Raw genomic sequence first — 72,089 nt, 5'->3', positions numbered from 1 at the left:
GTGAAACTAACCAATGGGAGAGCAGAAAGTCATCCGCTGTGTCAAACTAACCAATGGGAGAGCGGAAAGTCATCCACTGTGTGAAACTAACCAATGGGAGAGCAGAAAGTCATCCGCTGTATAACACTAACCAATGGGAGAGCAGAAAGTCATCCACTGTATAACACTAACCAATGGGAGAGCGGAAAGTCATCCACTGTGTGAAACTAGCCAATGGGAGAGCAGAAAGTCATCCGCTGTATAAAACTAACCAATGGGAGAGCGGAAAGTCATCCGCTGTGTGAAACTAACCAATGGGAGAGCGGAAAGTCATCCGCTGTGTGAAACTAACCAATGGGAGAGCAGAAAGTCATCCGCAGTGTGAAACTAACCAATGGGAGAGCGGAAAGTCATCCGCTGTGTGAAACTAAACAATGGGAGAGCAGAAAGTCATCCACTGTGTGAAACTAACCAATGGGAGAGCGGAAAGTCATCCGCTGTGTGAAACTAACCAATGGGAGAGCAGAAAGCTATCCGCTGTGTGAAACTAGCCAATGGGAGAGCGGAAAGTCATCCGCTGTGTGAAACTAACCAATGGGAGAGCAGAAAGTCATCCACTGTGTGAAACTAACCAATGGGAGAGCAGAAAGTCATCCGCTGTGTGAAACTAACCAATGGGAGAGCGGAAAGTCATCCGCTGTGTGAAACTAACCAATGGGAGAGCAGAAAGTCATCCGCTGTGTGAAACTAACCAATGGGAGAGCGGAAAGTCATCCGCTGTGTGAAACTAACCAATGGGAGAGCAGAAAGTCATCCACTGTGTGAAACTAACCAATGGGAGAGCGGAAAGTCATCCGCTGTGTGAAACTAACCAATGGGAGAGCAGAAAGTCATCCGCTGTGTGAAACTAACCAATGGGAGAGCGGAAAGTCATCCGCTGTGTGAAACTAACCAATGGGAGAGCAGAAAGTTATCCGCAGTGTGAAACTAACCAATGGGAGAGCGGAAAGTCATCCGCTGTGTGAAACTAACCAATGGGAGAGCAGAAAGTCATCCACTGTGTGAAACTAACCAATGGGAAAGCAGAAAGTCATCCACTGTGTGAAACTAACCAATGGGAGAGCAGAAAGTCATCCACTGTGTGAAACTAACCAATGGGAAAGCAGAAAGTCATCCACTGTGTGAAACTAACCAATGGGAAAGCAGAAAGTCATCCACTGTGTGAAACTAACCAATGGGAGAGCAGAAAGTCATCCGCTGTGTGAAACTAACCAATGGGAGAGCGGAAAGTCATCCGCTGTGTGAAACTAACCAATGGGAGAGCAGAAAGTCATCCACTGTGTGAAACTAACAAATCGGAGAGCGGAAAGTCATCCACTGTGTGAAACTAACCAATGGGAAAGCAGAAAGTCATCCACTGTGTGAAACTAACCAATGGGAGAGCAGAAAGTCATCCGCTGTGTGAAACTAACCAATGGGAGAGCAGAAAGTCATTAGTTTCACTGTGTGAAACTAACCAATGGGAGAGCAGAAAGTCATCCGCTGTATAAAACTAACCAATGGGAGAGCAGAAAGTCATTAGTTTCACTGTGTCAAACTAACCAATGGCAGAGCAGAAAGTCATCCGCTGTGTGAAACTAACCAATGGGAGAGCGGAAAGTCATCCGCTGTGTGAAACTAACCAATGGGAGAGCAGAAAGTCATCCGCTGTGTGAAACTAACCAATGGGAGAGCAGAAAGTCATTAGTTTCACTGTGTCAAACTAACCAATGGGAGAGCAGAAAGTCATCCGCTGTGTGAAACTAACCAATGGGAGAGCAGAAAGTCATCCGCTGTGTGAAACTAACCAATGGGAGAGCAGAAAGTCATTAGTTTCACTGTGTGAAACTAACCAATGGGAGAGCGGAAAGTCATCCACTGTGTGAAACTAACCAATGGGAGAGCGGAAAGTCATCCGCTGTATAAAACTAACCAATGGGAGAGCGGAAAGTCATCCGCTGTGTGAAACTAAACAATGGGAGAGCGGAAAGTCATCCGCTGTGTGAAACTAACCAATGGGAGAGCGGAAAGTCATCCACTGTGTGAAACTAACCAATGGGAAAGCAGAAAGTCATCCACTGTGTGAAACTAACCAATGGGAGAGCAGAAAGTCATCCGCTGTGTGAAACTAACCAATGGGAGAGCAGAAAGTCATCCGCTGTGTGAAACTAACCAATGGGAGAGCGGAAAGTCATCCGCTGTGTGAAACTAAACAATGGGAGAGCAGAAAGTCATCCGCTGTGTGAAACTAACCAATGGGAGAGCGGAAAGTCATCCGCTGTGTGAAACTAACCAATGGGAAAGCAGAAAGTCATCCGCTGTGTGAAACTAAACAATGGGAGAGCAGAAAGTCATCCGCTGTGTGAAACTAACCAATGGGAGAGCGGAAAGTCATCCACTGTGTGAAACTAACCAATGGGAAAGCAGAAAGTCATCCGCTGTGTGAAACTAACCAATGGGAGAGCAGAAAGTCATTAGTTTCACTGTGTGAAACTAACCAATGGGAGAGCGGAAAGTCATCCACTGTGTGAAACTAACCAATGGGAGAGCGGAAAGTCATCCGCTGTATAAAACTAACCAATGGGAGAGCGGAAAGTCATCCGCTGTGTCAAACTAACCAATGGGAGAGCAGAAAGTCATCCACTGTGTGAAACTAACCAATGGGAGAGCAGAAAGTCATTAGTTTCACTGTGTGAAACTAACCAATGGGAGAGTGGAAAGTCATTAGTTTCACTGTGTGAAACTAACCAATGGGAGAGTGGAAAGTCATTAGTTTCACTGTGTGAAACTAACCAATGGGAGAGCAGAAAGTCATTAGTTTCACTGTGTGAAACTAACCAATGGGAGAGCAGAAAGTCATTAGATTCACTGTGTGAAACTAACCAATGGGAGAGCGGAAAGTCATCCACTGTGTGAAACTAACCAATGGGAGAGCGGAAAGTCATCCGCTGTATAAAACTAACCAATGGGAGAGCGGAAAGTCATCCGCTGTATAAAACTAACCAATGGGAGAGCAGAAAGTCATCCACTGTGTGAAACTAACCAATGGGAGAGCAGAAAGTCATCCGCTGTGTGAAACTAACCAATGGGAGAGCGGAAAGTCATCCGCTGTGTGAAACTAACCAATGGGAGAGCAGAAAGTCATCCGCTGTGTGAAACTAACCAATGGGAGAGCGGAAAGTCATCCGCTGTGTGAAACTAACCAATGGGAGAGCAGAAAGTCATCCACTGTGTGAAACTAACCAATGGGAAAGCAGAAAGTCATCCACTGTGTGAAACTAACCAATGGGAGAGCAGAAAGTCATCCACTGTGTGAAACTAACCAATGGGAAAGCAGAAAGTCATCCACTGTGTGAAACTAACCAATGGGAAAGCAGAAAGTCATCCACTGTGTGAAACTAACCAATGGGAGAGCAGAAAGTCATCCGCTGTGTGAAACTAACCAATGGGAGAGCGGAAAGTCATCCGCTGTGTGAAACTAACCAATGGGAGAGCAGAAAGTCATCCACTGTGTGAAACTAACAAATCGGAGAGCGGAAAGTCATCCACTGTGTGAAACTAACCAATGGGAAAGCAGAAAGTCATCCACTGTGTGAAACTAACCAATGGGAGAGCAGAAAGTCATCCGCTGTGTGAAACTAACCAATGGGAGAGCAGAAAGTCATTAGTTTCACTGTGTGAAACTAACCAATGGGAGAGCAGAAAGTCATCCGCTGTATAAAACTAACCAATGGGAGAGCAGAAAGTCATTAGTTTCACTGTGTCAAACTAACCAATGGCAGAGCAGAAAGTCATCCGCTGTGTGAAACTAACCAATGGGAGAGCGGAAAGTCATCCGCTGTGTGAAACTAACCAATGGGAGAGCAGAAAGTCATCCGCTGTGTGAAACTAACCAATGGGAGAGCAGAAAGTCATTAGTTTCACTGTGTCAAACTAACCAATGGGAGAGCAGAAAGTCATCCGCTGTGTGAAACTAACCAATGGGAGAGCAGAAAGTCATCCGCTGTGTGAAACTAACCAATGGGAGAGCAGAAAGTCATCCGCTGTGTGAAACTAACCAATGGGAGAGCAGAAAGTCATTAGTTTCACTGTGTGAAACTAACCAATGGGAGAGCGGAAAGTCATCCACTGTGTGAAACTAACCAATGGGAGAGCGGAAAGTCATCCGCTGTATAAAACTAACCAATGGGAGAGCGGAAAGTCATCCGCTGTGTGAAACTAAACAATGGGAGAGCGGAAAGTCATCCGCTGTGTGAAACTAACCAATGGGAGAGCGGAAAGTCATCCACTGTGTGAAACTAACCAATGGGAGAGCAGAAAGTCATCCGCTGTGTGAAACTAACCAATGGGAGAGCAGAAAGTCATCCGCTGTGTGAAACTAACCAATGGGAGAGCAGAAAGTCATCCGCTGTGTGAAACTAACCAATGGGAGAGCGGAAAGTCATCCGCTGTGTGAAACTAAACAATGGGAGAGCAGAAAGTCATCCGCTGTGTGAAACTAACCAATGGGAGAGCGGAAAGTCATCCGCTGTGTGAAACTAACCAATGGGAAAGCAGAAAGTCATCCACTGTGTGAAACTAACAAATCGGAGAGCGGAAAGTCATCCACTGTGTGAAACTAACCAATGGGAAAGCAGAAAGTCATCCACTGTGTGAAACTAACCAATGGGAGAGCAGAAAGTCATCCGCTGTGTGAAACTAACCAATGGGAGAGCAGAAAGTCATTAGTTTCACTGTGTGAAACTAACCAATGGGAGAGCAGAAAGTCATCCGCTGTATAAAACTAACCAATGGGAGAGCAGAAAGTCATTAGTTTCACTGTGTCAAACTAACCAATGGCAGAGCAGAAAGTCATCCGCTGTGTGAAACTAACCAATGGGAGAGCGGAAAGTCATCCGCTGTGTGAAACTAACCAATGGGAGAGCAGAAAGTCATCCGCTGTGTGAAACTAACCAATGGGAGAGCAGAAAGTCATTAGTTTCACTGTGTCAAACTAACCAATGGGAGAGCAGAAAGTCATCCGCTGTGTGAAACTAACCAATGGGAGAGCAGAAAGTCATCCGCTGTGTGAAACTAACCAATGGGAGAGCAGAAAGTCATTAGTTTCACTGTGTGAAACTAACCAATGGGAGAGCGGAAAGTCATCCACTGTGTGAAACTAACCAATGGGAGAGCGGAAAGTCATCCGCTGTATAAAACTAACCAATGGGAGAGCGGAAAGTCATCCGCTGTGTGAAACTAAACAATGGGAGAGCGGAAAGTCATCCGCTGTGTGAAACTAACCAATGGGAGAGCGGAAAGTCATCCACTGTGTGAAACTAACCAATGGGAAAGCAGAAAGTCATCCACTGTGTGAAACTAACCAATGGGAGAGCAGAAAGTCATCCGCTGTGTGAAACTAACCAATGGGAGAGCAGAAAGTCATCCGCTGTGTGAAACTAACCAATGGGAGAGCGGAAAGTCATCCGCTGTGTGAAACTAAACAATGGGAGAGCAGAAAGTCATCCGCTGTGTGAAACTAACCAATGGGAGAGCGGAAAGTCATCCGCTGTGTGAAACTAACCAATGGGAAAGCAGAAAGTCATCCGCTGTGTGAAACTAAACAATGGGAGAGCAGAAAGTCATCCGCTGTGTGAAACTAACCAATGGGAGAGCGGAAAGTCATCCACTGTGTGAAACTAACCAATGGGAAAGCAGAAAGTCATCCGCTGTGTGAAACTAACCAATGGGAGAGCAGAAAGTCATTAGTTTCACTGTGTGAAACTAACCAATGGGAGAGCGGAAAGTCATCCACTGTGTGAAACTAACCAATGGGAGAGCGGAAAGTCATCCGCTGTATAAAACTAACCAATGGGAGAGCGGAAAGTCATCCGCTGTGTCAAACTAACCAATGGGAGAGCAGAAAGTCATCCACTGTGTGAAACTAACCAATGGGAGAGCAGAAAGTCATTAGTTTCACTGTGTGAAACTAACCAATGGGAGAGTGGAAAGTCATTAGTTTCACTGTGTGAAACTAACCAATGGGAGAGTGGAAAGTCATTAGTTTCACTGTGTGAAACTAACCAATGGGAGAGCAGAAAGTCATTAGTTTCACTGTGTGAAACTAACCAATGGGAGAGCAGAAAGTCATTAGTTTCACTGTGTGAAACTAACCAATGGGAGAGCGGAAAGTCATCCACTGTGTGAAACTAACCAATGGGAGAGCGGAAAGTCATCCGCTGTATAAAACTAACCAATGGGAGAGCGGAAAGTCATCCGCTGTATAAAACTAACCAATGGGAGAGCAGAAAGTCATCCACTGTGTGAAACTAACCAATGGGAGAGCAGAAAGTCATCCGCTGTGTGAAACTAACCAATGGGAGAGCGGAAAGTCATCCGCTGTGTGAAACTAACCAATGGGAGAGCAGAAAGTCATCCGCTGTGTGAAACTAACCAATGGGAGAGCGGAAAGTCATCCGCTGTGTGAAACTAACCAATGGGAGAGCAGAAAGTCATCCACTGTGTGAAACTAACCAATGGGAAAGCAGAAAGTCATCCACTGTGTGAAACTAACCAATGGGAGAGCAGAAAGTCATCCACTGTGTGAAACTAACCAATGGGAAAGCAGAAAGTCATCCACTGTGTGAAACTAACCAATGGGAAAGCAGAAAGTCATCCACTGTGTGAAACTAACCAATGGGAGAGCAGAAAGTCATCCGCTGTGTGAAACTAACCAATGGGAGAGCGGAAAGTCATCCGCTGTGTGAAACTAACCAATGGGAGAGCAGAAAGTCATCCACTGTGTGAAACTAACAAATCGGAGAGCGGAAAGTCATCCACTGTGTGAAACTAACCAATGGGAAAGCAGAAAGTCATCCACTGTGTGAAACTAACCAATGGGAGAGCAGAAAGTCATCCGCTGTGTGAAACTAACCAATGGGAGAGCAGAAAGTCATTAGTTTCACTGTGTGAAACTAACCAATGGGAGAGCAGAAAGTCATCCGCTGTATAAAACTAACCAATGGGAGAGCAGAAAGTCATTAGTTTCACTGTGTCAAACTAACCAATGGCAGAGCAGAAAGTCATCCGCTGTGTGAAACTAACCAATGGGAGAGCGGAAAGTCATCCGCTGTGTGAAACTAACCAATGGGAGAGCAGAAAGTCATCCGCTGTGTGAAACTAACCAATGGGAGAGCAGAAAGTCATTAGTTTCACTGTGTCAAACTAACCAATGGGAGAGCAGAAAGTCATCCGCTGTGTGAAACTAACCAATGGGAGAGCAGAAAGTCATCCGCTGTGTGAAACTAACCAATGGGAGAGCAGAAAGTCATCCGCTGTGTGAAACTAACCAATGGGAGAGCAGAAAGTCATTAGTTTCACTGTGTGAAACTAACCAATGGGAGAGCGGAAAGTCATCCACTGTGTGAAACTAACCAATGGGAGAGCGGAAAGTCATCCGCTGTATAAAACTAACCAATGGGAGAGCGGAAAGTCATCCGCTGTGTGAAACTAAACAATGGGAGAGCGGAAAGTCATCCGCTGTGTGAAACTAACCAATGGGAGAGCGGAAAGTCATCCACTGTGTGAAACTAACCAATGGGAGAGCAGAAAGTCATCCGCTGTGTGAAACTAACCAATGGGAGAGCAGAAAGTCATCCGCTGTGTGAAACTAACCAATGGGAGAGCAGAAAGTCATCCGCTGTGTGAAACTAACCAATGGGAGAGCGGAAAGTCATCCGCTGTGTGAAACTAAACAATGGGAGAGCAGAAAGTCATCCGCTGTGTGAAACTAACCAATGGGAGAGCAGAAAGTCATTAGTTTCACTGTGTGAAACTAACCAATGGGAGAGCGGAAAGTCATCCACTGTGTGAAACTAACCAATGGGAGAGCGGAAAGTCATCCGCTGTATAAAACTAACCAATGGGAGAGCGGAAAGTCATCCGCTGTATAAAACTAACCAATGGGAGAGCAGAAAGTCATCCACTGTGTGAAACTAACCAATGGGAGAGCAGAAAGTCATCCGCTGTGTGAAACTAACCAATGGGAGAGCGGAAAGTCATCCGCTGTGTGAAACTAACCAATGGGAGAGCAGAAAGTCATCCGCTGTGTGAAACTAACCAATGGGAGAGCGGAAAGTCATCCGCTGTGTGAAACTAACCAATGGGAGAGCAGAAAGTCATCCACTGTGTGAAACTAACCAATGGGAAAGCAGAAAGTCATCCACTGTGTGAAACTAACCAATGGGAGAGCAGAAAGTCATCCACTGTGTGAAACTAACCAATGGGAAAGCAGAAAGTCATCCACTGTGTGAAACTAACCAATGGGAAAGCAGAAAGTCATCCACTGTGTGAAACTAACCAATGGGAGAGCAGAAAGTCATCCGCTGTGTGAAACTAACCAATGGGAGAGCGGAAAGTCATCCGCTGTGTGAAACTAACCAATGGGAGAGCAGAAAGTCATCCACTGTGTGAAACTAACAAATCGGAGAGCGGAAAGTCATCCACTGTGTGAAACTAACCAATGGGAAAGCAGAAAGTCATCCACTGTGTGAAACTAACCAATGGGAGAGCAGAAAGTCATCCGCTGTGTGAAACTAACCAATGGGAGAGCAGAAAGTCATTAGTTTCACTGTGTGAAACTAACCAATGGGAGAGCAGAAAGTCATCCGCTGTATAAAACTAACCAATGGGAGAGCAGAAAGTCATTAGTTTCACTGTGTCAAACTAACCAATGGCAGAGCAGAAAGTCATCCGCTGTGTGAAACTAACCAATGGGAGAGCGGAAAGTCATCCGCTGTGTGAAACTAACCAATGGGAGAGCAGAAAGTCATCCGCTGTGTGAAACTAACCAATGGGAGAGCAGAAAGTCATTAGTTTCACTGTGTCAAACTAACCAATGGGAGAGCAGAAAGTCATCCGCTGTGTGAAACTAACCAATGGGAGAGCAGAAAGTCATCCGCTGTGTGAAACTAACCAATGGGAGAGCAGAAAGTCATCCGCTGTGTGAAACTAACCAATGGGAGAGCAGAAAGTCATTAGTTTCACTGTGTGAAACTAACCAATGGGAGAGCGGAAAGTCATCCACTGTGTGAAACTAACCAATGGGAGAGCGGAAAGTCATCCGCTGTATAAAACTAACCAATGGGAGAGCGGAAAGTCATCCGCTGTGTGAAACTAAACAATGGGAGAGCGGAAAGTCATCCGCTGTGTGAAACTAACCAATGGGAGAGCGGAAAGTCATCCACTGTGTGAAACTAACCAATGGGAGAGCAGAAAGTCATCCGCTGTGTGAAACTAACCAATGGGAGAGCAGAAAGTCATCCGCTGTGTGAAACTAACCAATGGGAGAGCAGAAAGTCATCCGCTGTGTGAAACTAACCAATGGGAGAGCGGAAAGTCATCCGCTGTGTGAAACTAAACAATGGGAGAGCAGAAAGTCATCCGCTGTGTGAAACTAACCAATGGGAGAGCGGAAAGTCATCCGCTGTGTGAAACTAACCAATGGGAAAGCAGAAAGTCATCCGCTGTGTGAAACTAAACAATGGGAGAGCAGAAAGTCATCCGCTGTGTGAAACTAACCAATGGGAGAGCAGAAAGTCTTCCGCTGTGTCAAACTAACCAATGGGAGAGCGGAAAGTCATCCACTGTGTGGAACTAACCAATGGGAGAGCGGAAAGTCATCCACTGTGTGAAACTAACCAATGGGAAAGCAGAAAGTCATCCGCTGTGTGAAACTAACCAATGGGAGAGCAGAAAGTCATTAGTTTCACTGTGTGAAACTAACCAATGGGAGAGCGGAAAGTCATCCACTGTGTGAAACTAACCAATGGGAGAGCGGAAAGTCATCCGCTGTATAAAACTAACCAATGGGAGAGCGGAAAGTCATCCGCTGTGTCAAACTAACCAATGGGAGAGCAGAAAGTCATCCACTGTGTGAAACTAACCAATGGGAGAGCAGAAAGTCATTAGTTTCACTGTGTGAAACTAACCAATGGGAGAGTGGAAAGTCATTAGTTTCACTGTGTGAAACTAACCAATGGGAGAGTGGAAAGTCATTAGTTTCACTGTGTGAAACTAACCAATGGGAGAGCAGAAAGTCATTAGTTTCACTGTGTGAAACTAACCAATGGGAGAGCAGAAAGTCATTAGTTTCACTGTGTGAAACTAACCAATGGGAGAGCGGAAAGTCATCCACTGTGTGAAACTAACCAATGGGAGAGCGGAAAGTCATCCGCTGTATAAAACTAACCAATGGGAGAGCGGAAAGTCATCCGCTGTATAAAACTAACCAATGGGAGAGCAGAAAGTCATCCACTGTGTGAAACTAACCAATGGGAGAGCAGAAAGTCATCCGCTGTGTGAAACTAACCAATGGGAGAGCGGAAAGTCATCCGCTGTGTGAAACTAACCAATGGGAGAGCAGAAAGTCATCCGCTGTGTGAAACTAACCAATGGGAGAGCGGAAAGTCATCCGCTGTGTGAAACTAACCAATGGGAGAGCAGAAAGTCATCCGCTGTGTGAAACTAACCAATGGGAGAGCGGAAAGTCATCCACTGTGTGGAACTAACCAATGGGAGAGCGGAAAGTCATCCGCTGTGTGAAACTAACCAATGGGAGAGCGGAAAGTCATCCACTGTGTGGAACTAACCAATGGGAGAGCAGAAAGTCATCCGCTGTGTGAAACTAACCAATGGGAGAGCGGAAAGTCATCCGCTGTGTGAAACTAACCAATGGGAGAGCGGAAAGTCATCCGCTGTGTGAAACTAACCAATGGGAGAGCGGAAAGTCATCCGCTGTGTGAAACTAACCAATGGGAGAGCAGAAAGTCATCCGCTGTGTGAAACTAACCAATGGGAGAGCGGAAAGTCATCCGCTGTGTGAAACTAAACAATGGGAGAGCAGAAAGTCATCCGCTGTGTGAAACTAACCAATGGGAGAGCGGAAAGTCATCCGCTGTGTGAAACTAACCAATGGGAGAGCGGAAAGTCATCCGCTGTGTGAAACTAACCAATGGGAGAGCAGAAAGTCATCCGCTGTGTGAAACTAACCAATGGGAGAGCGGAAAGTCATCCGCTGTGTGAAACTAACCAATGGGAGAGCGGAAAGTCATCCGCTGTGTGAAACTAACCAATGGGAGAGCAGAAAGTCATCCGCTGTGTGAAACTAACCAATGGGAGAGCGGAAAGTCATCCGCTGTGTGAAACTAAACAATGGGAGAGCAGAAAGTCATCCGCTGTGTGAAACTAACCAATGGGAGAGCGGAAAGTCATCCGCTGTGTGAAACTAACCAATGGGAGAGCGGAAAGTCATCCGCTGTGTGAAACTAACCAATGGGAGAGCAGAAAGTCATCCGCTGTGTGAAACTAACCAATGGGAGAGCAGAAAGATGGCGAGATCCAGTGGCTGCATCCAAATATGAATATATTACAGTAGGTGATAACAGTGGAAAGAGTTGTATGCCTGAGGGCTTTTCCCAATTAGTGGCTATTTTTAGAAAGATACACTGTATGTGTGTACTATGTACCAGCGTATGTGTAACAATAAAACGATACCTTGGGTTTAACTAGTAACTTTTGCTCTGATGCCATTCTAACCCATGTAAGAATCCACTCTGAGACTGCGCACTGAGACTGCCGATGGTGGGCTGACACTGGTAAGACTGGTTTCCCAGCTGAGTGAACAATTATACTGAAAATTTGGTTCAATTTCATGCGGTTTGTCTCTTAATTAAGTGCAAAATGTAGATTTACGCTCTGACAGTAGGTGGCGCTTATCCACCTTATTTTTCAGTGAATGTGCGAGACTTGCGGTTCATTAGCGATATAGGTAAATAACCAGAAGAATTACGAAGAGCAGTAAATGGTCAAACTATTTGCATTATAAACCAGTGTGTTTATAATTATGATAATCCGTTAAACCGATGAACGTTGAGCCGATGCATGTTTCTAGCACTGGACATTGGTGTGAACAGGCCTTTACTCGCACATGATCATTTCACTGAGTTTGGACTCATGTTGCCATCGCAATGGACAGAGTTGTGGGTAACGCATCACAAGTGTTGAGAGGTTCCTAATCAGATTACTTTCCCCAAGTAACTAGTAAAGTAACTGTACATTTACAACAACATATCTGGGTTTCTTTTTCAGATAAGAAACTCAAGTGACTGTGTTTTGAATGTGAGCATTTACTCTCACTGGCACAACAACAGATTCAGTATTCCTCAGCAAACTCAGAATATTACGAAAACCTGCAATAATTAAACGTGTTAAATTACACAGATATACTTTATGTATTTAATATCACTTTATTACCCAAAATGACTTTAGATAAACATCATATTTGTATTTCATTGTGTTGTTTTGATTGGTAAAGTAAGACTGTTGAACTCTCTTCTTCTGTGGTCCAGAACAGCAGCAGCTGAAAGGTTAGTTTGCGCGGCGCCCTCTACAGTACAGGCGTAAATATGCACTTCAGCCTGAGGATTATTCACTTCACTTTTGGTGTGAAAGGGCCTTAACATTAGCCAAACATAGAACCTTTTTGTTGTTATTTCCCTGTTATTTATATGTAATTTTACATTAAAAAAAACAAGCAAGCAAGCCCAGCCCAGGTGAGAAAAAGTAACGCAAAAGTAATGTACCGCAATACTTTTAATAAAAAGTTACTAAGTAACGCAATTAGTTACTTTTTTTGGAAGTAATGCAATATTGTAATGTATTACTTTTAAAAGTAACTTTCCCCAACACTGCTTACAACTGTTGATTATTAAAGCAATTAAAGGTGACTGTTATAAGTGGATCTACATAAGAAGATTGGTCAAACCCGCTGTAATTATTCGGGCTTGGCAAAAGTTCTGTTCCAAGACCCGTAAGATCCCGGTGAATGCTCTCTGGCGCTCTCTAGTGCCTAATATTACAGGAACACAGTCCTTCTCGGAGAGCTGGGGCTTCTCAGGACATGTCATTCCCTGCATGTGTGTGTTTAAGCCTCATCTGCAGATTAATCTGCTCTTTGATGCGCATGTAGATGTAGACGATTAGCACCTACTCTGGGTAATTGTCGGTGAACGAAGTCATTGTTATTCTGCGATTAGGAATTACATGCGAAAGGCTTGTTCCTCTCCGGACTCTGTCTTTATGATAGGCTGACATTCTTGTTTGGTGAGAAAGTCAGGAGTGTGTGTGAGAGCCCAGCTGAGATAGGGGCGGATCTCACTACACCTCACACACACACACACACACACACACACACACACACACACACACACACTGATCTGCGCGATCAGGAGCTCTGTGAGTGTGTGTGTGTGTGTGTGTGTGTCACACGTGCGTTTAAATAGCGAGGGCGGATAATCTGTGCGCGCGCCGGAGGACTGGTGTTTAACCGCGGAGCGCGTCCGCGGGGACCCGCACACACACACACACACACACACGCACAGCTCGGACCACTCGGACCATGGCACTGACATCTCTACACACACCTCTGGATCTTACCTGCGTTTGGAGCTCTCTGTGGAGTGTGTGAGCTGATAATGTCGAGCTGATGTGTGTGTGTGGAGGTTTCGCGTCGGGATCGAGTCCCTCAGGACACTCATGTCTGTCTCTCTCAGGATCTTAGCGACAGGCTCTGGATACTCTCTTTATCCGCGTGTTTTCTCTCTTTATCCTCGTGTTTTCTCTCTTTATTCTCGAGTTTTCTCTCTGGAGCGGATTTAGGATGCTGTGTGTGTCTTCTCCAGTAACACACAACCTGCTGCTCTGGTTCTTCATTCTCCAAACGCCTCATTCAACTGCGCCTTTAATCACCGGTGAGAATCACACACACACACACACACACACTCGAGCGAGCTCTCGGAGGAATATCAGCAGAACACATCAAATATTAGACACAACATTAGTTTCATTAAGAGTTATATGGGAAATCTGATGGTTTTTGAGTTTTAAATCAGAATTTGATTTTGAGTGTTTGTAGTGTTTAGTTTTAAAAGGTTGGTGAAAAGAATTTAGCTCATACATTAGCTACATTATGCAATTATTAATAAGTATACAGTAGTAAGTAGCTCCACTCTAAAAAAGGCTGGGTTTTTTCAACCTATGTTTGCGTTAAATATGGACAAACCCGACCGTTGGGTTATATTAAACAGTTTAAACCCAGGTTAGTTTAAACCAACGGTCGGGTTTGTCCATATTTAACGCAAACGTGGGTTGAAAAACCCCAGCATGTTTTAGAGTGGAGCTTACTACTGTATACTTATTAATTGCATAATGTAAAACGTAAGGACTTTTGAGTTTTAAATCTGAAGTGTTAGTAGTGTTTAGTTTAAAAAAAAAAACCTAAAGGTAGTGAAAATAATTTAATTCAATTCAATTCACATTTATTTATATAGCTCTTTTCACAACACACATCATTTCAAAGCAGCTTTACAGAAAATACATGAATCCACATGACAGCTTACAGTGATCTGATATCAGAGGAAACTGTCTGAGTTATGTATTTCAGAAATGTAGATATACCAATCACAGTTAGCTAAACATGTATTCATTTACACAAGTCAGAAACAATGAGCTGACTGAAGTAATGAATACTTGTTTGATAACAAATGATTATGACATTTTGAAAATTGTAGCATTGGTGTAATTTAGCTCTTACATATGACATTATTCAGTTATTAATGATCATACAGCAGTAGCTACACCAGATAACTGCATTCACTGTACTGTTGCTATTTAGATCAATTCAGCTAAATTAAATCATATTTTTGACTTGAATTAAACCAGTTAATACAAGGTTACCTTTACCTTTTTTATTTCTATGCCTCAATAATCCCTTAAATACAGAGAAACACTGTAAGATGAAGATAAAGATAATTCATGGTGATATCTAGATCTAGAGATTGGTTGTGTTGAATGGACGGCTCTTGTGTTGTTCTTGCAGGAACGGAGGCTAGCTGTGAGAACGAGGGAGAAGTCTTACACATCCCCAACATCACGGACAACCCCTGCATCTCCTGCGTGTGTCTGGTCAGAACATCTCTTATGCTTTCACACCGGAGACTCAGAACTATAGCTGTTGATCTGTCAAATGCTCTGTTGAGGCAAATACACGCAGAGATTACTGCTGGTCACTTAAAAAAGCAAGTAACAGCTCAATGAAACTAAGCTTTCGGGGTAATACAGTGAAAGAGATTTGCCTTTAATCAACAGAAACTTCAAATATTATGTTTATCGGAACAACATTAGTGAACCTAAGCTCTTCTGGCAAAAGAAGAAGAAAAAAAGCTGTGATAAATCATAAAAATAATTTGTACATTGTGTCAACACAAGGGTTATACAGAACAGAAGAGTACAAGAGACAGATGTTCGAGAAGTATTATACAACAAATAAGATTCTGACAGAATATACACATATTTAATGTGTGGAATTAATCAATATTCAGTCATCTGTAATCACTCTGTTTATGAGAACAGTCTTCGATATAATAATGACAATAATGATGATAATAATAGTAAAACTGTAAGTAGTTCTGGCTTCATAATTTACATATAGTTTAAAGGGGAATGTACGGTAACACTGTGGTTTACCGTGTCCTTGTTACACACGTGTCATGTGCTAATTAACCAACTGTGTAATCACATGCAACTGACCCTAAACCAGAGTCAAGGGTTTATCTCTCCATAAATCAGAAAATATTGTCAACAGACAGAAAAAAAACCACGTATCCTGGATGTTTTCTTTTCGCCTGTCAGAAAAAACACTTTATGAAAAGACAAAAAGCCCAAAATCTCAACACTGACAGATGCACGAAGCCAGTGTCTGGGCCTGTGGTGTCTTGCTTTAACTGTATATCACACTGTAGCTGTATCAAGGACACCGGAAAATAAAGTAATCTGAATTTATATGTGCTTAAATTCTCAGCGCTGCTTTTGTACGCTGTAAAAGAGTTGTGACACTACATTACTTGAAGCTACTTTAGCCTCTTTCTATACGTTAAACAAGATTCAACTACATTTTTTAAGTTACTTTAATATGAAAGGTTGAAAGGACAGCAGCTGAGCTTGAGTTTTTAAGTTGAAATAAGTGATAACTGTAGATGTGTTATGCATAACTGTGTCCAGTGTTAATAATCACATGAGTGATGAAGTGGAATAACTTAAGCAGATTTATCCACGTCCTGATCACAGAACTCCACATGTAGATGCTCACACACACATATATAGGCAGTGAGTGTGTGTTCTTGTGTATGAAGAGGAGGATCTGAGAGTCTTTCTCAGGGTTAGAGAGTGAGAACTGATACGACGGCTTGATGAATGTATTGATTCTGCTGATGAATCCCGGAAGTGTTATCTCGGAAAGATGATGATGATGCTCTTCATGTTCCTGCGTTTGTCATGAAGTGATTGAGTTAAGCTGATCTGTCACGTCCCGTCCTCAGTGTCCGGCTTGTGTTTGCTATACTGTGATGATTGCGTCCGGCTGTGACTGATAAGGGATTGTTCTCTGTGTGGGCAGAATCAGAAGGCGGACTGTAAGCAGGAGAAGTGTCCGGCGCTGGATGAAGACTGTGCGCTGGTGGTCAAGCAGACGGGAGCCTGCTGTGAACGATGCAAAGGTCTGAAATATGATGAATATCTTATTATTATTTATGGCATCTGGGCTGACAGACTTGAGCCCTGCACTTCTGCACACAGTCAAACACACATTTACTCAGACACCTTCAACATTCTCACATTATCACAGTTTATTCACTATAGTTTAGAGAATGGTAATAAAATATGAGCAGAACTCAGTTGATATTTGACTGGTTTTGTCCATCTTCTGTTAGACTGTCTCACACATGAATTATGTTGAATATCTGTCAGCTGTTAAATTTAACTACACAATTAGATAATACCAGTTTAGCTCAACCAATCACCAAGCAATGCTTCATTTTGTTCAGTCTGTGTGTAAAAAGAGCATTAGCAATTAAAGAAAACACACTTCAGCAAAACATGATCAGCTCAAAGTGTCCCAACCATTTTTAGTCCCAATTTTTAAATTAATGTCACTGGTAGTCGCTGAATGAAGAATATTTGGGTATAATATGTCACAGTTTACTTTATTCTGCTCTCCTCACTTACATTAATGAACTATAGTGTCCTGATCACAGTAGTGGAACACATCAGAGATGGTCTCAGGTGTGTGAATGATGTTTGGTCTGCCTGTAGTGTTGCTGTTTAACTCGTGAGTTCAGCATCACTGCCTCCGTGTGGCCGACAGACGCCAGTACAGCTGAGGACTCTTCTCTCTTCTGTCCTGGATGTTTTATTTGAGCTGCTGGGACTTGATGTTGTCTGTGCGGAATAGAGGTTATGCACTGAGTCTCTTTCCCGCGGGAACACACTCGCTCAGCCGGACTGAGTGGCAGAAGAGCTGCTGAGTGACTGGATTTAATAGGAGAAACTGAGAAAACGCCAGTAAAACACACGATTATCAGTTTAAACTAAAGCTTGGACTCGATATAGTGTTCCTTACAACTCACCAAAGATCCGGTGATCATGGATACTGACATGCAGCAGGAGTCGTGTTTCCTGACAGTTATATGAGCCTGATTTCCACGCCGGGAAATACATGAAGCAAATTTGCCTGTGAACGCTTTATATAAATACAATATAGGTCTACATCCGGATGATCACTTATATCAGTGTTATACAGTGAGGAAAATAAGTATTTGAACACCCTGCTATTTTGCAAGTTCTCCCACTTGGAAATCATGGAGGGGTCTGAAATTGTCATCGTAGGTGCATGTCCACTGTGAGAGACATAATCTAAAAAAAAAAAAAAATCCAGAAATCACAATGTATGATTTTTTAACTATTTATTTGTATGATACAGCTGCAAATAAGTATTTGAACACCTGTCTATCAGCTAGAATTCTGACCCTCCAAGACCTGTTAGTCTGCCTTTAAAATGTCCACCTCCACTCCATTTATTATCCTAAATTAGATGCACCTGTTTGAGGTCGTTAGCTGCATAAAGACACCTGTCCACCCCATACAATCAGTAAGAATCCAACTACTAACATGGCCAAGACCAAAGAGCTGTCCAAAGACACTAGAGACAAAATTGTACACCTCCACAAGGCTGGAAAGGGCTACGGGGAAATTGCCAAGCAGCTTGGTGAAAAAAGGTCCACTGTTGGAGCAATCATTAGAAAATGGAAGAAGCTAAACATGACTGTCAATCTCCCTCGGACTGGGGCTCCATGCAAGATCTCACCTCGTGGGGTCTCAATGATCCTAAGAAAGGTGAGAAATCAGCCCAGAACTACACGGGAGGAGCTGGTCAATGACCTGAAAAGAGCTGGGACCACCGTTTCCAAGGTTACTGTTGGTAATACACTAAGACGTCATGGTTTGAAATCATGCATGGCACGGAAGGTTCCCCTGCTTAAACCAGCACATGTCAAGGCCCGTCTTAAGTTTGCCAATGACCATTTGGATGATCCAGAGGAGTCATGGGAGAAAGTCATGTGGTCAGATGAGACCAAAATAGAACTTTTTGGTCATAATTCCACTAAACGTGTTTGGAGGAAGAAGAATGATGAGTACCATCCCAAGAACACCATCCCTACTGTGAAGCATGGGGGTGGTAGCATCATGCTTTGGGGGTGTTTTTCTGCACATGGGACAGGGCGACTGCACTGTATTAAGGAGAGGATGACCGGGGCCATGTATTGCGAGATTTTGGGGAACAACCTCCTTCCCTCAGTTAGAGCATTGAAGATGGGTCGAGGCTGGGTCTTCCAACATGACAATGACCCGAAGCACACAGCCAGGATAACCAAGGAGTGGCTCTGTAAGAAGCATATCAAGGTTCTGGCGTGGCCTAGCCAGTCTCCAGACCTAAACCCAATAGAGAATCTTTGGAGGGAGCTCAAACTCCGTGTTTCTCAGCGACAGCCCAGAAACCTGACTGATCTAGAGAAGATCTGTGTGGAGGAGTGGGCCAACATCCCTCCTGCAGTGTGTGCAAACCTGGTGAAAAACTACAGGAAACGTTTGACCTCTGTAATTGCAAACAAAGGCTACTATACAGCTGCAAATAAGTATTTGAACACCTGAGAAAATCAGTGTTAATATTTGGTACAGTAGCCTTTGTTTGCAATTACAGAGGTCAAACGTTTCCTGTAGTTCTATAATCTAAAAAAAAATCCAGAAATCACAATATGTCTCTCACAGTGGACATGCACCTACGATGACAATTTCAGACCCCTCCATGATTTCCAAGTGGGAGAACTTGCAAAATAGCAGGGTGTTCAAATACTTATTTTCCTCACTGTATATATCATCATATCATCCAGCCTTAAAACCTGTGTAGTTTTGGTCAGTGTTTATTTAAAAACATACAATTATGCAGAATATGATGATAAATATTTAATTGATGAGTTGTCAATACAATATATAACAATACAATATGATAACTGTGAATCCACCGTTCTCTGCCTGGATCCAGATGTTTCTGTGAATCGCAGCGATTCATTTGTTTCTCTGTTCTGTAGCTTTCGGCAGTGTGTGGAAATATACCTCAGATTTCTTGTCAAATCTAGTTGTACAGTCGATCTCACAGCTCTTTCCCATTTGAGATGTGTCTCTGTCTCTCAGTGTCTCTGTCTCTCAGTGTCTCTGTCTCTCAGTGTCTCTGTCTCTCAGTGTCTCTGTCTCTCAGTGTCTCTCAGTGTCTCTGTCTCTCAGTGTCTCTGTCTCTCAGTGTCTCTGTCTCTCAGTGTCTCTGTCTCTCAGTGTCTCTCAGTGTCTCTGTCTCTCAGTGTCTCTGTCTCTCAGTGTCTCTGTCTCTCAGTGTCTCTCAGTGTCTCTGTCTCTCAGTGTCTCTCAGTGTCTCTCAGTGTCTCTCAGTGTCTCTCAGTGTCTCTGTCTCTCAGTGTCTCTGTCTCTCAGTGTCTCTGTCTCTCAGTGTTTCTGTCTCTCAGTGTCTCTGTCTCTCAGTGTCTCTGTCTCTCAGTGTCTCTCAGTGTTTCTGTCTCTCAGTGTCTCTCAGTGTCTCTGTCTCTCAGTGTCTCTCAGTGTCTCTGTCTCTCAGTGTCTCTCAGTGTCTCTCAGTGTCTCTCAGTGTCTCTGTCTCTCAGTGTCTCTGTCTCTCAGTGTCTCTGTCTCTCAGTGTTTCTGTCTCAGTGTTTCTGTCTCTCAGTGTTTCTGTCTCTCAGTGTCTCTCAGTGTCTCTCAGTGTCAAGATTCAAGATTCAAGATTCAAATAGCTTTATTGGCATGGTGAAAGAAATCTTTACATTGCCAAAGCATTCATAACAATAAATAATACAATAAAAGTAAATAAATAAATATTAACAAAAAGAAAATAGAAATTACATGTAAACAAACATAGCACTAAAATGTCTAATCTTGTAATATTTATACAGTTGTTAGCTCTGTCCTGCTGGAGGCTCTTTGGTCGTGACAGGACCTCACCGGGCAGCCAGGGCTGAGCTCGCTGGGCTTTCTCCAAGCAGGAGTGGGAGTTTGTCCATGTCTGATTTCTGATGGAAGTCTTTCTGGTGGGTTGTGAAAAGGGGATAGAAAGTGTCTCTAATGTTTGTATAATTGGGGCAGGAAGTCAAGAAGTGTAGCTCTGTTTCCACTTGATTCTCTGAGCAGTGAGGGCACAGTCGCTCTTCCCTCGGCAGCCAGCTCTGCCTGTGTCTGCCCGTCTCTATGCTCAGACTGTGTGTGTGTGTGTGTGTGTGTGTGTGTGTGTGTGTCTGCCCGTCTCTATGCTCAGACTGTGTGTGTGTGTGTGTGTGTCTGTGTCTGCCCGTCTCTATGCTCAGACTGTGGTCACTGAGTCTGTACATGCTCAAGACTTTCCTCAGTTTGGGGTCGCTCACTTCACTCAGGTATCCTGCCAATTCATATCTTCTGTTTAGGGCCAAATAGCATTCCAGTTTACTCTGTTTGTCTGTTGCGTCTGTCCAATGTTTGAGGTATTTTTCTTTTTGTGTTTTAATGATTTGGTTTGGTCTGGCTATGTTTTTATTGTCAGTTTGTGACATCAGCTCTAAGACCAGTCGGCCGAGGGCGTTTCTCTCTGGCTTCAGCTCTTGGTGGGTCAGGGCTTTGTGATGGAGGGTCTGATCATCGCTATTTTTTAAGTGGGCATGGAATTTAATGGCTCTTTTTTGAATGGTTATCACAAGGGGGTATAATCCTAATTCTGCTCTACAGGCATTGTTTGGGGTTTTGCGCTGAACTCGAAGCAAGATTTTGCACAGCTCGGTCTGCAGAGTCTCTATTGGGTGTTTGTCCCATTTGGTGAACTCTTGGTCTGTGAGTGGACCCCAGACTTCACACCCGTACAGCGCGATGGGCTCGATTACTGTCTTGATTATTTTTAGCCAGATTCTGATTGGGATGTCAATTTGGATATTTCTCTTAATAGCGTAAAAGGCTCTCCGTGCCTTGTCTCTCAAGTCGTTAACAGCTTTTTTTAAATTTCCTGTGTTGCTAATATTTATGCCAAGGTAAGTGTAGTCCTGCGTGTGTTCGAGGAGCATGTTGTCCAACGTAAAACTATGATGTTGGTCTTGGCGGCTGGGTCTTTTTCGGAAAATCATTATTTTTGTCTTTTTGGGGTTAACTGCCAGGGCCCATGACTGACAGAAGCTGTGCAGGAGGTCTAGATGCTACTGTAGACCCTCTCTAGTGGGAGACAGCAGCACCAGATCATCAGCAAACAGAAGGCACTTGACCTCAGTGTCCAGTAGAGTAAGGCCAGGTGCTGCAGACTGACCCAGAGCTCTCGCTAGCTCGTTGATGTAGATATTGAACAGCGTGGGACTTAAGCTGCAGCCCTGTCTCACTCCACGGCTCTGAGGGAGGAATTCTGTGTGTTTGTTACCAATTTTAACTGCAAATTTATTGTTTGTGTACATTGATTTGATGATGTCATATGTTTTTCCTCCGATGCCGCACTGGATTAATTGAAGGAAAAGCCCTTCATGCCAAATGGAGTCAAAAGCTTTTTTGAAGTCAACAAAGCATGAGAAAATTTTACTTTTGTTTTGGTTGATTTGCTTGTCGATTAAGGTATGGAGAGTGTATATATGGTCTGATGTGCGATATTTAGGTTGGAAGCCAATTTGACATTTGCTCAGGAGATTTCTGTCTCTGAGGAGACGGGCTAGTCTGCCGTTTAGGATGAGGCAGAAGAGTTTGCCTAGGTTGCTGTTTACACATATACCACGGTAATTATTAGGGTCAAATCTGTCTCCGTTTTTATGGATTGGGGTAATAAGACCTTTGTTCCAGATGTTGGGGAATATACCTAAACTCAGGATGATATTGAAGAGCTTGAGAATGGCTAATTTGAATTTGTGGTCTGTGTATTTAATCATTTCATTTAGGATGCCGTCGACACCACAGGCTTTCTGCAGTTTCAGGGTTTGTGTCTGGTCTAATAGTTCAGCTAGTGTCATTGGAGAGTCTAAGGGGTTCTGGTAGTCTTTGATGGTTGATTCTAAAACCCGTAGTCTGTCATACAGGGCATTTTGTTCCTGATTTTTGTTTATATCACTAAAGAGGTTGGAGAAGTGGTTTATCCAAACATCTCCATTCTGGATGGCTAGTTCTTGATGGTAAGTTTTGTTTAGTGTCTTCCAGTGTTTCCAGAAGTGGTCGGATTCTAAGGATTCTTCAATTTCCCTGAGTTGACTTTTTGTGTTTTGTTCTTTTTTCTTTCTTAAAGTATTCCTATATTGTTTAAGTTTTTCATGATAGAGATGACGGATGTTCTCATTGTCAGCATCTCTGTGTTTCTGGTTGGATAGGGTTCTTAATTCTTTCCTAAGTTTTTTACAGTCGTTGTCAAACCATTTCTCAGTGGCATGTGGTCTTTTTGGTTTTCTTTTTGTGGTTTTCAAGTTGGATAATGTTGCTGATACCTCAAATATTCTGTTCAGCTTGTCTACTGCTAGGTTTGTACCTTCACTATTGTCTGGGAAAGGAGTGGCAAGGAATTGATCTAATAGGGCTTGAATTTTCGGTTGTTTAATTGTACTTAGATATGTATCTTTACTGTTTTGTTTCCATCTATACATGTTTCTAAGTGAGCGGAGCTGGGTTTGTTTAGATGCTTCTTGGTTGGGCATTGCTCTGTTTAAGTAGAGGGTTATTTTACTGTGGTCTGATAGTGGGTTTAGTGGGCTGACTGTGAACGCTCTGAGGGAGTTTGGGTTAAGGTCAGTCAGAAAATAGTCTACTGTACTGTTTCCGAAGGATGAGCTGTAGGTGTATCTACCGTAGGAATCTCCTCAAAGCCTGCCGTTGACTAGGAACAGACCTAGTGTGCGACACAGATGAAGAAGATGTGTTCCGCTTTTGTTTGTTGTTTTATCATAATTGTGTCTCTGTGTGTGTATAGGTGTGGGGAGGACGTCTCCTCCAGGCAGGTGTTTGTCCCCCTGAGAGTTAAGTGTGTCCAGTTCTTCACCTGTTCTGGCATTCAGGTCTCCACAGAGCAGCACACTTCCCTGTGACTGGAAGTAGTTAATGTCTACTTCAAGAATGGAGAAACTGTCTTCATTAAAATAGGGAGACTCTGCTGGAGGGATATAAGTGGCACACAGGAAGATGTTTTTCTCTGTTGCGGTGACGGTCTTATTAATTTCTAACCATGTGTAGAATTGTCCTGTTTTAGCTACTTTGATGGCATGGGCAAGATTTGATTTGTACCAAATAAGCATACCTCCAGAGTCTCTTCCTTGTGTCACTCCAGGCAGTTTAATGGATGGGATGATGAGTTCTCTGTAGCCTTTGGGGCAGCCGGTGGGTCCGTCTCCTCTGCTCCATGTCTCCTGCAGGATGATGATGTCTGAATTTTTGATTTCTGAGTTGAAATCTTGGTTTCTGCTTTTGAGGCCAAAGGTAGATGATCTCAGGCCTTGAATATTCCAACATGCTATAATAAATGCTTTGTTGTCCATGGGGTCTTAGTTTTGGTGATAAGTTTTGACCTATGACAGTAGGTGTGAGCAGATGAGGTTGAGCATCTGACGGATGTCTCTTAGCTCTGTTGATGTGGCTTGTACTGGTGCTGTTGTGGGTGTTCTGCTCACTATCTGAGCGTAGCTGTCTCTCAGTGTCTCTGTCTCTCAGTGTCTCTGTCTCTCAGTGTCTCTCAGTGTCTCTGTCTCTCAGTGTCTCTCAGTGTCTCTGTCTCTCAGTGTCTCTGTCTCTCAGTGTCTCTCAGTGTTTCTGTCTCTCAGTGTCTCTCAGTGTCTCTGTCTCTCAGTGTTTCTGTCTCTCAGTGTCTCTCAGTGTCTCTCAGTGTCTCTGTCTCTCAGTGTTTCTGTCTCTCAGTGTTTCTGTCTCTCAGTGTCTCTCAGTGTCTCTCAGTGTCTCTGTCTCTCAGTGTTTCTGTCTCTCAGTGTCTCTGTCTCTCAGTGTCTCTCAGTGTCTCTCAGTGTCTCTGTCTCTCAGTGTCTCTCAGTGTCTCTAAGTGTCTCTCAGTGTCTCTGTCTCTCAGTGTCTCTCAGTGTATCTGTCTCTCAGTGTCTCTGTCTCTCAGTGTTTCTGTCTCTCAGTGTCTCTGTCTCTCAGTGTCTCTCAGTGTCTCTCAGTGTCTCTCAGTGTCTCTGTCTCTCAGTGTCTCTCAGTGTCTCTGTCTCTCAGTGTCTCTCAGTGTCTCTGTCTCTCAGTGTCTCTCAGTGTTTCTGTCTCTCAGTGTCTCTCAGTGTCTCTGTCTCTCAGTGTCTCTCAGTGTCTCTGTCTCTCAGTGTCTCTCAGTGTTTCTGTCTCTCAGTGTCTCTCAGTGTTTCTGTCTCTCAGTGTCTCTGTCTCTCAGTGTCTCTGTCTCTCAGTGTTTCTGTCTCTCAGTGTCTCTCAGTGTCTCTCAGTGTCTCTGTCTCTCAGTGTCTCTCAGTGTCTCTCAGTGTCTCTGTCTCTCAGTGTCTCTGTCTCTCAGTGTCTCTGTCTCTCAGTGTTTCTGTCTCTCAGTGTCTCTCAGTGTCTCTGTCTCTCAGTGTCTCTCAGTGTCTCTGTCTCTCAGTGTCTCTCAGTGTCTCTCAGTGTCTCTGTCTCTCAGTGTCTCTCAGTGTCTCTGTCTCTCAGTGTCTCTCAGTGTCTCTGTCTCTCAGTGTCTCTCAGTGTTTCTGTCTCTCAGTGTCTCTCAGTGTCTCTCAGTGTTTCTGTCTCTCAGTGTCTCTGTCTCTCAGTGTCTCTCAGTGTCTCTGTCTCTCAGTGTCTCTCAGTGTCTCTCAGTGTTTCTGTCTCTCAGTGTCTCTCAGTGTCTCTCAGTGTCTCTCAGTGTCTCTCAGTGTCTCTCAGTGTCTCTCAGTGTTTCTGTCTCTCAGTGTCTCTGTCTCTCAGTGTCTCTCAGTGTCTCTGTCTCTCAGTGTCTCTCAGTGTTTCTGTCTCTCAGTGTCTCTCAGTGTCTCTCAGTGTTTCTGTCTCTCAGTGTCTCTGTCTCTCAGTGTCTCTCAGTGTCTCTGTCTCTCAGTGTCTCTCAGTGTCTCTCAGTGTCTCTCAGTGTCTCTCAGTGTCTCTGTCTCTCAGTGTCTCTCAGTGTCTCTCAGTGTCTCTGTCTCTCAGTGTCTCTCAGTGTCTCTGTCTCTCAGTGTCTCTCAGTGTCTCTCAGTGTTTCTGTCTCTCAGTGTCTCTCAGTGTCTCTGTCTCTCAGTGTCTCTGTCTCTCAGTGTCTCTCAGTGTCTCTCAGTGTCTCTGTCTCTCAGTGTCTCTCAGTGTTTCTGTCTCTCAGTGTCTCTCAGTGTCTCTGTCTCTCAGTGTCTCTGTCTCTCAGTGTCTCTCAGTGTCTCTGTCTCTCAGTGTCTCTGTCTCTCAGTGTCTCTCAGTGTCTCTGTCTCTCAGTGTTTCTGTCTCTCAGTGTCTCTGTCTCTCAGTGTCTCTCAGTGTCTCTGTCTCTCAGTGTCTCTCAGTGTCTCTGTCTCTCAGTGTCTCTCAGTGTTTCTGTCTCTCAGTGTCTCTGTCTCTCAGTGTCTCTCAGTGTCTCTGTCTCTCAGTGTTTCTGTCTCTCAGTGTCTCTGTCTCTCACTGTCTCTCAGTGTCTCTCAGTGTCTCTGTCTCTCAGTGTCTCTGTCTCTCAGTGTCTCTCAGTGTTTCTGTCTCTCAGTGTCTCTGTCTCTCAGTGTTTCTGTCTCTCAGTGTCTCTGTCTCTCAGTGTCTCTCAGTGTCTCTGTCTCTCAGTGTCTCTGTCTCTCAGTGTCTCTCAGTGTTTCTGTCTCTCAGTGTCTCTCAGTGTCTCTGTCTCTCAGTGTCTCTCAGTGTTTCTGTCTCTCAGTGTCTCTGTCTCTCAGTGTCTCTGTCTCTCAGTGTTTCTGTCTCTCAGTGTCTCTCAGTGTCTCTGTCTCTCAGTGTCTCTCAGTGTCTCTGTCTCTCAGTGTCTCTGTCTCTCAGTGTCTCTCAGTGTTTCTGTCTCTCAGTGTCTCTCAGTGTCTCTGTCTCTCAGTGTTTCTGTCTCTCAGTGTCTCTCAGTGTTTCTGTCTCTCAGTGTCTCTCAGTGTTTCTGTCTCTCAGTGTCTCTCAGTGTTTCTGTCTCTCAGTGTCTCTGTCTCTCAGTGTCTCTCAGTGTTTCTGTCTCTCAGTGTCTCTCAGTGTTTCTGTCTCTCAGTGTCTCTGTCTCTCAGTGTCTCTCAGTGTCTCTGTCTCTCAGTGTTTCTGTCTCTCAGTGTCTCTCAGTGTCTCTGTCTCTCAGTGTCTCTCAGTGTCTCTGTCTCTCAGTGTCTCTCAGTGTCTCTGTCTCTCAGTGTCTCTCAGTGTCTCTCAGTGTCTCTGTCTCTCAGTGTCTCTCAGTGTCTCTCAGTGTTTCTGTCTCTCAGTGTCTCTGTCTCTCAGTGTCTCTCAGTGTCTCTGTCTCTCAGTGTTTCTGTCTCTCAGTGTCTCTGTCTCTCACTGTCTCTCAGTGTCTCTCAGTGTCTCTGTCTCTCAGTGTCTCTGTCTCTCAGTGTCTCTCAGTGTTTCTGTCTCTCAGTGTCTCTCAGTGTTTCTGTCTCTCAGTGTCTCTCAGTGTCTCTCAGTGTCTCTCAGTGTTTCTGTCTCTCAGTGTTTCTGTCTCTCAGTGTCTCTGTCTCTCAGTGTCTCTCAGTGTCTCTCAGTGTCTCTGTCTCTCAGTGTCTCTCAGTGTCTCTCAGTGTCTCTGTCTCTCAGTGTCTCTCAGTGTTTCTGTCTCTCAGTGTCTCTGTCTCTCAGTGTCTCTGTCTCTCAGTGTCTCTGTCTCTCAGTGTCTCTCAGTGTTTCTGTCTCTCAGTGTTTCTGTCTCTCAGTGTCTCTGTCTCTCAGTGTCTCTGTCTCTCAGTGTCTCTCAGTGTCTCTGTCTCTCAGTGTCTCTCAGTGTTTCTGTCTCTCAGTGTCTCTGTCTCTCAGTGTCTCTGTCTCTCAGTGTTTCTGTCTCTCAGTGTCTCTCAGTGTTTCTGTCTCTCAGTGTCTCTCAGTGTCTCTGTCTCTCAGTGTCTCTCAGTGTCTCTCAGTGTTTCTGTCTCTCAGTGTCTCTGTCTCTCAGTGTCTCTCAGTGTTTCTGTCTCTCAGTGTCTCTCAGTGTCTCTCAGTGTCTCTGTCTCTCAGTGTTTCTGTCTCTCAGTGTTTCTGTCTCTCAGTGTCTCTGTCTCTCAGTGTCTCTCAGTGTTTCTGTCTCTCAGTGTCTCTCAGTGTCTCTGTCTCTCAGTGTCTCTGTCTCTCAGTGTCTCTGTCTCTCAGTGTCTCTCAGTGTCTCTGTCTCTCAGTGTCTCTCAGTGTCTCTGTCTCTCAGTGTCTCTCAGTGTTTCTGTCTCTCAGTGTCTCTCAGTGTCTCTGTCTCTGTGTCTCTCAGTGTCTCTGTCTCTCAGTGTCTCTCAGTGTCTCTGTCTCTCAGTGTCTCTCAGTGTCTCTGTCTCTCAGTGTCTCTCAGTGTTTCTGTCTCTCAGTGTCTCTCAGTGTCTCTGTCTCTGTGTCTCTCAGTGTCTCTGTCTCTCAGTGTCTCTCAGTGTTTCTGTCTCTCAGTGTCTCTGTCTCTCAGTGTCTCTGTCTCTCAGTGTCTCTGTCTCTCAGTGTCTCTCAGTGTTTCTGTCTCTCAGTGTTTCTGTCTCTCAGTGTCTCTCAGTGTCTCTGTCTCTCAGTGTCTCTCAGTGTTTCTGTCTCTCAGTGTCTCTCAGTGTCTCTGTCTCTCAGTGTCTCTGTCTCTCAGTGTCTCTGTCTCTCAGTGTTTCTGTCTCTCAGTGTCTCTCAGTGTTTCTGTCTCTCAGTGTCTCTCAGTGTCTCTGTCTCTCAGTGTCTCTCAGTGTCTCTCAGTGTTTCTGTCTCTCAGTGTCTCTGTCTCTCAGTGTCTCTCAGTGTTTCTGTCTCTCAGTGTCTCTCAGTGTCTCTCAGTGTCTCTGTCTCTCAGTGTTTCTGTCTCTCAGTGTTTCTGTCTCTCAGTGTCTCTGTCTCTCAGTGTCTCTCAGTGTTTCTGTCTCTCAGTGTCTCTCAGTGTCTCTGTCTCTCAGTGTCTCTGTCTCTCAGTGTCTCTCAGTGTCTCTGTCTCTCAGTGTCTCTCAGTGTCTCTGTCTCTCAGTGTCTCTCAGTGTTTCTGTCTCTCAGTGTCTCTCAGTGTCTCTGTCTCTGTGTCTCTCAGTGTCTCTGTCTCTCAGTGTCTCTCAGTGTCTCTCAGTGTCTCTGTCTCTCAGTGTCTCTCAGTGTCTCTGTCTCTCAGTGTCTCTCAGTGTTTCTGTCTCTCAGTGTTTCTGTCTCTCAGTGTCTCTCAGTGTCTCTCAGTGTCTCTGTCTCTCAGTGTCTCTGTCTCTCAGTGTCTCTGTCTCTCAGTGTCTCTGTCTCTCAGTGTCTCTCAGTGTCTCTCAGTGTCTCTGTCTCTCAGTGTCTCTGTCTCTCAGTGTCTCTCAGTGTCTCTCAGTGTCTCTGTCTCTCAGTGTCTCTCAGTGTCTCTGTCTCTCAGTGTCTCTGTCTCTCAGTGTCTCTGTCTCTCAGTGTTTCTGTCTCTCAGTGTCTGTCAGTGTCTCTCAGTGTCTCTGTCTCTCAGTGTCTCTCAGTGTCTCTGTCTCTCAGTGTCTCTGTCTCTCAGTGTCTCTCAGTGTCTCTGTCTCTGTGTCTCTGTCTCTCAGTGTCTCTCAGTGTTTCTGTCTCTCAGTGTCTCTCAGTGTCTCTCAGTGTCTCTGTCTCTCAGTGTCTCTCAGTGTCTCTGTCTCTCAGTGTCTCTCAGTGTTTCTGTCTCTCAGTGTCTGTCAGTGTCTCTCAGTGTCTCTGTCTCTCAGTGTCTCTCAGTGTCTCTGTCTCTCAGTGTCTCTGTCTCTCAGTGTCTCTGTCTCTCAGTGTCTCTCAGTGTTTCTGTCTCTCAGTGTCTCTCAGTGTCTCTGTCTCTCAGTGTCTCTCAGTGTCTCTGTCTCTCAGTGTCTCTGTCTCTCAGTGTCTCTGTCTCTCAGTGTTTCTGTCTCTCAGTGTCTGTCAGTGTCTCTCAGTGTCTCTGTCTCTCAGTGTCTCTGTCTCTCAGTGTCTCTCAGTGTCTCTGTCTCTCAGTGTCTCTGTCTCTCAGTGTCTCTCAGTGTTTCTGTCTCTCAGTGTCTCTCAGTGTCTCTGTCTCTCAGTGTCTCTCAGTGTCTCTGTCTCTCAGTGTCTCTCAGTGTTTCTGTCTCTCAGTGTCTGTCAGTGTCTCTCAGTGTCTCTGTCTCTCAGTGTCTCTCAGTGTCTCTGTCTCTCAGTGTCTCTGTCTCTCAGTGTCTCTGTCTCTCAGTGTCTCTCAGTGTTTCTGTCTCTCAGTGTCTCTCAGTGTCTCTGTCTCTCAGTGTCTCTCAGTGTCTCTGTCTCTCAGTGTCTCTCAGTGTCTCTGTCTCTCAGTGTCTCTCAGTGTCTCTCAGTGTTTCTGTCTCTCAGTGTCTCTGTCTCTCAGTGTTTCTCAGTGTCTCTGTCTCTCAGTGTCTCTGTCTCTCAGTGTCTCTGTCTCTCAGTGTCTCTCAGTGTTTCTGTCTCTCAGTGTCTCTGTCTCTCAGTGTCTCTCAGTGTTTCTGTCTCTCAGTGTCTCTGTCTCTCAGTGTTTCTCAGTGTCTCTGTCTCTCAGTGTCTCTGTCTCTCAGTGTCTCTCAGTGTCTCTGTCTCTCAGTGTCTCTCAGTGTCTCTGTCTCTCAGTGTCTCTGTCTCTCAGTGTCTCTCAGTGTTTCTGTCTCTCAGTGTCTCTCAGTGTCTCTGTCTCTCAGTGTCTCTCAGTGTCTCTCAGTGTCTCTGTCTCTCAGTGTCTCTGTCTCTCAGTGTCTCTCAGTGTTTCTGTCTCTCAGTGTCTCTCAGTGTCTCTGTCTCTCAGTGTCTCTGTCTCTCAGTGTCTCTGTCTCTCAGTGTCTCTGTCTCTCAGTGTCTCTGTCTCTCAGTGTCTCTCAGTGTTTCTGTCTCTCAGTGTCTCTCAGTGTCTCTGTCTCTCAGTGTCTCTCAGTGTCTCTCAGTGTTTCTGTCTCTCAGTGTTTCTGTCTCTCAGTGTCTCTGTCTCTCAGTGTCTCTCAGTGTTTCTGTCTCTCAGTGTCAATTTCAATTTCAATTTCAAATGAGCTTTATTAGCATAACTGTGTAACACAATGTTGCCAAAGCATCAACATATATATAATAATAACAATGAATGTAAATAATAAAACAAATGTATAGATCATGTCATATGTACAGTAGCATTTACAAATAGATAATAATAATAATTCGTTACATTTATATAGCGCTTTTTCTGAGACCTCAAAGCGCTTTACATAGATGGGGGAATCTCCTCAACCACCACCAATGTGCAGCATCCACTTGGATGATGCGACGGCAGCCATATTGCGCCAGATAGATAAATAGACATAATCTATCTTCATAAATGAATATATACAGTGGGTCTCTCTAGCTGACTCTGGCGTTGTGAATAGCTAACACATATTTAGCCGCTAGTGCAGCTGTACTATCATCTTCTCCCAGTAAGAAGGACATTTTCTCAGTGTCACTCAGTTCAAAGAATGATGGAATCAAGATGTCAAATCTGGGCAGAAAGGTTTCTCTTATACTGGAGTATCTGGAGCAGAAGAGCAGAAAGTGTTCCTCATCCTCGATGTGCTGTAGGTCACAGTGTCTACAGATCCTCTGCTCTCTCTCTGTCCACACACATTCACACACACACACTCTCACTCTCACTCACACACACACACACACACACACACACACACACACACACACACACACACACATCCTCGATGTGCTGTAAGTCACAGTGTCTACAGATCCTCTGCTCTCTCTCTGTCCACAGACACACACACACACACACACACACACACACACACACACACACACACACATCCTTGATGTGCTGTAGGTCACAGTGTCTACAGATCCTCTGCTCTCTCTCTGTCCACACACACTCACACACACACACAGACACACACACACACACACACACACACACACACTCATCCTCGATGTGCTGTAGATCACAGTGTCTACAGATCCTCTGCTCTCTCTCTGTCCACACACACTCACACACACACACACACACACACACACACACACACACACACACACACACACTCATCCTCGATGTGCTGTAGATCACAGTGTCTACAGATCCTCTGCTCTCTCTCTGTCCATGTTTGTCTATGTCTTATAAATGTTTAATAAATAGATAACTGGCCAATTTAGTGGTTCTATTGAGGGTCGAGTAACATTGGAGTTTATTCTGGAGGGCAAAATGTGCTTTTAGTGATTCTGTGCTCTCTCTCTCTGTCTCCCTCAGGCTGTCAGCTGAACGGGACGTCCTACAACAGTTCCCATCACTGGATCAGTCCTGTCAAACCCTGCGTCACATACAGCTGTCAGGTGCGTTGATCAATCATTCAACACTGATATACTGTAGTCCAGAACTAGAATAAACAGAAGCCGATCAGCAGGACCGGACAGAAGTATATCTGGAGTAATACAGCAGACTGACTGCTTTAAACAACTAGACTGAAATGAGAAGAAATAACATGTAGATGAACCTCCTAGCTCACCGCACACACAATATGTGCTTTCTCATATTTAAGTCACTGTAACAAGAAACAAACCAGCTACAAACATACACATCCTCTTCAATCTCTACTCGCACATTTAAGTTGTAGTTGTTGTTTGTACAGGAAGGAGTCGTCACTGAAGCAGAGATGAGGTGCGTCATTCACTGTAAAAACCCCAGAATACACCCGAAGAGATGCTGCCCTACCTGCCCGGGTCAGTGTGTGTGTGTGTGTGTGTATGTGTGTGTGTGTCTGTGTGTGTGTGTGTCTGTCTGTGTGTGTGTGTGTGTGTGTGTGTGTGTGTCTGTGTATCTGTGTGTGTGTGTGTGTCTGTGTGTCTGTGTCTGTGTGTGTGTGTGTGTGTGTGTGTCTGTGTGTGTGTCTGTGTGTGTGTCTGTGTGTGTGTGTGTGTGTGTGTCTGTGTATCTGTGTGTGTGTGTGTGTGTGTGTCTGTGTGTGTGTGTGTGTGTGTGTCTGTGTGTGTGTGTGTGTGTGTTTTCACATGCAGTGCATTTTTCAGAAAAGAGAAAGGGAAACCTAAACAATTTAAAAACAAGACTATTTAATCTGAATGTTATAAACAGCATTCTAGATATTAATATGCACAACATTTCCTCAGTAATGTCACATGATAAAAATATCCACAAGGCTTTTTTGTCTAGAAGTGTGTTGAATATCTCTGCTAATCAGCCAGATTCTCATCACAGTGCTTGTTGATATTTTATATCTTCACAGGATGTATTTTCGAGGGGAATTTATATAAAGAAGACGAAGAATTTCATCCTGAAGGGAATCCCTGTATTAAATGCATCTGCACTGTGAGTTTATCTGCTAAACACTGTTCTCAGATCAGTCACAACAAAGCACTCTTTACACTGGCCAAACAATAGTAGCCCTTCTCAACTTTCAAAATGATAATAATAATAATAGTAAATGTAATTCCATGTTGAATATAAGCATCTGTTGCTCTCTCTCTCTGACATTAGCAGCTGTAGTTCAGTGAAGTGTGTGTGTGTGTGTGTGTGTGTGTGTGTGTGTGTGTGTGTGTGTTTCAGGGAGGTCACAGCATGTGTCAGAAGGTGGTGTGTCCTGTCCTGTCCTGTCCGCCTCATCTCACACACACACCGGCGGGTCACTGCTGTCCCAGATGCCGTGGTGAGTTTCTCAACATCCACACACTTCCAGAACCTCAGTACACACTAACTCACGCCGTCCTCAATGACAGATATCACACACACCCTCTATACTAGATATTTCCCCCCCACTGCACATGCAACAAACCATCCAAATATTAAATGAAACATCATATCAGATATTTAGTCATTCATCAGTATGATGCATCCCAGACAGCAGCATAGTGTCGGCCCAGATCCGGCCCACATCTGGTACACCTGGATTCCACACGTGGATTTATTTAGGTTCAGAAACTGGAATCAAATGTAAAATAACACTGCACTTTATAAATAAAATATACATTGCAAATATAGTTACAAAAGTTATTCAGTGAAGAACGAGTGAATTTTCTCTTTGTCTTTTGTTGTTTGATTAGTGTTATTATAGAGCAGAATATTAGTGTTATTATAGAGCAGGAATATTAGTGTTATTATAGAGCAGAATATTAGTGTTATTATAGAGCAGAATATTAGTGTTATTATAGAGCAGAATATTAGTGTTATTATAGAGCAGATATTAGTGTTATTATAGAGCAGAATATTAGTGTTATTATAGAGCAGATATTAGTGTTATTATAGAGCAGAATATTAGTGTTATTATAGAGCAGATATTAGTGTTATTATAGAGCAGGAATATTAGTGTTATTATAGAGCAGGAATATTAGTGTTATTATAGAGCAGATATTAGTGTTATTATAGAGCGGGAATATTAGTGTTATTATAGAGCAGAATATTAGTGTTATTATAGAGCAGAATATTAGTGTTATTATAGAGCAGATATTAGTGTTATTATAGAGCAGGAATATTAGTGTTATTATAGAGCAGGAATATTAGTGTTATTATAGAGCAGATATTAGTGTTATTATAGAGCAGGAATATTAGTGTTATTATAGAGCAGAATATTAGTGTTATTATAGAGCAGAATATTAGTGTTATTATAGAGCAGATATTAGTGTTATTATAGAGCAGGAATATTAGTGTTATTATAGAGCAGGAATATTAGTGTTATTATAGAGCAGAATATTAGTGTTATTATAGAGCAGAATATTAGTGTTATTATAGAGCAGAATATTAGTGTCATAGAGACAGCAGGAATATTAGGCTGCTGTCACTTTAAGAGCTGCACAGATCCAGTATACTGATACACATGAACACAGAAAACAGTGCATGGTTTAAAGTCATATTGAAATGAAGGAGTCGATAAGAGGAATCGAGATTTTACTTTTATAACAAGTATCCCGAATCCTGACACAGCGCAACCATCAACAATTACGTCCCTCAAAAAAATTCTACATCCGTTCAAACTGTTGTGTGGATGTAATCCCAGACAGCAACATAGTGTCGGCCCAGATCTGGTGCGCATGGAATCCAGATGTGGGCCGGATCTGGGCCGACACTATGTTGGTCTCTGTCTGCATGGTCTCTGTTTAAGTGCAGCTGATGTATGTCTCCTGCAGGCCAGAGGAAGGTGTTCGACCTGTCTCCGGGCAGCTGTCTCTTCCACAGCGAGGTCTACGAGAACGGCTCCTCCATCATCTACGACACCTGCACCGTCTGCACGTGTGTGGACTCTACGGTGGCCTGCAGGAGGACATGCTCCCCGCCCGGCACCTGTCGGGGCTCCGCCTGCTGTGAGGACTGCCAGACTCACCTTCAGATGGAGGATGTGAAGTACTGCAGGGTGAAGAGCAAAATATACAGGGTGAGGCGTCCACGAGCTTGGACTAATCACAGACAGAAACATAAGAGGCTTTCGCACCGGGTAGTTTTAGGAACTTAGATTCCAGAGAACTAATAGTTCCCCTAGGAACGTTTTCCTGGTAGCATTCGCACTGCCAGTAGGAACTCTGAAGTGACGTAAGCAAAACTTGTTGTTGTGACTTTTATTTTGACGGAGTGACAGACCTTTATTTTGTTAGCGCTGAGAACGCCAGAGCTCGCATTCTCCGTGTTCATTAGTTTACGATCTGTCTAACAGTCCTGTCTAATACGGTATTAGATAGAACTGTTATACATAGAAAGTAGACAGTAATGAAAAGGTATTAGCGTATGCCGTGTGGTTGATGTCCAGTGTCGCCAGCATCTATCACTGTTTTACATGTCGGTAGAGTTAGTTTGTGGAGTAAATATATAGGCTATAGAGTATGCGTGTGTACACACTTTACAAACAAGAGAATGTTTACACATACTCTATAATATGTGTGACTATAGAGCATGTGTGTAAAGTCACGGATAGTTCCTATAGCGCTGATTTAGGCCCACTCTGAAGTAGGAGTAAATTAGTTCCTCCAAAAGGAGTTCCTAGAACTAAATCGTTCCTAGTTCCTGCTGTGTGAACGCGTCAAAATCCGTGAACTTCCGCCAATAATTCTAGGAACTAGGAAAAGGTTCCTCTGGTGCGAAAGCCCTTATAGTGTCGGCCCAGATCCGGCCCACATCCGGTACGCACTGAATCCACATGTCCCAGATGTGGGCCGGATCTGGGCCGACACTATGTTGCTGTCTGGGATGTGTGTGGACAATCTGATGAACTGGTTGAGAAAGCCTGCATATATCAAGAGAATGAGTGTGTGTTTGTCTCTCAGGACGGGGACAGATGGTCGTCGGTGAACTGTTCTCTGTGCACATGTGTTAAGGGGAACATTGAGTGTCAGCCCAAGATTTGTGTTCCTATTACCAGCTGTCCCTCGGTAAGTCCTGCTTTACGTGACGCACAAAGACACCTACCACCAGTCCTACTTTTACTCATACTGTACTTTATACACTCACCTAAAGGATTATTAGGAACACCTGCTCAATTTCTCATTAATGCAATTATCTAATCAACCAATCACATGGCAGTTGCTTCAATGCATTTAGCGGTGTGGTCCTGGTCAAGACAATCTCCTGAACTCCAAACTGAATGTCAGAATGGGAAAGAAAGGTGATTTAAGCAATTTTGAGCGTGGCATGGTTGTTGGTGCCAGACGGGCCGGTCTGAGTATTTCACAATCTGCTCAGTTACTGGGATTTTCACGCACAACCATTTCTAGGGTTTACAAAGAATGGTGTGAAAAGGGAAAAACATCCAGTATGCGGCAGTCCTGTGGGCGAAAATGCCTTGTTGATCCTAGAGGTCAGAGGAGAATGGGCCGACTGATTCAAGCTGATAGAAGAGCAACTTTGACTGAAATAACCACTCGTTACAACCGAGGTATGCAGCAAAGCATTTGTGAAGCCACAACACGCACAACCTTGAGGCGGATGGGCTACAACAGCAGAAGACCCCACCGGGTACCACTCATCTCCACTACAAATAGGAAAATTCTCTCTTTGGCTCTCAACGAAGGCGGTCGCATTTTCTTACCCTCCTCTCCCTTATCTCCCCTGCTTTGCTCCTCTCGTCTCGTCTAGTCTACTGTCTTGTACTTTGAGAGACTCTCTCCGCACTGCTCTCCAAACTAAGAAATTATGGATTTGATCAACTGGTCTCTCAACGCAATTGACACCATCTTCTCGACGAGAAGCTTGGGTTCGGGGGAACCTGACTGCCCTGCCGGGACGTCCGCAGCTGGCTACACGATGGACGCGTGGGAGAGGTGGCGGGTCATGTGTCTGGCGGCTCTTTCCGTGGAGGACATTGAAGATATCTACCTGTTCGGAACCATGATAACAGGTTTTCTGCTGTTTGGATTAGGCATTGCCCTGGTTTATCGAGGAATTAAGAAGACGGTGACAGCTGTCCAAAACCCCACAAGGCTGCCCGTCATGATTGAAGCAGTGGGCAGAGCTGTCAGCACTCAGACTGTGACTATGAACCACAATATGGATAACATCATGGAGAAGCTCACAGCTTTGCAAAGGCAAATGGATCGTTTCGGAGACCAAGATGGACCAGGAGCTGTGTAAATTGGAATGCGGCTACTCGTCCCAAGACCAAACAACCCCAATCTTATCTGCTTTCGGCCCCCCTCTACCAGCACTGGCCTTGGCCCGAGGCTGCTGCTGGAACAACAACTCCCCCGGAAAAGCACTGCAGCGAGACGCTCTTGCGTTCCTTCCCCCACTCCCCACTGACACCTGCTGATTGTTGACTCTGTCTGGGACCTGATCAAGGTTGACTCCATGGCAACTGCTGTGTATCGCTATGACATCCTGCGGACTGAGGCACCTAGATTAGGATGCCAGGCGTAGCGCCTCTCTAGGCCTACACATATACGAACTCTTACATATATACAGATATGCAATCACCCTCCCCACCCCTCATCCCTCGCCTTCGACGCTTTGTAACCCCAGTCTGACAGGCGGGTCTGTGACCAGCGCCGAAAATGGCTGCATGACCGGATGGCTGCTTGCCTGTGCTGGGTTACCTCCACCCCCCACTCCCCTCCCCTCCCCTCCCCTGTTGCAAGTCTTGTGTGTTCATGCTGTGTACTGATTATGTCCCAATGTTGCTGAGGTGTTTTTTTACTGTTCCCAAACTGTACTCCTTACAGGAGCATAGTCTGGGGGTTGCCTTTTTTTCTCCTCACCTCATGTTATGCTGTATTTTTTTCCTCAATACTCTGTCTTCCTGTTCTGTCTACCCCCTTGTCATATTGTATGTATGTTTGTATGGACAGGTTGATGGCTAATTTCGCTGGTACTTGTGACTAAGTAACAATAAAGGCTACTACTACTACTACTACTACTACTACTACTACTACTACTACTACTACTACTACTACTACTACTACTACTACTAAAAAGAGGCTACAATTTGCACGAGTTCACCAAAATTGGACAGTTGAAGACTGGAAAAATGTTGCCTGGTCTGATGAGTCTCGATTTCTGTTGAGACATTCAGATGGTAGAGTCAGAATTTGGTGTAAACAGAATGAGAACATGGATCCATCATGCCTTGTTACCACTGTGCAGGCTGGTGGTGGTGGTGTAATGGTGTGGGGGATGTTTTCTTGGCACACTTTAGGCCCCTTAGTGCCAATTGGGCATCGTTTAAATGCCACGGCCTACCTGAGCATTGTTTCTGACCATGTCCATCCCTTTATGACCACCATGTACCCATCCTCTGATGGCTACTTCCAGCAGGATAATGCACCATGTCACAAAGCTCAATCATTTCAAATTGGTTTCTTGAACATGACAATGAGTTCACTGTACTAAAATGGCCCCCACAGTCACCAGATCTCAACCCAATAGAGCATCTTTGGGATGTGGTGGAACGGGAGCTTCGTGCCCTGGATGTGCATCCCACAAATCTCCATCAACTGCAAGATGCTATCCTATCAATATGGGCCAACATTTCTAAAGAATGCTCTCAGCACCTTGTTGAATCAATGCCACGTAGAATTAAGGCAGTTCTGAAGGCGAAAGGGGGTCAAACACAGTATTAGTATGGTGTTCCTAATAATCCTTTAGGTGAGTGTATATCACCGCTGTCAGGCAGAAACCTCGTATGTACAAAACTGCAACTTTTCAGGAAATGGAAAAAACACTATATATTTTGAAATAATTAAAGTTGTCAAAGTTGATATCATGGCTTTATATATGACCAGACACACACGTGTCATTATATTATTAATATTTTACCTAGATCAAGCTCAGATGGAGTTATGAGAACGTCATTAGAACGACAGTGTCTGAGGCAGTGAGTGTATCGAGTTCATTCTCATCAACTTACATCTTATAAAGTTTACTGTAGCTCCACTTTTAAAGACACACTGGCTGTGACTCGACGACCAATGCTAGATTAAGATAATCTTCTCCGCTCCTCAAATACATAAAACATTAACCTTTAGATATTGATAGTGTTTCTTGAGTGAAGAAAACGCTGTAGTTGTTCAAAGAAGCAGTTCTTTATTATCATTGCATTGCAAACAAGCAGAGACGCTTTAACTGTGTGCAATCACTTCATGCATTATAGAGGTGGGCGGAGTTATGAGGTTTGACTGACAGTCTGAGGAGCCAATGGAGTTACGAGACAAGCTTTTAAATACATTTCATTGGCTAGATGTATGTAAAACTCACAGACAGACATGAAGGGTGACCAATAGTAATGAACCTCTTTCAAAAACATAAAAAAATCTAAACAGTAGTGTACATACATAAATCATAATTCATTTACAATTCAGATAGAGGCCTAACTCATTATTTTGTGACTAGTTACTCTCAACATTTCCTGTGGATTTGTTCTGGATATTATAACCAAAGACTCTCTATATATTTATATATATATATATATATATATATATATATATATATATATATATATATATATATAGAAAGACGGTGCACTTGATTTACTTGGGAGAAACGTGCAATATTGTGGAATAAGTCCCGCCTTCTAAATAAAAGAGCCAATTGATGATTAGTAAAGTCATCGCAAATATGGCCGCCGAGTGAACAGACCTTCCTTGACAGGGACAATGTTATACGCAACCTGTTTGATTTTCTCTGTCTCTCTATGCACGTCTGTCTCTTTACAATGTGTTGTCTTTCAGAATAAGATCCTGAATCGCACTGGCTGCTGTCCTGTCTGCACTGACAGTAAGTGGACTTCTTTACACAATCATCCTGCTGTGCAGAAGAAGACTTAAAAATCACTTTTGAACAATCAAACGCAGTTTTTATAAAAGGACACATTTTCTTGGTTAGAACTACAGTTTTTCTGTTTTACACCTGTCAAGTCAAGTCATCTTCATTTATATAGCGCTTTTAACAATGTAGATTGCTTCAAAGCAGCTTTACAGAGATAAGCGTATAATTTAAGGTAACAGAGATTGTTTTGGCTTTATAGCAGAGTTAAGTTATTTCCATCTAAAGTTAGTTTTGATTGATTTGCTTCCGTCGCAACGATCATTTGTTATTAAATTTGGGGCCGCTAAGACGACACCATTCCCTCTACACAGACTTTAAACGCGAACCTGTGAGAAACGCTGATTCCCTACAAGCCAAGCCTAAACAAAGTACTTGTCTTTCCTTATAAATTTTGATAAAGAATTTTATTTTATTTTGTTGCTTTGGGGTAGGAACGCGAAACGAATTTTCCCGACAACGCCTTATCTGTATAGTGGTAGTGGGATCCTCCATAGGGAGAGACTAGTTGGCACTTCAGCACTGCGTTCAGCACACCTGTCACACGCTCAACAGTGTATCTTTCAATTAAAAATTATAAAGTGCTATATGTTTGCCCTCTGTTTGCACACAAATATGCATTCTTTATTTAATATACCACAGGGTTCGTACAAGGTGCTTGAATTTGACCTTTTGAAATTTAAGTCCTGGAAAACCCTTGAAAACAGCCATATTTTTGAAGAGGTACATGAAAAGTGCTTAAATTATTGATCATTTATTCGAAAATTGTTTCGCACAATTATCGCTGCAGCCCGTCTGAGATGTAGAGCTATTTCGCATGGCTATGAGCATGATATTAAGTTTATGATAAGTATATAAGACAGGTCAATCATATATTCATGGGGAAACATCACTGTGAATAAAGAAGGCGATTTCTTTTTCATAGTATGCTTTCAATGGCTCAGGGGATTCCCATGTCTGACAGCGCTGGTCAGTGGATTGAGCTCGATGAAGTGAAACATCAGTTCTATATAGATGTTATTTGAATAAAAAAAAACTAATAAAATTAGTTTGATAAGTGCTGATTGTAGTCCTTGATACTCCTTGAAAAGTCCTGGAATTTCATTTTATAGAATCTGTACTAACCCTGATACCAAGTCAATACTTCACCAGCAAACACAATCTCCATCTCTCTCTCCATCCCTCTCTCCATCCTTCTCTCCATCCCTCTCTCCATCCCTCTCTTCATCCCTCTCTCCATCCCTTTCTCCATCCCTCTCTCTATCTCTCTCTCATCCCTCTCTCTAGAGCCAGGCGTGTGCACCGTGTTCGGAGACCCCCACTACAACACGTTTGACGGACGCACCTTTAACTTCCAGGGCAGGTGTAAGTACGTGCTCACTAAAGACTGCTCCCCGGCGGCCAGCTTCACAGTGCTGGTGAAGAACGATGCTCGTCGCACACGCTCCTTCTCATGGACCACATCAGTGGAGCTGCACACGTCAGGCCTGAGCATCAGCCTCCACCAGCACCTGACTGTACGCCACAACGGCACGCGCATCGCTCTCCCCTTCCACAGCACCGGGGTCCACATCGACCTGGACGGGTACCTGCTCAAACTCACCACCATCGCAGGTGAGACCAGGTGCCATTTAAAGAGGATTCTGCTGTTTCCCATCTTCATCTCTCTTTAATGTTGATGTTTGATCATGCAGAAGCTCCAATTCTTCTCTATATCAGTGTCAGTGTTTCTGAACTCCTGAAACGCTTCCATTGTCGTCTTGAGATTCTTCCGGGAATGAACATGTCACAATATTCCTCATTATAATAATTCATGCGCAGAATAAAGGGGCGGGGCCTGGTTGAGTTAGTTAGTAGTGTGTTAAACTGGCGGTTATGGTAAGGGGCGGGACATTTCCCAAACACACTCGAAGCGCTCGACCAATCACAACACACTGCTCCAGCCGACCAATCAGAGCACAGTGTGCTTTTCAGAAGGAGGGGCTTCATAGAAACAGGAAGTAAACAGAGCGTTACTGACAGACTGGGAAGAGAGGAGCCGCAACAATGGAGAATATGAGGAGAATAATCAACATTCAAGCAGGAAAACCTGTTCTAGTAGAGCCTGAAAACTACAAGACTTTGTTAAAGGGCAGAATATGGGCTCTTTAACCATCATTTAATTGATGGACCAGATGCTTGTTGCATTGTGACTGCATTAGAGCTGGGCGATAATATAGTTTACATTTTGCAACAATACAAGCTATCAAGCAGTTGAAATATATTTCCCTATGCAATTATAGTGTATGCATGCAGGTGAAGTGGGACATAATTATATATCCAGCTGTCACTATATGACATTCTGGCCAAAATTGATTTGTGTCGAGTCCTGTTTAAAGGTGGTATCAGCGATTTCAGGCCCAAACATAAATGTTCACATTCATCTAATCTTACCTAACGATCCGCTAGCTGCCCGTCCCATAAGCATGCCGTCAAAAAAACACGTCTCTGTAGGCAGCCTAGGCTCTGAGATCTGCACACAAAAACAGTTGTTTTCACCCGGTTTAGCCAAACACTCAAAACCAAAATAAATAGTGTTCCAACCAATCACCGACAGGGGCGGGTGTTGTGAGGTTTTCGCGTGCGCCGTGCACGAGCGCAAAACCTCACAACACCCGCCCCTGTCGGTGATTGGTTGGAACACTATTTATTTTGGTTTTGAGTGTTTGGCTAAACCGGGTGAAAACAACTGTTTTTGTGTGCAGATCTCAGAGCCTAGGCTGCCTACAGAGACGTGGTTTTTTGACGGCATGCTTATGGGACGGGCAGCTAGCGGATCGTTAGGTAAGATTAGATGAATGTGAACATTTATGTTTGGGCCTGAAATCGCTGATACCACCTTTAAGGTGCACTGCTGATTCGAAAGTATTTACTAATTTTACTGAAAAAACTGAGTAAGAAAAGGAATTTTCAGTGTAAGAATGAAGCAATTTAAGATTAGGTGCCTTGCGCAGTGTTGACCCTTGGACTCGCAACAGGACTGTGATTTCATTAACTCTCTCTCGCCTTTATGACCTTTGTGCTAGCAGCTCAAATCACTCGTTCCAGCCTAGCACAGGTCACACAGCAGAGGGTCAGAGTTCAACACACCTTTCTGTTTCAAAAGAGCATGTTTGATTTAAAGTGATTATTCTATAAAAATGCAGCTTCATGCTAGCTTCCAATTAGCAATTCAGCGTATCAAGTTTATTTCTATAGCGCTTTATACAATACAGATTGTTTAGAAGCAGCTTCACATGAACAAAAAGCAAAATAAAATTATTCAATTATGAAAATAATTCAGTTTCAGCTGTAAAGCAGCTCTACAGTGTGAATGATGTTGTGCTGTTCTAGTGCTAGAATCTAGTGCTGTTATTCGGCTCAATTTGGTTCAATGTTGTTTCAATGCACTTCAATAACAGTGTCAGTGTATCAAAATGTATCAATTATGAAACGAGTCCAATTCAGTTCTAAGCAGAAGACAACAGTCCCAGCTGACAGGGAACATTCTGGCGAGGTTATGAATTATGAATTATGAACAAACGTTCTTCCAGTGACATTGATAGAACATTCGTTCGGAGTTATCTGGTCTTTAATAATGTTCTCAAAACATTAGGACAAAAACATTATTTATACATCATTCACAGAGCATTTTCTCTGAAATGTTTTGGGCGTTTGTCTAATGTTTTTTCAATGTTACTACTTGTTTCAGAAAAAAGTAACACTCCCATAATGTTTGCAGAATGATACAGTGGAATGTTCCCTTAATGTTCGTAACGTAACGTAAAAAACATTTAACTCATAACTTAACCCTGATAGTGTCAGTGTAGTTAAAGGGGTGGTTGATCATGATTTGACTTTTCTAACTTTAGTTAGTGTGTAATGTTGTTGTTTGAGCATAAACAACATCTGCAAAGTTGCGACGCTCAAAGTTCACAGCAAAGGGAGATGTTTGCTTTACAGAAATCACTGTTTAAGGACTACAACAAACGGCTGGTAGAGACTACACCACATTCCTCCCGGGTTAGTGACATCTCCAACCCTAGAATTTACATAAACCCCGCCCCCGGGAATGCCATTTATAGATTATCATGACAGAATATGAATACATAAATTCATCAACTAACCATTCAGAAATGTCCTGTTGCTTCCACATGTTGTCACTTCTTCTTGAGTCTCTCCATCATTGTCTGACTCCAGTTTGAACATAAAAGGCTAAAAGTTTTTGACATTTTCAGTAGGGGTGTGACGGTTATTATATAACCGTGAGACCGACGGTTATAGTTGAACACCGTCATTAGAACTCTATATCTGCCAAAACTGTGTTATTAAAATATTTTTTACAAAAAAAATGTATCATAGAGAATGTTTAAATACTAATTGAAAACAATTGTTAACAGTCTGTGTTATTAATGGTCTACGTCGTTTCCAACTGTATTTGATTCTTTGCCAAGTACCCCCTGACCGACCGCCAATCATTTGAGAAAGCTATTACTTTGATATAGTGATGTGCCATCATTATGAGATTTATTAAACAAGTGAAAAACATTTGCAATAATAAACATTAGCAATAAACATTTGCAATAATAAACAACGTATCATTACCGATAACTGATCGTGCAGTTTAATTACCCCTTGACTGGCCCCAAACATGTTTGATAAAAGAAACATATACAGTGTGTATATAGCCTATATGATGTGTATTACATTTTAGCTCAAAAACAATTGTAATAAAAGATAGGATCATAAGATGGTTTTTACCACTTCATTAAGTTTTGCTTTGTATAAAGCCTTTCTTTAAAGCGAATTTCGTTTTGTACAAATTGTATCTAAATTAATTAAAATTAATAAATGTTTCATCAACCAATTGCATGTATTTAATAAATAAAAATATAGCAGACAATATAATAACCGTGACATGGAGGCGCCAGCGCACCACGTTCACTTGCATTGTTAAAAGCTTTTCTTTAAAGCGAATTTCGTTTTGTACAAAATGTAACTTAATTTTTATAAATGTTTCATCAACCAATTGCATGTATTTAATAAATAAAAAGCAAATATAGCAGATAATATAATAACCGTGACATGGAGGCACCGGTGCGCCGCGTTTACTTGCATTGCATTGTGAACTAGAGCGCATCTCATCGTAAATGAATGAAACTCAGCGTAGGCCTATGCCTCATATATTAGCATTAAATATATTTGCTGCATCCTTTCTAGAACAGACAAGGGCTTTCTTGCGGCTCGCATCAGCAGAGCATTGCATCGTCCATAGACCGCACAACAATCAGCGGATGGCGGGCGGGTGCGGCTTTGAAATCTGGACAAAAAACGTTGGTGCGGATGATGAGTTTTGTGATGCGGTTGCGGATGAAATAATACCCCATCCGCGTATCTTTATCGATAACAACATTGAACACTACACAAATATTAATTTAATTTTTTTAATTTAGGCGATCAAGTAGCTCATCAGTGTCTGCTCATTTATTCAAACTAAGTTGTCCTATAACAGACGAACGTCACAACGCCCTCCCCTCTCTCACTGCACCTTTAAGTAAATGATTTAGCCAAACATTGTTTGAAGTGGTTTTTAGATAGCCTGTCACATCAACATCTCAAACATAGGCAAATGCATTATGTGTGTTTTCCCTCACTCTTCCCCAGGCCTGGAGATCTCGTGGGACGGGGACAGTCTGGTGGAGGTGGTCGCGGCCCCGCATCTGAAGGAGCGTCTCTGCGGGCTGTGTGGAAACTACAACGGCCACAGGCGAGACGATTTGCTCGGAGGAGACGGACAATTTAAGTTTGATGTGGATGAGTTTGCTGAGTCCTGGCGTGTGGAGGACAACGAGGTGTGTGAGGCTCCCAACCGCAAGCCCACGTCATTCCTCTGTCCTGGCTCAGTCAAAGTGAAGCTCCGCGCGCACAGAACCTGCCAAAAGCTCAAGTCCTGGGAGTTTCAGAAGTGCCATTCTGCTGTAGACTTTACCTCCTTCTACAAGTAAGTTCCCCAGTCATCATTATCAAACTAAAGGCTCTGAGGAAACTTTGCAACCTGCTACTGTAGCAGGAGGAGAGTTTGGGGAGTGGCTACTGTAGCAGGAGGAGAGTTTGGGGAGTGGCTACTGTAGCAGGAGGAGAGTTTGGGGCATGGCTACTGTAGCAGGAGGAGAGTTTGGGGAGTGGCTACTGTAGCAGGAGGAGAGTTTGGGGTGTGGCTTCTGTAACAGGAGGAGAGTTTGGGGCGTGGCTACTGTAGCAGACTGAGAGTTTGGGGCGTGGCTACTGTAGCAGGAGGAGAGTTTGGGGCGTGGCTACTGTAGCAGATGGAGAGTTTGAGGTGTGGCTACTGTAGCAGGAGGAGAGTTTGCGGTGTGGCTACTGTAGCAGGAGGAGAGTTTGGGGAGTGGCTACTGGAGAGTTTGGGGTGTGGCTACTGTAGCAGACAGAGTTTGGGGTGTGGCTACTGTAGCAGGAGGAGAGTTTGGGGCGTGGCTACTGTAGCAGATAGAGAGTTTGGGGTGTGGCTACTGTAGCAGGAGGAGAGTTTGGGGTGTGGCTACTGGAGAGTTTGGGGTGTGGCTACTGTAGCAGACAGAGTTTGGGGTGTGGCTACTGTAGCAGGAGGAGAGTTTGGGGCGTGGCTACTGTAGCAGATGGAGAGTTTGGGGTGTGGCTACTGTAGCAGGAGGAGAGTTTGGGGTGTGGCTACTGTAGCAGGAGGAGAGTTTGGGGAGTGGCTACTGTAGCAGGAGGAGAGTTTGCGGTGTGGCTACTGTAGCAGGAGGAGAGTTTGCGGTGTGGCTACTGTAGCAGGAGGAGAGTTTGGGGAGTGGCTACTGTAGCAGACAGAGTTTGGGGCGTGGCTACTGTAGCAGGAGGAGAGTTTGTGGTGTGGCTACTGTAGCAGGAGGAGAGTTTGGGGAGTGGCTACTGTAGCAGGAGGAGAGTTTGGGGTGTGGCTACTGCAGCAGGAGGAGAGTTTGGGGCGTGGCTACTGTAGCAGGAGGAGAGTTTGGGGCGTGGCTACTGTAGCAGGAGGAGAGTTTGGGGTGTGGCTACTGTAGCAGGAGGAGAGTTTGGGGTGTGGCTTCTGTAACAGGAGCAGAGTTTGGGGCGTGGCTACTGTAGCAGGAGGAGAGTTTGGGGAGTGGCTACTGGAGAGTTTGGGGTGTGGCTACTGTAGCAGACAGAGTTTGGGGTGTGGCTACTGTAGCAGGAGGAGAGTTTGGGGCGTGGCTACTGTAGCAGATGGAGAGTTTGGGGTGTGGCTACTGTAGCAGGAGGAGAGTTTGGGGTGTGGCTACTGTAGTAGATGGAGAGTTTGGGGTGTGGCTACTGTAGCAGGAGGAGAGTTCGGGGAGTGGCTACTGTAGCAGGAGGAGAGTTTGGGGAGTGGCTACTGTAGCAGGAGGAGAGTTTGGGGTGTGGCTACTGTAGCAGGAGGAGAGTTTGGGGAGTGGCTACTGTAGCAGGAGGAGAGTTCGGGGAGTGGCTACTGTAGCAGGAGGAGAGTTTGGGGAGTGGCTACTGTAGCAGGAGGAGAGTTTGGGGTGTGGCTACTGTAGCAGGAGGAGAGTTTGGGGAGTGGCTACTGTAACAGGAGGAGAGTTTGGGGCGTGGCTACTGTAGCAGGAGGAGAGTTTGGGGAGTGGCTACTGTAGCAGACTGAGAGTTCGGGGCGTGGCTACTGTAGCAGGAGGAGAGTTCGGGGTGTGGCTACTGTAGCAGGAGGCGAGTTTGGGGAGTGGCTACTGTAGCAGACTGAGAGTTTGGGGAGTGGCTACTGTAGCAGACTGAGAGTTTGGGGTGTGGCTACTGTAGCAGGAGGAGAGTTTGGGGTGTGGCTACTGTAGCAGGAGGAGAGTTTGGGGAGTGGCTACTGTAGCAGGAGGCGAGTTTGGGGAGTGGCTACTGTAGCAGACTGAGAGTTTGGGGCGTGGCTACTGTAACAGACAGAGTTTGGGGAGTGGCTACTGTAGCAGACTGAGAGTTTGGGGAGTGGCTACTGTAGCAGACTGAGAGTTCGGGGCGTGGCTACTGTAACAGACAGAGTTTGGGGAGTGGCTACTGTAGCAGACTGAGAGTTTGGGGTGTGGCTACTGTAGCAGGAGGAGAGTTTGGGGAGTGGCTACTGTAGCAGGAGGAGAGTTTGGGGAGTGGCTACTGTAGCAGGAGGAGAGTTTGGGGAGTGGCTACTGTAGCAGGAGGAGAGTTTGGGGAGTGGCTACTGTAGCAGGAGGAGAGTTTGGGGTGTGGCTACTGTAGCAGGAGGAGAGTTTGGGGAGTGGCTACTGTAGCAGATGGAGAGTTTGGGGTGTGGCTACTGTAGCAGGAGGAGAGTTTGGGGTGTGGCTACTGTAGCAGGAGGAGAGTTTGGGGTGTGGCTACTGTAGCAGGAGGAGAGTTTGGGGTGTGGCTACTGTAGCAGGAGGAGAGTTTGGGGTGTGGCTACTGTAGCAGGAGGAGAGTTTTGGGAGTGGCTACTGTAGCAGACAGAGTTTGGGGTGTGGCTACTGTAGCAGGAGGAGAGTTTGGGGAGTGGCTACTGTAGCAGGAGGAGAGTTTGGGGTGTGGCTACTGTAGCAGGAGGAGAGTTTGCGGTGTGGCTACTGTAGCAGGAGGAGAGTTTGGGGAGTGGCTACTGTAGCAGGAGGAGAGTTTGGGGTGTGGCTACTGTAGCAGGAGGAGAGTTTGGGGAGTGGCTACTGTAGCAGATGGAGAGTTTGGGGTGTGGCTACTGTAGCAGGAGGAGAGTTTGGGGTGTGGCTACTGTAGCAGGAGGAGAGTTTGGGGTGTGGCTACTGTAGCAGGAGGAGAGTTTGGGGTGTGGCTACTGTAGCAGGAGGAGAGTTTGGGGTGTGGCTACTGTAGCAGGAGGAGAGTTTTGGGAGTGGCTACTGTAGCAGACAGAGTTTGGGGTGTGGCTACTGTAGCAGGAGGAGAGTTTGGGGAGTGGCTACTGTAGCAGGCTGAGAGTTTGGGGTGTGGCTACTGTAGCAGGAGGAGAGTTTGGGGTGTGGCTACTGTAGCAGGAGGAGAGTTTTGGGAGTGGCTACTGTAGCAGACAGAGTTTGGGGTGTGGCTACTGTAGCAGGAGGAGAGTTTGGGGAGTGGCTACTGTAGCAGGAGGAGAGTTTTGGGAGTGGCTACTGTAGCAGATGGAGAGTTTGGGGAGTGGCTACTGTAGCAGGAGGAGAGTTTGGGGAGTGGCTACTGTATCAGGCTGAGAGATTAAGGTGTGGCTACTGTAGCAGGGCGGAGCCACAGGGTGTTTAGTCGGTGTGGGATCATGATTGACACACTACATGGGAAAAGCTTCTTCATTCATCTTCAGTTACAGAAGCGCTAGGCAAAATTCTTTGTATTTAGGTCTTCGGAGATTAAACGGGTCATGAACACGTCAAAGCGAATGGAACATTGCGATGTTACACGCTACAACAGTTGTGGCACATCTATAAATGCGCCCAGTGCAGACACATTGGATGGGTTTATTATAAGCGAGATGCTCATGATCACTCTAGACAGTGTTTGCTACTCAATTACTCATGGCACACATTGCAACCCAGCTAAAAGTATTCCTATAATGTTGGAGCTTTATTAAAAGTAGCCCACTTTCCCCTGCTGAGACATGCCTTTACAAGCACCCGTCAGAGCTGGGTGTGTGATGTTTGAGGAGAGTAAGGGATGTTTGCAAAATATGCTGTATTTCTGTAATTCCTCTAGGGGCCACTAGTGCCGCAGAAACGACATACTTCACCTTTACAGAGCAACAATAGAAAAAGTGAGGTCACTATCAGATTTGACTGTCTGAGGGAAAATATAGTAATATAGGCAAATTATTATAGCATGAGTATAGGGAAGGACCATTTGTTTTCCATTGAATGGTTGATGGACGTTGAAGGAGGAAAAAGTATGGTTTATTATTTTTGGTATTACATTTTGGTGATGCTGGTGGTGCATATATTACGCACTTTTTCAATGCTAACTCTGAAGAAGTCGGTGAGATTAACTACTAAAACTCATTCTGCTTTCTCACTGTCTCTCCCCATGTCTTCCTCTCTTTAGGTCATGTGTCACGGACATGTGTGAGTGTCCAGTGCATAAGAACTGTTTCTGCGAGTCGTTCATAGCATACAGCCGAGCGTGTGAGAGAGAGGGCATCCGTGTGCACTGGAGACCGGAGCTCGCCTGCATCAGTGAGTCACACCTGACACATTTATTTATATATACATTTATTTTCAATACAACAGGTTAATTGCCTATATTTAGGAAATTGTGAAAAAACACAGAACATGTTTTGTGTACTAACCATTCCTCTCCTTACATTCTAAATGTTTTGTGATTGAATGAAAGTGGATGTCCCTGATCCTGAAGTCTAGAGTGACATTAAAGAGCTCAAGCTTTTTTACATCGATCTTTAGTGTGTAATGTTGCTGTGTGATCATGAAGAAGCTCCAGCTCTTCTCTATATCAGAGTCAGTGTTCCTGAACTCCTGAAACGCCTCCATTGTAGTCTTGAGTTTCTTCCGGGAATGAACATGTCACAATATTCCTCATTATAATAATTAATGTGCAGAATAAAGGGGCGGGGCCTGGGTGAGTTAGTTAGTAGTGTGTTAAACTGGCGGTTATGGTAAGGGGTGGGACATTTCCCAAACACACTCGAAGCGCTCGACCAATCACAACACACTGCTCCAGCCGACCAATCAGAGCACAGTGTGATTTTCAGAAGGAGGGGCTTTATAGAGACAGGAAGTAAACAGAGCGTTACTGACAGACTGGGAAGAGAGGAGCCGCAACAATGGAGAATATGAGGAGAATAATCAACATTCAAGCAGGAAAACCTGTTCTAGTAGAGCCTGAAAACTACAAGACTTTAGCCGCTTTCCAACCAAGTAGTTACAGGAACTTAGTTATAGGAACTGTCCACTTCTAAACAGTTCTATGAACTACTCTCCCCCAAACTCGGTTTTGCTGTTTGCGTTCGCACTGGCCAAGTGGCCATAGGAACTGGTAGGAGGGGTAAGGGAGTGACGCAACCACGGCGACTTTTATTTTGACGGAGCGACGGACCATTAGTTAGCGATCTGTCTAACAGTACTGTAACGTTTAACTTGTTCTAAAATAGAATTGTTATAGAAAGTACACAGTATATGAAAAAATGTATTAGCCTATGCCGTGTGGTTGATGTCCAGTGTTGCTAGCTGAGCAGAAATACATAATCATGTTTGGCTTGGTCCCCTCAAAGTTGTATTGGATTTTCTCTTCAGCATAAAGGTTTAGAGACCCATATCACTGTTTTCCATGTTTGTATAGTTAGTTTCTGGAGTAAATATATAGGCTATAATCTGTGTGTTTACATATAGCTGTATTAAAAATGGCGGGTGCTGGTGTTCCGCGTGCATTCAGTCAATCAGCGTAGACAACGTCACGGGTAGTTCCTATAGTGCTGGTTTAGACCCTACTCTGAAGTAGGAGCTAAATTAGTTCCTCCAAATGGAGTTCCTAGAACTAAAGTCGTTCCTAGTTGGCGTGTTCGCACCGCAGGAACATACGGGTACTTTAGCCAATAGTTCTAGGAACTGTGAAAAGGTTCCTCTGGTCGGAAAGCGGCTATTGTTAAAGGGCAGAATATGGGCTCTTTAACCCTAAGGAGCAACAGTTCCTGTGAATGAGCAGAAATGAACTGTAGCTGATCCTGTAGAACGAGTTCCTCTGAAACCCTCCTCCTCCCCAGCACCACTTGTCTATCTCTGCTACAGGGATATTATGACTTTATTTGTGCAGCAGCATCAAAAAGTGGTCCTCATATCTGGGCTTTATTTATGTCAACGCACAGCTATGACTGCTTCACCGTGCAGATCTGTGTATCACTGAGCAACACCCTTAGCACCCAGATAAAAAAAAAAAAATTTGTTTTTTTTTTTTTTTACCTTTTTTAGAGCTGTATCTGTTCTTCATATTTGACTAGTGTTCATTTCTTTTTTCTGCTGTAGGCACACACTGCAAAAACGGTGCGGTTTATGACACATGTGGACCCGGCTGCACTAAAACCTGCCACAACTGGAACGAGGTTGGCCCGTGTCACAGACCCTGTGTGGCCGGCTGCCACTGTCCTGCCAACCTGGTCCTGTTTCAGGGACACTGCGTTAAACACACAACCTGCCCCGGGCCATGATGACCCACGTGACCTGTACAAGAGATCCAAACACACAGGGGAGACGAGAACTGGGCAAACAGGACTGTACAAGCGGCAACCTTCCGTTCTCTCTCTTGAATCACACTGAAGTGAGTTAAACTGCAGTTCATGGACTGGCCACTAGAGACCGGCTGCAGAAGAGACTCAGTCCCATAGACCTCCATGTTAAAATGCCCAACTTTACAGCAGAAATAAACATGTTCACAGTCTGGTGCTAAAAGTGGTTTTGGTCTATATAGTTAATGTAGCCCTTCATGACGACCGTGAGGGGGGTGAATTATTTTACAACTCATTCGTTTAAATAAAATGAAGCCTTAAAGTTCTGCATAATTAAGGGCGTGGCCACTTGATTGACAGGTGGGTTGCCGCTGATGTCACTACTAGCCGTTTGTCTGTTAGCGTAACGTCACCTCAGCTAATCCGCCTCGCTGCACATTTTCGTTTATCCGGGAGTGATGCTGCCAAGATGGCGACGGCCGGCTCCGCCCACTTTGGGCTTCAGAAACACTACGGGTGACGTCGCGCACACTACGAACATATTGTTATACAGTCTATGGACTGTACAGGACTCAGATAGTCATAAACTGTGCCCTGGCCCGGCTCCTCCATCACTCGCTCCCAGGATTTGTTTTTCACCACTGAAGTGCCTTACCGCTGGAATTAACTCATTCCTGAAGCTTCAAAATAAAGGACCTGAACTGGAGTTACATCAGGGCTATATGGCAAACATAAACAATAGTATTATCCATTTATTGGGTCAGCCAGTATTTAACACACAATTTCTTGATTGAAAGGGAAACTATTTATGTATTTGTTGTTAATTTTGTAAGTCGGGGACTCAAATGTGACTGTTATAGCTTTAAAGAAAAGTGTACTGTATTCATCCAGCCCAGTGTTCATACACTGATATGTGTGTGTGTGTGTGTGTGTGTGTGTGTGTTGTTATACCTGTACATTTTACTTGACTCAGTAAGATATTATATATATATGACCAGTATAAAGCTTATATACCTTTTCAGAAATAAGCCAGTTTTTCTTTGGAGGTGTTTGTCACAGCTCAGGTTCAGAGATGTTCCACGTGTGGATTCGGGATCGGGATGCGGAGGGATTTTGCACCCGAGGAAAAAGATCCCTAAAAGAACTAAAGCCAAAAATCAACATGTTATGTGAATTGTGGCAAGAATTTTCTCAAGGTACATGAAAATGGACTTTTAAATTGATAAAACTTTGCAATACCGACCTGAGCGTTCAGTGTGTTGTGTTTCCAAGTCCTGTGGTCCAAGACACACATACACTCTCTCACACACACACACACACACTCCAAACCTGAAGGACCTGCGCCTGGAGACACACATACACTCTCTCACACACACACACACACACACACTCCAAACCTGAAGGACCTGCGCCTGGAGACACACATACACTCTCTCTCTCTCTCTCACACACACACACACACACACAGAGACTCCAGACCTGATGAAGGACCTGCGCCTGGACACACACACACACACACACACACACACACACACACACTCCAGACCTGATGAAGGACCTGCGCCTGGACACACACACACACACACACACACACACACTCCAGACCTGATGAAGGACCTGCGCCTGGACACACACACACACACACACACACACACACACACACACACACACAGAGACTCCAGACCTGATGAAGGACCTGCGCCTGGACACGACGACAGCGCAGTCCTGAAGTGTCCTAGTCTCTCCCCTGTGAAGGCCTCCCTCCCTCTACCTCTGTACAGATAAAACGTTGTCAAAATGATTCCAGTTCACATGGATCCGCAGAAACGACAAAAAATTCTATATTATGCAGCCGGACAAATAGTAAAGTTTGGCGATGTCAAAGAAAGACTACGCGCCTGCGCACATATTCTAACACGTAATATGCAAGTGCACGCCGTCAGCGTTTTCACTGATTCACGTTTTTGATGTTTACGCGGAGATATATCTCATATAACACAGGAGAAAACATGAATTCTCAAATAAAATGGCATCCACTCCACTTTTAGACACGAACTTGCAAACTTCCCTAAGCACTTCCCCTCGGGGGAATCCCTGCCGCCATTTTGAAGTGCTTCCACTTCCTGAAGTGGATGAGGGAAGTTTATATGGACAGACCCTCGATTTTGACCGAGGGAGCGAGTCTACTTCATACACTTCAGGCAGTTCCAAATACCACAATGCAACACGATTGTGACGTCAACGCATATTGTGTTTAATTTACCCCACCACAAACAGCTCTATGATATATGAACTATTTTGAAAAAACAATTAAACAACTCAAACACACCTACATGTAGAATGCTGCATTAAACAATTGCGTAAGGGAAAATATAAATAATAAATCAACCCCATGGATTGCAAGTGATCAAGGGCTTAGCACATTCCAATTCAGCCTAGTGCAAAGGTTCCGCCAGTAGTGGGCACTCGTGCAGCGTGAGCAATGACGTCCATCCGAGTAAACGAGACGGAGGGAATTTAGCGAGTGAAGGGCATGACAATTATGGGCTGCGTTCCAGTCCAAAATTGTCATGCCCTTCACTCGCTAACTTCCCTCTGTCTCGTTCACTCGGATGTACGTCATTGCTTACGTTGCACGAGTGCCCACTACTGGCGGAAACTGCGGCGGGCTTAACTGGAACGTCCTAAGCCCTTGATCACTTGTGCTGCGTTCCAGTCCAAAATTGTCATGCCCTTCACTCGCTAACTTCCCTCCATCTCGTTCACTCGGATGTACGTCATTGCGAGTGCCCACTACTGGCGGAAACTGCAATGGGCTGAATTGGAACGTCCTAAGCCCTTGATCACTTGGAATCAGCTGTGGGGTTGATTTATTATTTACATTTTTTTTACCTTTAAGAATTTGTTTAATGCAGCATCCAAATGTTTATAGGTGTGTTTGGGTTGTTTTAAATTAAAAAAATTATAATTAATATCATAGAGTTGTCTGATGTGGTGGTGATTAGACGATATATGTGGTGACGTCACAATCGTACTGCATTGTGGGACATATAGGTGCCTGAAGTGTACATTTGAAGCAGACTCGCTCCCTCGGTCAAAATCGAGGGAACGAGGGTTTGTCCATATAAACTTCCCTCGTCCACTTCACGAAGTGGAACGCACTTCAAAATGGCGGCAGGGATTCCCCCAAGGGGAAGTGCTTAGGGAAGTTCGCAAGTGCGTGTCTAAAAGTGGACTGGAACGCAGCATTGGAATCAGCTATGGAGTTGATTTATTATTTGCATTTTTTTTTCCTTTAAGAATTTGTGTAATGCAGCATACAAATGTTTATAGGTGTGTTTGGGTTGTTTTAAATTAAAAAAATATATAATTAATATATCAGCAATATAGAGTTGTTTGTTGTGGTGATGATTAGATGAGATCTGTGGGGACGTCACAATCATACTGCATTGTGGGACATATAGGTGCCTGAAGTGTACTTTTGAAGTAGACTCGCTCCCTCGGTCAAAATCGAGGGAACGAGGGTCTGTCCCCTCGTCCACTTCACAAGTGGAAGCACTTCAAAATGGCGGCAGGGATTCCCCCGAGGGGAAGTGCTTAGGGAAGTTTGCAAGTGCGTGTCTAAAAGAGGACTGGAACGCAGCATTGGACTGGAATGCAGCCTTTAATGACCCAGCAGGAAGCAAACTATAACAATAATGCCTCCTACTGGAAGCATCGGGAATCGCACTCTACAATGACTATCAAAATAAAAGTCCCACAATAGAAGTCTTCTTTTCTCCGGGAGCCTTTTATACAATAACTTTATTCTAGAGCTCTGCTGTAGAGCCAAAACAATATTAAAATTAAAGTTACTTTAATTTCCTATTAAAAAGCTGCTTTGAAACAATCTATATTGTTAAAAGCGCTATATAAATGAAGGTGACCTGACTTGACTTCATGTTAGTTAATACATGAACTCATGCTAACTAATGTACCTTATTGTAAAGTGTTACAAAATGTTCATTTTAAACATGATTGGTTATTAGAGCATTGTTCTGCATTTGGTGAAACTGAAAAATAAATCAAATCAGGAAAGATTTGAATTAACTGAGTATTTGTATCTTTGTTCAGTGAAGCTGCAGTACAGATGTAATCAATTAAGTCTTGTGGAGATGTTGTGTTCACTTAAAGGGATACTTCACCTCTGGGAAGATGAATGTGTATTTAAAATAGGTCATTTAAGTAGAAGAAATGTGAAGAAATTTTTGAATTTGGAGTTTTCTAGACTGAGAAAAGCCAGAAAATGTATTTTTGGCTTATGTGGATGAAAGACAACAACTCCCAGAATGCACTTGCTTCGCTGCCTAAAGGAGGCCACGCCTACCGGTAAGGGAGCGCAGTTGAAAACAAACAACAAGACTAGCCTACGTGATGAGTTTGCCAGGGATTTCGAGATCGTCCGAAATGTCCGGGATTCGGCTTTTGCGTTCTACAGTCGCCATTCATACTGTGGCGAGCAGGACGAGGCTGACGGCCACGGGAGAACGGCATCATGTTCACTGTGGCGAGCAGGACGAGACTGACGGCCACGGGAGAACGGCATCATGTTCACTGTGGCGAGCAGGACGAGACTGACGGCCGCGGGAGAACGGCATCATGTTCACTGTGGCGAGCAGGACGAGGCTGACGGCCACGGGAGAACGGCATCATGTTCACTGTGGCGAGCAGGACGAGGCTGACGGCCACGGGAGAACGGCATCATGTTCACTGTGGCGAGCAGGACGAGGCTGACGGCCACGGGAGAACGGCATCATGTTCACTGTGGCGAGCAGGACGAGACTGACGGCCACGGGAGAACGGCATCATGTTCACTGTGGCGAGCAGGACGAGACTGACGGCCACGGGAGAACGGCATCATGTTCACTGTGGCGAGCAGGACGAGGCTGACGGCCGCGGGAGAACGGCATCATGTTTACTGTGGCGAGCAGGACGAGACTGACGGCCACGGGAGAACGGCATCATGTTCACTGTGGCGAGCAGGACGAGACTGACGGCCGCGGGAGAACGGCATCATGTTCACTGTGGCGAGCAGGACGAGGCTGACGGCCACGGGAGAACGGCATCATGTTCACTGTGGCGAGCAGGACAAGGCTGACGGCCACGGGAGAACGGCATCATGTTCACTGTGGCGAGCAGGACGAGGCTGACGGCCACGGGAGAACGGCATCATGTTCACTGTGGCGAGCAGGACGAGGCTGACGGCCACGGGAGAACGGCATCATGTTCACTGTGGCGAGCAGGACAAGGCTGACGGCCACGGGAGAACGGCATCATGTTCACTGTGGCGAGCAGGACGAGGCTGACGGCCACGGGAGAACGGCATCATGTTCACTGTGGCGAGCAGGACAAGGCTGACGGCCACGGGAGAACGGCATCATGTTCACTGTGGCGAGCAGGACGAGGCTGACGGCCACGGGAGAACGGCATCATGTTCACTGTGGCGAGCAGGACGAGGCTGACGGCCACGGGAGAACGGCATCATGTTCACTGTGGCGAGCAGGACGAGACTGACGGCCACGGGAGAACGGCATCATGTTCACTGTGGCGAGCAGGACGAGGCTGACGGCCACGGGAGAACGGCATCATGTTCACTGTGGCGAGCAGGACGAGGCTGACGGCCACGGGAGAACGGCATCATGTTCACTGTGGCGAGCAGGACGAGACTGACGGCCACGGGAGAACGGCATCATGTTCACTGTGGCGAGCAGGACGAGACTGACGGCCACGGGAGAACGGCATCATGTTCACTGTGGCGAGCAGGACGAGGCTGACGGCCACGGGAGAACGGCATCATGTTCACTGTGGCGAGCAGGACGAGACTGAGGGCCGCGGGAGAACGGCATCATGTTCACTGTGGCGAGCAGGACGAGGCTGACGGCCGCGGGAGAACGTCATCATGTTCACTGTGGCGAGCAGGACGAGGCTGACGGCCACGGGAGAACGGCATCATGTTCACTGTGGCGAGCAGGACGAGACTGACGGCCACGGGAGAACGGCATCATGTTCACTGTGGCGAGCAGGACGAGACTGACGGCCACGGGAGAACGGCATCATGTTCACTGTGGCGAGCAGGACGAGGCTGACGGCCACGGGAGAACGGCATCATGTTCACTGTGGCGAGCAGGACGAGGCTGACGGCCGCGGGAGAACGGCATCATGTTCACTGTGGCGAGCAGGACGAGACTGACGGCCACGGGAGAACGGCATCATGTTCACTGTGGCGAGCAGGACGAGGCTGACGGCCACGGGAGAACGGCATCATGTTCACTGTGGCGAGCAGGACGAGACTGACGGCCACGGGAGAACGGCATCATGTTCACTGTGGCGAGCAGGACGAGGCTGAGGGAGCGGGAGAACGGCATCATGTTCACTGTGGCGAGCAGGACGAGGCTGACGGCCACGGGAGAACGGCATCATGTTCACTGTGGCGAGCAGGACGAGGCTGACGGCCACGGGAGAACGGCATCATGTTCACTGTGGCGAGCAGGACGAGGCTGACGGCCACGGGAGAACGGCATCATGTTCACTGTGGCGAGCAGGACGAGGCTGACGGCCACGGGAGAACGGCATCATGTTCACTGTGGCGAGCAGGACGAGACTGACGGCCACGGGAGAACGGCATCATGTTCACTGTGGCGAGCAGGACGAGGCTGACGGCCACGGGAGAACGGCATCATGTTCACTGTGGCGAGCAGGACGAGGCTGACGGCCACGGGAGAACGGCATCATGTTCACTGTGGCGAGCAGGACGAGACTGACGGCCGCGGGAGAACGGCATCATGTTCACTGTGGCGAGCAGGACGAGGCTGACGGCCACGGGAGAACGGCATCATGTTCACTGTGGCGAGCAGGACAAGGCTGACGGCCACGGGAGAACGGCATCATGTTCACTGTGGCGAGCAGGACGAGGCTGACGGCCACGGGAGAACGGCATCATGTTCACTGTGGCGAGCAGGACGAGGCTGACGGCCGCGGGAGAACGGCATCATGTTCACTGTGGCGAGCAGGACGAGGCTGACGGCAATGGGAGAACGGCATCATGTTCACTGTGGCGAGCAGGACGAGACTGACGGCCGCGGGAGAACGGCATCATGTTCACTGTGGCGAGCAGGACGAGGCTGACGGCCACGGGAGAACGGCATCATGTTCACTGTGGCGAGCAGGACGAGGCTGACGGCCGCGGGAGAACGGCATCATGTTCACTGTGGCGAGCAGGACGAGGCTGACGGCCACGGGAGAACGGCATCATGTTCACTGTGGCGAGCAGGACGAGGCTGACGGCCGCGGGAGAACGGCATCATGTTCACTGTGGCGAGCAGGACGAGGCTGACGGCCGCGGGAGAACGGCATCATGTTCACTGTGGCGAGCAGGACGAGGCTGACGGCCGCGGGAGAACGGCATCATGTTCACTGTGGCGAGCAGGACGAGACTGACGGCCACGGGAGAACGGCATCATGTTCACTGTGGCGAGCAGGACGAGGCTGACGGCCACGGGAGAACGGCATCATGTTCACTGTGGCGAGCAGGACGAGACTGACGGCCACGGGAGAACGGCATCATGTTCACTGTGGCGAGCAGGACAAGGCTGACGGCCACGGGAGAACGGCATCATGTTCACTGTGGCGAGCAGGACGAGACTGACGGCCACGGGAGAACGGCATCATGTTCACTGTGGCGAGCAGGACGAGACTGACGGCCACGGGAGAACGGCATCATGTTCACTGTGGCGAGCAGGACGAGACTGACGGCCACGGGAGAACGGCATCATGTTCACTGTGGCGAGCAGGACGAGACTGACGGCCGCGGGAGAACGGCATCATGTTCACTGTGGCGAGCAGGACGAGGCTGACGGCCACGGGAGAACGGCATCATGTTCACTGTGGCGAGCAGGACGAGACTGACGGCCACGGGAGAACGGCATCATGTTCACTGTGGCGAGCAGGACGAGACTGACGGCCACGGGAGAACGGCATCATGTTCACTGTGGCGAGCAGGACGAGACTGACGGCCGCGGGAGAACGGCATCATGTTCACTGTGGCGAGCAGGACGAGGCTGACGGCCACGGGAGAACGGCATCATGTTCACTGTGGCGAGCAGGACGAGACTGACGGCCACGGGAGAACGGCATCATGTTCACTGTGGCGAGCAGGACGAGACTGACGGCCGCGGGAGAACGGCATCATGTTCACTGTGGCGAGCAGGACGAGACTGACGGCCACGGGAGAACGGCATCATGTTCACTGTGGCGAGCAGGACGAGACTGACGGCCACGGGAGAACGGCATCATGTTCACTGTGGCGAGCAGGACGAGACTGACGGCCGCGGGAGAACGGCATCATGTTCACTGTGGCGAGCAGGACGAGGCTGACGGCCACGGGAGAACGGCATCATGTTCACTGTGGCGAGCAGGACGAGACTGACGGCCACGGGAGAACGGCATCATGTTCACTGTGGCGAGCAGGACGAGGCTGACGGCCACGGGAGAACGGCATCATGTTCACTGTGGCGAGCAGGACGAGGCTGACGGCCACGGGAGAACGGCATCATGTTCACTGTGGCGAGCAGGACGAGGCTGACGGCCACGGGAGAACGGCATCATGTTCACTGTGGCGAGCAGGACGAGGCTGACGGCCGCGGGAGAACGGCATCATGTTCACTGTGGCGAGCAGGACGAGACTGACGGCCACGGGAGAACGGCATCATGTTCACTGTGGCGAGCAGGACGAGACTGACGGCCACGGGAGAACGGCATCATGTTCACTGTGGCGAGCAGGACAAGGCTGACGGCCGCGGGAGAACGGCATCATGTTCACTGTGGCGAGCAGGACGAGACTGACGGCCACGGGAGAACGGCATCATGTTCACTGTGGCGAGCAGGACGAGACTGACGGCCACGGGAGAACGGCATCATGTTCACTGTGGCGAGCAGGACGAGGCTGACGGCCGCGGGAGAACGGCATCATGTTCACTGTGGCGAGCAGGACGAGACTGACGGCCACGGGAGAACGGCATCATGTTCACTGTGGCGAGCAGGACGAGGCTGACGGCCGCGGGAGAACGGCATCATGTTCACTGTGGCGAGCAGGACGAGACTGACGGCCACGGGAGAACGGCATCATGTTCACTGTGGCGAGCAGGACGAGGCTGACGGCCGCGGGAGAACGGCATCATGTTCACTGTGGCGAGCAGGACGAGACTGACGGCCACGGGAGAACGGCATCATGTTCACTGTGGCGAGCAGGACGAGACTGACGGCCGCGGGAGAACGGCATCATGTTCACTGTGGCGAGCAGGACGAGACTGACGGCCGCGGGAGAACGGCATCATGTTCACTGTGGCGAGCAGGACGAGACTGACGGCCACGGGAGAACGGCATCATGTTCACTGTGGCGAGCAGGACGAGGCTGACGGCCACGGGAGAACGGCATCATGTTCACTGTGGCGAGCAGGACGAGGCTGACGGCCACGGGAGAACGGCATCATGTTCACTGTGGCGAGCAGGACGAGACTGACGGCCACGGGAGAACGGCATCATGTTCACTGTGGCGAGCAGGACGAGGCTGACGGCCGCGGGAGAACGGCATCATGTTCACTGTGGCGAGCAGGACGAGACTGACGGCCGCGGGAGAACGGCATCATGTTCACTGTGGCGAGCAGGACGAGACTGACGGCCACGGGAGAACGGCATCATGTTCACTGTGGCGAGCAGGACGAGGCTGACGGCCACGGGAGAACGGCATCATGTTCACTGTGGCGAGCAGGACGAGGCTGACGGCCACGGGAGAACGGCATCATGTTCACTGTGGCGAGCAGGACGAGACTGACGGCCACGGGAGAACGGCATCATGTTCACTGTGGCGAGCAGGACGAGGCTGACGGCCACGGGAGAACGGCATCATGTTCACTGTGGCGAGCAGGACAAGGCTGACGGCCGCGGGAGAACGGCATCATGTTCACTGTGGCGAGCAGGACGAGACTGACGGCCGCGGGAGAACGGCATCATGTTCACTGTGGCGAGCAGGACGAGGCTGACGGCCACGGGAGAACGGCATCATGTTCACTGTGGCGAGCAGGACAAGGCTGACGGCCGCGGGAGAACGGCATCATGTTCACTGTGGCGAGCAGGACGAGGCTGACGGCCACGGGAGAACGGCATCATGTTCACTGTGGCGAGCAGGACGAGGCTGACGGCCACGGGAGAACGGCATCATGTTCACTGTGGCGAGCAGGACGAGACTGACGGCCACGGGAGAACGGCATCATGTTCACTGTGGCGAGCAGGACGAGACTGACGGCCACGGGAGAACGGCATCATGTTCACTGTGGCGAGCAGGACAAGGCTGACGGCCGCGGGAGAACGGCATCATGTTCACTGTGGCGAGCAGGACGAGGCTGACGGCCGCGGGAGAACGGCATCATGTTCACTGTGGCGAGCAGGACGAGGCTGACGGCCGCGGGAGAACGGCATCATGTTCACTGTGGCGAGCAGGACGAGGCTGACGGCCACGGGAGAACGGCATCATGTTCACTGTGGCGAGCAGGACGAGGCTGACGGCCACGGGAGAACGGCATCATGTTCACTGTGGCGAGCAGGACGAGGCTGACGGCCACGGGAGAACGTCATCATGTTCACTGTGGCGAGCAGGACGAGGCTGACGGCCACGGGAGAACGGCATCATGTTCACTGTGGCGAGCAGGACGAGACTGACGGCCACGGGAGAACGGCATCATGTTCACTGTGGCGAGCAGGACAAGGCTGACGGCCACGGGAGAACGGCATCATGTTTACTGTGGCGAGCAGGACAAGGCTGACGGCCGCGGGAGAACGGCATCATGTTCACTGTGGCGAGCAGGACGAGACTGACGGCCGCGGGAGAACGGCATCATGTTCACTGTGGCGAGCAGGACGAGACTGACGGCCACGGGAGAACGGCATCATGTTCACTGTGGCGAGCAGGACGAGACTGACGGCCACGGGAGAACGGCATCATGTTCACTGTGGCGAGCAGGACGAGGCTGACGGCCACGGGAGAACGGCATCATGTTCACTGTGGCGAGCAGGACGAGGCTGACGGCCACGGGAGAACGGCATCATGTTCACTGTGGCGAGCAGGACGAGGCTGACGGCCACGGGAGAACGGCATCATGTTCACTGTGGCGAGCAGGACGAGACTGACGGCCACGGGAGAACGGCATCATGTTCACTGTGGCGAGCAGGACGAGGCTGACGGCCGCGGGAGAACGGCATCATGTTCACTGTGGCGAGCAGGACGAGACTGACGGCCGCGGGAGAACGGCATCATGTTCACTGTGGCGAGCAGGACGAGACTGACGGCCACGGGAGAACGGCATCATGTTCACTGTGGCGAGCAGGACGAGACTGACGGCCACGGGAGAACGGCATCATGTTCACTGTGGCGAGCAGGACGAGGCTGACGGCCACGGGAGAACGGCATCATGTTCACTGTGGCGAGCAGGACGAGGCTGACGGCCGCGGGAGAACGGCATCATGTTCACTGTGGCGAGCAGGACGAGGCTGAGGGCCGCGGGAGAACGGCATCATGTTCACTGTGGCGAGCAGGACGAGACTGACGGCCGCGGGAGAACGGCATCATGTTCACTGTGGCGAGCAGGACGAGACTGACGGCCACGGGAGAACGGCATCATGTTCACTGTGGCGAGCAGGACGAGACTGACGGCCACGGGAGAACGGCATCATGTTCACTGTGGCGAGCAGGACGAGGCTGACGGCCGCGGGAGAACGGCATCATGTTCACTGTGGCGAGCAGGACGAGGCTGACGGCCACGGGAGAACGGCATCATGTTCACTGTGGCGAGCAGGACGAGGCTGACGGCCACGGGAGAACGGCATCATGTTCACTGTGGCGAGCAGGACGAGGCTGACGGCCACGGGAGAACGGCATCATGTTCACTGTGGCGAGCAGGACGAGGCTGACGGCCGCGGGAGAACGGCATCATGTTCACTGTGGCGAGCAGGACGAGGCTGACGGCCGCGGGAGAACGGCATCATGTTCACTGTGGCGAGCAGGACGAGGCTGACGGCCGCGGGAGAACGGCATCATGTTCACTGTGGCGAGCAGGACGAGGCTGACGGCCACGGGAGAACGGCATCATGTTCACTGTGGCGAGCAGGACGAGGCTGACGGCCACGGGAGAACGGCATCATGTTCACTGTGGCGAGCAGGACGAGGCTGACGGCCACGGGAGAACGTCATCATGTTCACTGTGGCGAGCAGGACGAGGCTGACGGCCACGGGAGAACGGCATCATGTTCACTGTGGCGAGCAGGACGAGACTGACGGCCACGGGAGAACGGCATCATGTTCACTGTGGCGAGCAGGACAAGGCTGACGGCCACGGGAGAACGGCATCATGTTCACTGTGGCGAGCAGGACGAGACTGACGGCCGCGGGAGAACGGCATCATGTTCACTGTGGCGAGCAGGACGAGGCTGACGGCCACGGGAGAACGGCATCATGTTCACTGTGGCGAGCAGGACAAGGCTGACGGCCGCGGGAGAACGGCATCATGTTCACTGTGGCGAGCAGGACGAGACTGACGGCCGCGGGAGAACGGCATCATGTTCACTGTGGCGAGCAGGACGAGACTGACGGCCACGGGAGAACGGCATCATGTTCACTGTGGCGAGCAGGACGAGGCTGACGGCCACGGGAGAACGGCATCATGTTCACTGTGGCGAGCAGGACGAGACTGACGGCCACGGGAGAACGGCATCATGTTCACTGTGGCGAGCAGGACGAGACTGACGGCCACGGGAGAACGGCATCATGTTCACTGTGGCGAGCAGGACGAGACTGACGGCCACGGGAGAACGGCATCATGTTCACTGTGGCGAGCAGGACGAGACTGACGGCCACGGGAGAACGGCATCATGTTCACTGTGGCGAGCAGGACGAGGCTGACGGCCACGGGAGAACGGCATCATGTTCACTGTGGCGAGCAGGACGAGGCTGACGGCCACGGGAGAACGGCATCATGTTCACTGTGGCGAGCAGGACGAGGCTGACGGCCGCGGGAGAACGGCGCGAGGCCGGTGGCGTCATTACTGAGACGCGCCGGGTCTCGCATCTCTCACGGAGGAGCGGGAATTTTCTTAGCAATGTTAAAACGCACATCAACCGATCACTTGTTTAGCGTTCATGTAAACACTACAGTCAGATTCACCAATCGGAATGAATTCAGTTAGATTGAAACAAAATGTGTGCATGTAAATGTAACGGGCGCGCTTTGTCTTTAACAGTTTTATGTTAGATTGGATGCACGTCCATTAACTCTTGTATGTTCTGCGTTGTGTTCTTGTTGTATTGAGTGAAGAAAGGACCCGGACCACGACCAACTGCTGGTTGCTCTTTTATTGAAGGCAGAATGGTGGATTTGTCTCTGTACAAATCAACAAACATATACATAAGGCTCTGTTACATGCAGTCTCCTCCACACGGCACACAGATCTCAAGCTCCTCCTCTCAGCTGGCCTAGCGCAGACTGCACATACACACACGACTGATAAAACAGACGACTTTCGTTCATCTTTAGTATTATCAGCAAAAATACTTTTAAATAAAAATGTGAAAATGAATTAAATTATAAAATGCTCAATGTAATTGACATGAATTTCTTTTACATTCTTAATACAACCAATATAAGTATGCCAGATTGAATAATAATGAACATTATACACATACCTGTACAAATCAACAAACATATACATAAGGCTCTGTTACATGCAGTCTCCTCCACACGGCACACAGATCTCAAGCTCCTGTTAGCAGATAAACATACAGAAAACCCTGTAGACTAGCACGTGGAAACATGTCTAACTTTACTTTAAAACTTGCAAAAAGTCTGTTTACAAGGTTTAAGTTATATATTCGATTGACACATTAACTGCATGTTCACAACCTCAAAACTAATATTTATACATGAATAAAACAAGGTTTGTATCGTCCAAAAACTGAAATAAGTGTTTAAAACTGACGTGCAAAATAATACATTACCTCCTCTCAGCTGGCCTAGCGCAGACTGAAAGAAGCGCATAAATGACGACACAAGGCCTGCGACCTCTTAAAGTGATGGTACAGGTATTAACACCATGGTCTGAATACAACATTCAGGCATAAATACTGGCAATAAAACAGATCTTAAACATAAAGAAAACAATGTTCCTCAGGATTTGGTGACATTTCAACCGTAAAAGTAAAGATATAATTTCAACCTGGTTACATAAACAATGAATGGCGACCGCAGAACGCAAAAGCTGAATCCCGGACATTTTGAACGATCTCGCCCGCCGGACAAGTCCGGGAAAAGGAGGATGGTAACCCCTACTTACTCAGCTTTCTCCTACTATTCAGCTTTCTCCACAGAACAAGAGCCTGCTAGCTTAGCTTCCAAAGAAAGACGGCTGACACTGTGTACATTCTGTGAGTGAGATCCCACCCAATTGAAAACATGCGGAACAACGCCATCTACTGGCTGTAGTCTTGACCAGAAAATCCTCCGATGACGCAAAATGATGATTTTTGCGTCATCGGAGGATTTTTTCCAGACAAAAAATACATAAATCTCTTGTCTCAGGGGGATATGAGGGTGGAAAGCATGGTAATTCGAAAATACTACAGGTTTTCTACTAATACAAAGCTTTATGCTAAATCCTGAAGTATCCCTTTAATAAAGTTGATGGGTAAATGCCCACTAGGGGGAGTTGTTGTATTATGTGGGGAACTGGTGTGCATGTAACTTAAGAGGGGAAGAGAACATGTAATGCTAGTAAAGAAACAATCACTTTTTACAGAGTAGGCTAAATATGTTATATGTATAATAAATATTACTGGTGTTGAGTTTACTTAAGTAAATCAGTGAAATGAGCCATTGTGTTTATGATAAGGAAGCCAAAAATCATTTCGTTGAGGGACATGGAAAATTCTTGAATAATAAGTCTCAAAATAACCTTTATGTTCCACAGAAGAAAGAAAAAATTTAAGTTTGGAATCCTATGAATGAGATTAGTAGGATAACAGAAATGTATTTTCTGGGGGAACTATTAAGTAAAATACAAATCAAAATGCACTTAAAATATCAAGAAGTGCAGAATGGCACATTTCAGATTATATTACTGGATTAAATTTAGTGAGTAATGTGTTCATGTTTAAAGTTGTTGCTAGGTCTAATGGTGGGGCTCATTTTAATCAGGCAGTGTGTAAATTTAGCCTCTCTGTCGCCATCTCTGTTTGAAACCTGCAATTGCAGTTATTAGCGGAATTATCATCTTTACGAGGGTTGTGCATCGGCTCCTTTAACGCGAGCGCGGATGAATCTCCTGTTTGAGGAGTAGTGCGGCTGTCAGTCACTGCAGATGTGGTCTTCGGTCAGTTCGGTGGGTGAACGAATAGCCTACACAACGTCCAGCTGATGTCCAACACAGTCTTCCTCAGACTACTACAAAAAGAAGTAAGTAAAACACCTTAATTAACTAATAGAACTATCATATTTTGTACATATATACTATAAAGGGCATACTACTGATATATTTTCAGAATTATACTCCTGCATTCAGGTCAATTCACATTTATTTGTATAGCGCTTTTCACAATAGCCTACACATAATTTAAAAACAGCTTTACAGAAAATGCATGAGTCCACATTACAATTTAGAGTGATCTGTAATCAGAGGAAACTGTCTAAGTTATGTATACATATACAAAACCCATTTAGCTAAAACAAATATTAATTTAAACAACGTAATAATTTAAGGCAGAATCAATGAGAATAATATAAGAGGTGTACATTTGTTCACGTTGTGACCGGTATAACACAGTGTTTCAATTGAAGACACAGATTTTGGCTGTTAATCCTGGTTATCATTTGTTTATTTTTACACAGTTTAAAACGATCAGATTTGTTGGACCTACTAGACGTTCGTGACCCCCCAGTGCTGTGTGTGTGTGTGTGTGTGTGTGTGTGTGTGTCTGTGCAGTAACTGTTGTTCCTACACTTGAAAAAGAGGCAATTGAAAGCAGGGCTGCACGATTATGACAAATCATACTTGTTGATTATTCCCTTGAAATTGTAATTGCGATTATTAATTATGATCATTACAAAACTACTAAAAAGTACTGTCCCCTTTACTTAACTTACACATAAAGTGTAAGAATATGACAAATACTGATAAATAAACTGTAGAGATTAAGCTATTAAATAGCAGTCCCAAACTACTTTTTGTTAATACAATTTATACAGAGAGAAATAAGATACATAAGCTATAGTTGGTGTGCCCCACCCTATACTGCAGCAGTCGGTGTTGAAGCACACTCTACAACACTGCAATATCTTGGCGATCAGTCTCCAACAGCGACCAGCCAATCGATTTATGAACACACAGCACTTCAGGCTCACGTACATCCAGGGACGGACTGGAGCTAAAAAACAGCCCTGGACTTTCTCCCAAATAGGCCCATCATCCGGCCATTCGCCTCTAGCCGTGTGGGACAGACACTAGCCAGGATGTCCTGATATATTCCACACACTGTAGCCTATCAGACAAGGTATTCACAGCAAGTAACATCTCAGAACCAATGATGATAATTTTGGGGTTGTGTTTATTAATGAAGCCTCAGCCTTCAAATAAAAACAAAAAATGTGCAATGCCATAAAATACAAATAATGAAGTGTCACTGCCAACTGAAACCCCAAATTACACAAACTTGTAATTATAAAACCTATAGTTACTATATTCCAGGGGTCTCCAACCTTTTTGTGTGCGAGTGTGTGTATACTCAAAAATATTTATTATACATATAACATGGTGATGTCTTTTTACTTTTCACCATCATATGCAAAATAATAAAATATCTTGATATTCTGGTTCAGACTTACAAGCGTTTAAAAAAAATCAACAATTCCTGAAAAATAATGAAAATATTTATTGATCTTTTTTTTTTTTTTTTTTCTATAAACCTATTGTATGTGTTAGCAAAAACAGTAGACCAAACATTTAGTATTTATAAATGCAAAAATAAATAAATAAACTGCCATAACTTGTAAAGAAAAACTTTAGCATTAGGCTACATTTAATAGGCTACATTTATACATGACTATATTAATATAACATTTTTCATAAGAATATATACAGGCACATTTCTGCCAAAAAAAGTTTGTTTTACTACAGTTAATTCATAAGTTGTGGCGTGAAATGTCTTACTGGTTTGTTCTTGGAACAATGTTTCACCTGTTTTTTGCGTCAATATGTTGAGAATATTATATCAGCGCTGAGCGCTGTTTCATCTGGCTTTTAACAAGCTTAAATCACATAGTCATCTGTGTGTTTATAATAGAGATAGAGAATTCTGCGCTGAATTTAAATGCTTCTCAGTGGATCGTGCAGCTCTGTGTAATAATGTTCGCGTGATCGAGATCGCACAGCTGCTTTGGCCGCGATCGCTGGTTTTGGGCCGAGCTGATAATGCTCTGCGTTGGAGCTGCTCAGATCAAACAAGTTTTGTTTCACTTTTTGAGCGTTTGCCATTTGATATTTCTCATACGCAACGCAAATGACAGCGTATAATCAAAGAGAGTTGGGTCATTTTGTAGAGGCAAAAGTGCAAATGTTTAGTTGCACCGGCACAAAAAAAAGGTCGCAAAATGATACCATTTAGTCTAAGTCTGGATCCCTGAATTACAGTGGATCGCTATTGGCAAGTTGGGGCTATTAATATAGCCTAATGTGTTTAGCGGGCAACTCACAGGCACCACGTTGGAGACCACTGCTATATACTATAACTTAACTATTCAAATATAATGTAGGCAAATTTAAAAGTGCAGTAGCTATAGGTAAGCCTTATAAACAAACTTTTCTGATTTTTTACACGTAGCATATAAGTGATCGTATTAGTGCCCCTGCTGTTGGCTGTTCATATTGCTTTATTACACTTTTTTTTTGTGTGCCGACGGCCCTCGGTTGGACGGCCGTTCTGGACTTTTCCAGAACGCACAGATTGTCAGTCCGTCCCTGCGTACATCTAGAAAGTCCAACACATCTGATACAGAGCTGCCAACTCTCCCGCATTCACTGTGAGACTCACGCAATTAACACGTTTCACACGCTCTCACGCCACACATCCATTTTCTCACGCACATTTTTTATTTTTTATTTTATTACAAAATTGTTACATATTGGAGCTTTAATTTGAGTTATTTTTAACCTTAAAGGGTTATTTCACCCAAAAATGAAAATTCTGTCAGTAATTACTCTCCCTCATGTTGTTCCAACCCCGTAAGACCTTCGTTCATCTTCGGAACACAAATTAAGATATTTTTGATTAAATCTGAGTGCTGTCTCACTGCTCCATAGGCTTCCTAAGACATTATAACTTGCTGGCCCAGAAAATGCATTAAAGACATCGTTAATATAGTCCAAGTGACTACAGTGGCTCAATCTTAAGTATATAAAGCGACGAGAATACTTTTTGTGCACAAAAACAAACAAAAATAACGACTTTATTCCACTATTCATTTCCTTCTCTCTGGGCCTCGAGTTTTTTCACGTAGTGTTTTAGCGCAGCGCGTCTGTGTTATGCATCACCCAGAGCCACAGAAAGAGAAGAGTTGCGACACTCGTTGAGCTCACTAGCGGGGTGGTCACATGGTTCATGTAGGCCTGTAAAGTTCCCCACACAGGTCGCGCTGTCATGTTCTTCTATGGGACTGACAGCAGCGATTGCGAATTTGAATGGTAAATATAAATAAAACACATACACAAGTCCTTGTTTGACTATTATTGCATATTTTTAAATGTCAGTTTTACATTTGGAGTGGTAGGGTGACAACTGAAAGCTATATAGCCTATATATGGTAAGTATTACTTAGATACGTTTTGGAGGGAAAGCTTCACATTCGTGTTAGCATGGGTAGAACAGAGAGGGATTAAGAAAGCAGAGTAGCTAGGGTGACCACCATCAAACAAACCAAATGTGGGACGTTGTGGAACATTTTACCAACACTAAAACATAAACCACCCCTGTGTTTCTGCACCCTTCAGATAAAATAACACAATAAAATAATAAATAATAAAAACATTTGAATTCTGCCTTACAGCTGATAAAAATTCTTTGTTCTTTAGTCCCTTCCAGAAAACACCATTAACCTACATCACAATGTAACATAACATGTCTTTATTTGACATGTCATTTAAATTCAACATCACTGAACCCAAAGGCAGCAGACATCATGCAGATAACTATTTTATAAACAGTTCTGACCAAGTCCAATTAAAATCTAACAAAATAAACAATGAACAAATAAAATATAAAACATGAAATTAGATCATTGACAGTCTTATATATTAAGAATATATTAAACCAAAAACTTTCATATTTTTAGAACGTATGTGAATTAAAACCACCACAACAAGTTGATCAATTCTGTTAAATTAAATAGTTTAATTTAATAAATTATTAATTATTTAGTTATTTAACAATTAAGTTCATTTTAATTGACCGAATTATCCATTTGTTTTCTGACAGGAAACACATGGAACGAATCACCGGTCCACATTTTGATTGACAGCTGTCACAACCTACTAGTGACCGTGTTTACTCCTTTCCTTTCAACCATTGTATAGGATTTAAAAAAAGGCTGTTGTGTTTGTACTTCTGACGAAGTGCTGTTAAATAGCCTATAGGTGAAAAAATACACTGCAAAAATAATAAATAAAATGCTTTCTTAAAAAGGCAAAAGAACGCATGCACGTTTTCTTAATATAATAATTAAAAACCAATAGACCGATGAAAATGCGGGACATATTCTCAATATGCGGCGTGCGGGACAAGGGGTGAAAATGCTGTGCGGGACAACGCAAAGCGGGGCGGGTGGTCACCCTAAGAGTAGCTAGCAACAGTCCATTCAGCATTTAGTATCCAGTCCTTTTCTTCTGATGAGGCATGAGTTGACCACAAACCAAGATCATTTTAAGACTAACCCATACACAAAGTTAGCCTGGCTAACGTCAGACCAAGTCTCATTGAGACTTGGTCTGGGAACTACGTGTGCATTTTCTCGTATTTGAGGCGTGGTTTACGAATGCCCAGAGCCG

At 45.8% G+C, this 72,089-nt stretch overlaps 1 protein-coding gene across 1 annotated transcript; it reads left to right on the top strand.

Annotated features, from left to right (window-relative positions):
• The first annotated feature begins 13,175 nt into the window (after positions 1-13,175).
• Positions 13,176-53,154, top strand: bmper (BMP binding endothelial regulator). Its single transcript, XM_079895089.1, has 14 exons — positions 13,176-13,805; positions 14,933-15,018; positions 16,508-16,607; positions 31,700-31,782; positions 32,079-32,169; positions 32,691-32,773; positions 33,011-33,110; positions 34,585-34,829; positions 35,713-35,817; positions 39,607-39,652; positions 40,988-41,314; positions 45,383-45,719; positions 49,787-49,917; positions 51,718-53,154. The coding sequence occupies exons 1-14, from the start codon at positions 13,715-13,717 to the stop codon at positions 51,897-51,899; spliced, it is 2,007 nt and encodes a 668-aa protein (XP_079751215.1). The 5' UTR covers positions 13,176-13,714; the 3' UTR covers positions 51,900-53,154.
• The last annotated feature ends 18,935 nt before the right edge of the window (positions 53,155-72,089 follow it).

Source organism: Squalius cephalus (genome assembly GCF_949319135.1).
Source record: "Squalius cephalus genome assembly, chromosome: 15".
NCBI lineage: Eukaryota > Metazoa > Chordata > Actinopteri > Cypriniformes > Leuciscidae > Squalius > Squalius cephalus.
This window is presented reverse-complemented; position numbering and strand designations above follow the sequence as displayed.

Bases quoted from the DNA above. Each gene is read 5' to 3' on its own strand.
- bmper (XM_079895089.1), top strand. From the start codon at position 13,715: ATGCTGTGTGTGTCTTCTCCAGTAACACACAACCTGCTGCTCTGGTTC. The intron at 15,019-16,507 runs GTCAGAACATCT...CTGTGTGGGCAG, and splicing joins GCATCTCCTGCGTGTGTCTG to AATCAGAAGGCGGACTGTAA. The intron at 32,170-32,690 runs GTCAGTGTGTGT...ATATCTTCACAG, and splicing joins ATGCTGCCCTACCTGCCCGG to GATGTATTTTCGAGGGGAAT.